The sequence below is a fragment of the Arachis ipaensis genome, chromosome B1, assembly GCF_059453495.1.
Source record: "Arachis ipaensis isolate K30076 ecotype BB chromosome B1, ASM5945349v1, whole genome shotgun sequence".
Lineage (NCBI taxonomy): Eukaryota > Viridiplantae > Streptophyta > Magnoliopsida > Fabales > Fabaceae > Arachis > Arachis ipaensis.
This window is the reverse complement of record NC_142436.1, coordinates 16,067,351-16,139,439: the sequence shown is the minus strand read 5'-3', so window position 1 is coordinate 16,139,439 and position 72,089 is coordinate 16,067,351. Positions and strand designations below refer to the sequence as shown.

At 34.2% G+C, this 72,089-nt stretch overlaps 5 protein-coding genes and 2 pseudogenes across 11 annotated transcripts; 3 read left to right on the top strand and 4 right to left on the bottom strand.

The window, feature by feature from the left end:
- Positions 1-17,747: 17,747 nt before the first annotated feature.
- On the bottom strand, positions 17,748-18,230 carry LOC148575816 (uncharacterized). The gene has a single exon (XM_088502179.1). The coding sequence runs from the start codon at positions 18,228-18,230 to the stop codon at positions 17,748-17,750; it is 483 nt and encodes a 160-aa protein (XP_088358305.1).
- Positions 18,231-23,932: 5,702 nt separating this feature from the next.
- On the bottom strand, positions 23,933-24,414 carry LOC148575815 (uncharacterized; annotated as a pseudogene).
- A 2,436-nt stretch (positions 24,415-26,850) lies between these two features.
- LOC107626155 (wall-associated receptor kinase-like 14) lies at positions 26,851-32,297 on the top strand. Of its 3 annotated transcripts, none has more exons than XM_016328956.3 (4): positions 26,851-27,219; positions 27,596-28,399; positions 30,077-30,151; positions 30,885-32,297. In XM_016328956.3, the coding sequence occupies exons 2-4, from the start codon at positions 27,655-27,657 to the stop codon at positions 32,138-32,140; spliced, it is 2,076 nt and encodes a 691-aa protein (XP_016184442.1). In that variant the 5' UTR covers positions 26,851-27,219; positions 27,596-27,654; the 3' UTR covers positions 32,141-32,297. The 3 variants fall into 3 exon arrangements, with proteins under 3 accessions (XP_016184442.1, XP_016184458.1, XP_088357260.1); XM_016328972.3 differs by having other exon boundaries at positions 26,853-27,219; positions 27,599-28,399; XM_088501134.1 differs by lacking the exon at positions 26,851-27,219 and adding an exon at positions 27,372-27,479 and having other exon boundaries at positions 27,533-28,399.
- Positions 32,298-32,736: 439 nt separating this feature from the next.
- HCF164 (Thioredoxin superfamily protein) lies at positions 32,737-36,453 on the bottom strand. 2 transcript variants are annotated; one of them, XM_016328941.3, is made up of 5 exons: positions 35,910-36,453; positions 34,864-35,138; positions 34,100-34,333; positions 33,382-33,485; positions 32,737-33,239 (listed from the first exon to the last, which is right to left on the bottom strand). In XM_016328941.3, exons 2-5 carry the CDS (start codon positions 35,032-35,034, stop codon positions 32,957-32,959), a joined length of 792 nt encoding a protein of 263 aa, XP_016184427.1. In that variant the 5' UTR covers positions 35,035-35,138; positions 35,910-36,453; the 3' UTR covers positions 32,737-32,956. The 2 variants fall into 2 exon arrangements, with proteins under 2 accessions (XP_016184427.1, XP_016184434.1); XM_016328948.3 differs by having other exon boundaries at positions 34,864-35,135.
- Positions 36,454-37,483: 1,030 nt separating this feature from the next.
- LOC148575814 (uncharacterized) lies at positions 37,484-43,316 on the bottom strand (annotated as a pseudogene).
- LOC110270006 (protein MAINTENANCE OF MERISTEMS-like) lies at positions 38,118-40,338 on the top strand. The gene is made up of 3 exons (XM_088500493.1): positions 38,118-38,821; positions 38,904-38,991; positions 39,073-40,338. Exons 1-3 carry the CDS (start codon positions 38,118-38,120, stop codon positions 40,336-40,338), a joined length of 2,058 nt encoding a protein of 685 aa, XP_088356619.1.
- Positions 43,317-53,338: 10,022 nt separating the features above from the next.
- On the top strand, positions 53,339-56,831 carry LOC107626111 (uncharacterized). 4 transcript variants are annotated; one of them, XM_021118003.2, is made up of 4 exons: positions 53,526-53,663; positions 54,807-54,893; positions 55,501-55,529; positions 55,612-56,831. In XM_021118003.2, the coding sequence occupies exon 4, from the start codon at positions 55,618-55,620 to the stop codon at positions 56,575-56,577; it is 960 nt and encodes a 319-aa protein (XP_020973662.1). In that variant the 5' UTR covers positions 53,526-53,663; positions 54,807-54,893; positions 55,501-55,529; positions 55,612-55,617; the 3' UTR covers positions 56,578-56,831. The 4 variants fall into 4 exon arrangements, with proteins under 4 accessions (XP_016184409.1, XP_088357259.1, XP_020973662.1 ...); XM_021118000.2 differs by having other exon boundaries at positions 55,498-55,529; XM_016328923.3 differs by lacking the exon at positions 54,807-54,893 and having other exon boundaries at positions 53,339-53,663; positions 55,498-55,529.
- Positions 56,832-72,089: the final 15,258 nt, after the last annotated feature.

Genomic DNA, 72,089 nt, shown 5'->3' with positions numbered 1-72,089 from the left:
CAGGAGACCGTCTAAGCCTTAGAAGTAGAATCTTCTGAGGTTCGCCGTATTCCAAGTCCTCGATATCTCCTTCCCATCTAGTCGCTCGATCTTGTATGTGCCTTTGCCTTGCACCTCCCTTACCCTGTAAGGTCCTTCCCAGTTGGGGGAGAGCTTCCCTTCGCCTAGTGTCAGCGGACTAATGTCGTTGCATCATAATACCAGGTCTCCCTCTTCAAATCTTCTATTATGAACCTTGCGGTTGTAGCGTAGTGCCAACCTCTGCTTTAGCACTGCTTCCAACAAATGGATCATTGCCCTGATTTCATCTACCAGGTCTTTTTCGACCGCCTCATCTACTCCTCCCAACAGCAACCTCAGGTTGGGTTCTCCTATCTCCACAGGAATCACGGCGTCCACGCCGTAAGTGAGACAGAAGGGCATCTTTCTGGAAGATGATTGCATTGTTATTCCATAAGATCATAGGACCGAGGCCAACTCGTCTGCCCATGAGCCCTTCCTTCGATCCAAATGCTTCTTCAGTCCTTTTCAGGATGGCTTTGTTCGTTGCCTCTGCTTGCCTGTTACTTTGAGGGTAATCCACAGAGGAAAATTTTTGCTTGATGCCGAGGCTTGATAGGAACTCTCCAAACTTCTTATCTAAGAATTAGGTTTCATTAACTGATATCACAATTTCAGGGATTCCAAACCTTGCGATCACTTGTCTCCACAGGAATTTTCGACAGTTCGCAGACAATATACTTGCCAAAGGTTCTGCTTCTACCCATCTGGTATAGTAGTCAATGGCCACGATTAGATATTTGACTTGGCATGGGACCATCGAGAAAGGGCCCAGCAATTCAACTCCACTGGGAGAAAGGTCGAGAGGCCATGATGGAGCTTAGCTTCTCTGTCGGTTCCTTATGAAAGTCTGCATTTTCTTGGCATCTGAGGCACCTCTTCACATATTCGCTGACATCGGTCATCATAGTAGGCCAATAATAACCAGATCTAATGAGTTTCTGGGCCAAGGACTTCTCTCCAATATGGTGTCTGCTACACCCCTCGTGTACCTTTTTCAAGACGTACTCCATCTGTTCGGGCCGCAAACACTTCCATAGGGTTAACTGAGCCCTCTCTTGTATAATTGGCCTTACACTACCGCATATTTGGTGGCCTCTCTTCTTACGACCTTAGCTTTTTCCTTGTTTTCCGACAGTTCACCCTTCTCGAGAAAATTGCTGGATCGGGTCGATCTAGGAAAGAGCTTCCTCTTGGCTTTGGGCCAAACACAAGGCCACCGATGGCGCCATTGTTCGATCGTCCGTTGGACCAATGGCGGAAAGATCGTTGGAGGTGAGGGTCGAAACCTAAGTGCGAAGTTTGAGATGTTGTGGGACCAGCAGTCGTCGGTAGGTCAGTGGATGGGGCCACCTACAAAGACACTCCGATGCCAAAGTAAGCGTCTATAGGAGGAGGTAGCTAATTAGGATAAAAGTGACATACCTGAGGAGAGGGGTAAGTCCCTCTACTTTATCCTTATCTATTCAGGTAGGCCCTCTTACTCGGGTCCAGCCCCTTAAAAACTTCTGTTAGCTGTCTGAATTTTTTCTTGTGAAAACTGGGTTACGTCGAGAATATCTCGTCGTACGGATAAGGCGCGAGTTCGTTTAGTAAACCTCCATTTCGTATTGGATTGGGCTAGAACATGTTTGTTTGTTTATTTGTTTTTTCTTTTTTTTCCACTTTCTTTTTCTAAAAAAAATTATGGACAAGAAGAATAAAGAAAAAACATTAAAGAAATTTTATGACGATAAATATAGAAATATTTTATGATAAATAAATTTTTAAAAAAATCATAGAAAAAAAAACAAAAATTTGTTAAGCTAAATACAAAAAATTTATAATAATAAATACATTTTTTATAAGGTAAACACAAATTAAAAAAAAAAAAACATTGAAAGCAAACAGAAAAATTATTAAGATAAAGACAGAAATTTAATGATGATAAGCATATAAATCTTTTAAATGTAAACATGCAAACTTTTAAAAAAAATAATAATAAACAAATATTGAAATTTATTTACAATAAAACATTCAAAATTTATAAGAATAGACATAAAATATTTTTTAAAGTAAATATTCAATATTTTTAGAAGAAAACAGAGGAAGCAAATACAAAAATTTCGTGACAATAAACATAGAACTTTTTTTAACATAAACACTGAATTTTTTTCCTACTACTTTGTTCATATACATTGGAAGGTCTTCTAGGTACAATTATTGTATCTATCTCTTTGCAATAGACAATAATACACTAATTAAAATCACTATATATTCACTTCATTCAATTTGATCTACAAACCTCTTCCAAACCCAGTGTTATTGACATAAGAAGCAGCCACACAAAGAAGAATCAGAAAATAATGAACATATTGCAAGAAAAAAAAATAGTGAATGTAGTCGGAGATGTTGAGATGAGGAAGAAGTTACAAAAGTTAAAAATTTATGTGCGCCATTCACGTATACATTGAGCAAGTAATTCTTGTTGGAATGATTTTGAATAATAAATTAACGGTTCAACTTAATTAAATTTAATTACTAAAATCACTTGATTATATATAAGTATCTTTTAGAATAGTTCGAATTTTGTTGCCAAATTCAACTGTACTTGTAGGTTTCCACTTTCCATTATCCATTCACGTTATTGCATCACAATTATATTATTAGAGTTGGTCTTCGGAGTAAATGACAACATAAATTAGACAATTAATGATTAGCATGCAATATGATAGAGTTTTCTTGTGTAGTTTTTTCTTTTCATTTATTTATGGATTATGTTAGGTAACTAATGACTTTTTTTAACAATATGAACAATTACCAATCAAATAAAATTATAAAAATATACTATACTTTTAAATTACCCACTCAAATCTTAATATTAGAATAACCATCGACACACCTAATAAAATAAACATCCCATAAAAAAAAGACATACAAGTATAGAAAGAGTCAAACTACTACTTACAGAACAACGGAACAAAGAATAGACCAATAGAGCCTTGTATCTTATTGGTACTATTATAAATTATGTTTGAATTAAATTCATTTATACTTAAATATTTATTGATGAATTCACTCGTAATCTTCTTAGATTTTTCCTGATTCTTTATGTATCTTAGTCATTGGATTATCTTTTTTTTGGTTCAACTTTTCAACTGTATACTTTTCTAGCATTATTTTCCTAATAAAAATACTCTTAACAATCACTTTTTTGTGATGTGGGGATTTAAATATCTTGATGTGATATTATTTTGGGAGGAGAATATAATGTTAACCAGTTTAAAAGGCGTTGATGTACATAACTTCTTTACAAGTTGGCGTTGGACATGTTTACCCTTCATCTCACGATGAAGTTTTAGAGAAAATTATGGTACGTAGTTCTTTTGACATATATGGGTCAAACACTAATTAAGATGCTTTCAATTATTTACTATTCTATGTACTTATCTAAGTACCCCTCCGTTTTAAATTAAGGGTCCATCTAGTGTACAGATGTAGTTTGGTACAGATTTACAGATTTTTGTTTTTATTTGGTTGTTTATTGCTTTAAAAGCGTGTCACTAAAAGTGTTGCTTAAAAAGAAAGTGTTACCCTTAATCGTTAACTTGGCTCTGATACCAATTTTTTAACATTCGACTTTTCTTTCTTTTTCGAAATTAATTCTTCATATTTTACTTCAAATAAGATTATAATTTGTATAGATTCAATTGGTGGAGCAAATTTATAATCTAAAGTATTGACCATTTCTATTATTTCTCTTGTGTGATTATTTATTATTAGTCCTTGATTCTGATTTTTATAGTTTTTCAATCTTGTTTTAGTTTATAATATTCTTTTTTGTATGGATTATTGTATATAAAATCTTTTATCTGTTTGTCTTTTTCTTTAATATAATTTCTCAAATCCTCAAGAACTTCTTTTATTTCTACACTTTCTGTTGTTTCTAAATATCTTTTTAATTTTTCAACTTCATTCTCCATTTTTTCTTTCAACAGTTTTAATTCTTTTAAGTCATAATATGGTTTTTCAGGCATTTATAAATTTTTTAAATTTAATTCCAACTTGTTTATATTTATTCTTATTTCTATCCTTTTTATTATAAGGTCATCAATTTCGATCTGAAGATTATTTAATTCCCTTTTATATTCCTTTATTTTACTTTTTAATTTTTCTGCCCTTTTTCTTTTTATTTTATTTTCTGGTTTTTCAATCTTTTTATGCTTCATTATTTATTTTAGAATTTTTGCAAACTCTATCATCGATTCATCACTATTTTCCAGAGATTCTATTAATTTCTCTAGCTCTTCAACTTCTCTTTTCAACTTGTCATAAATTATTTTTAGAGCTTCAAATGCCCTTTGATTTATTCCAGAAAACTGTAAATAATTTAAACGATTTTCTCTTTCAAAGAGCTCTTGTTTCTTGTCTTGATAAGTTACATATATTTCTTCTTTATTTATTGTCATAATTTAGTGTTTAGGGTTTCGTTTAACTTTTCGACCTTTTTTGTTAATTCTTTTATTTCAGAATTTTCTTCTTTAATTTTTAACTTAGATAAACTTAAAGGGCTATTAATTTTAGATTTTCTTATTTGGAAATTCGATGAAACTAATTTTCCTGATGGTTCTTTTAATAATAGAACTGGGTTTTCAATAGCTTTATATTTTGGTATTTCTGTTTTTACAATTTTCTGAAATAATTCATCGACATAAATTCTTTCTCTGTTTTTAAATATTATACTATGATGGCTATTTGTTAAAGCATAATTTATTGCATATGTAATTGAAAATGGTTCATCGTCTTGTTCCATTAGATTCTTTCTGTGAAATTTATAAGCTAAACTTATAGATCTTCCAAGATTTTCAGTTGATAAAGGTATAGCATATCCAAGATGAGCATTGAATTTAACATTTACGTTTGCCAAGTTTCCATGAACAATTCCAATTATTTGATCTATTGGATCATCAGTAATTCTTTTGTCACAGATTGCTAAGCTTATTGGTGAATTAATTCCTTTCATATATGTAGATTTGATTAAGACTTGTATAGTACTAATATGAATCCATCCAATTTTAGATCTTTTTTATTGATCCTTAATTTTCTCAATCTGTTTACTCAATTCTTCATCATTTATCAAAGCTATTTCAAGTTCTCCATTGGCGGATTTTATCTTTATAGGGGCTTCAAGTTGAATTTTTCCATAGTATATTATATTTTTTCTATTAAAAACTTCTTTTAAGAGATTTTGTTTATTAAAGTTTTCATTTGATTTGAGATTTAATTCTGTTTTTAGAACAGCCTGTTTTTCATTATCTAATAAAGCAGTTAATCTATAATAATCAGATTCTTCTGTTAATTCTAAACTTTCTAAATAATTCATAATTTAAAGATTAAGATGAAGATGTACCTTTCTGGAGAAAAATTTCCTTTATTTAGTATATTTTACATAAGGTGTTTTTATCTCCAGAGGGGAGATTGTAGATGCTAACTCCAGAGGGGAGTTTAGAATTATTTTTCCCTAAGGAAATTCTTCCTCAGACTATAGAATCGCCTTGGCAGCTTCCTCCTTGCTCTCCTAGCATATGAGTACTCTTAGCCTCCTGCTTTCTATTGTCTGATGCTTCTACAATTGCCTAAGCAACCTATTTATAATAGTTGGGTTTGATGGACAATTCCCATCCTTACCCTTCTTATGACGTCATTGCTTACGTCATTGTTTGTTCTTTTGCACCAGCTACATTGTTGGTGCTCTATGACTTAAGTGCTTACGTCACTATGCAATAATGTTGAGAGATGCTTCAGATGCACTGTCCTCCTCTTTTATCATGTGACCCTCAGATGCATTGTCTCCTTCCTTCATCATGTGAGTTGATTCCGTTTCATTATTGCTTTCTTCAGATATCTCTGAGGCACATAGCTGGCACTTGTGGTCTTCTCTGTCTTTTATTAAATAGCAGAGATTCCTCTTTATCCCTTCAGGGAGCTTTTCTAAAAGTCCAGATAAGTTGTAGAATGCTGATTCAAATTCCACCAAGAGTCTCATCTCTCTTTCTTCAATTTCATTTCTTTTACTGGACACAAGCAGAGTATTTCTACTTTTATAATTAATCCTTGTGTGAGATTCCTTCGTTATTTTTTGAGTTCTTTCAAAGACCCTTGCTAATGTGCTGGCTAACCTTCCTTCATGACTGTAAATCGTTAAATCTTGAATCTGATCAATTGGTTGAAAATTTCCTGGGAAGACGGACATGAATATTACTTGGTGTGCTGGAACCAAGCATTCTTCTTCTTCATTAAAAATAGGTTGACTGTTTGTAAATTTTAGGGATATATCCCTTGGATTTACATTGTCAATCATATTTTTAAATCTCTTTACTGCATCAACGAATCCTGCAGGAAACTCACTAATAATTTTTAGATCATTAAAAATTAAAATTGTATCAATTAATCCATATTGGAAAAACTGATAGGTGTCAGATGGGGAAGCATCTGGGAATATAACCAACTTTGTTAGCTGTTCTTTGGCAATATGATAATATCCCAAAATTGCCCTTTTTTCTTCAGTCCAATTCAGGACTATGTTAAGGGTTTCTTTGAGATTTGATCTACAGACCCTTTTCTTTTCCTTGATTTCAGCCCTTGTAGGAATGTTTCTTATTATCCCTGTTCTCTGGGTTTGAACTGGAGCTTTATCTGCTCTTTTTAAGGTTTGCTCTGGATGGAGAGCTTCATATTCCCTGAAGGATTCCTTTGCCTCTTCCAGTGTTAGAAACCCTCCTTTATGAATTATCCTTGATTGATGTGTGAATGGTGCTGCTTTTTCCTAGGCATCATATACTCCTTTCATGGGGCCATTATAAATTACATAATATTTTTTATCTTGGGTGGATTTTTTAATGATTTCAGCAATTGTTTTATTTTCTGAAATTTTTTCTTCACCTGATTTGTCCACCACGCTTAGCTGGCTGAACTCTGATGGTTTTGCTTGTTGTGTTGATTTCATTGCTTCGATGGCCTTCTTGAGAGATTGGATCTGTGTCCTTATTTGCTGATAATGCTTGCATTTTTCGAGTTCTTGCTCATACTTTTGAATTTCTTGATCTAATGTGTTGTAGACGAACTCCATTCTCTTGTTAATGTATCTGCAATAATATTTTTGTCACCCTTAATATATTCAATTTTTATTGGATATTGTAACAAAAATAATTGCCATCTTACCAATCGTCCATGGTTATAATCAACTTTTAAATTATATCATATGAAACCTGTTAGGTAACTTGAATCTGTCCTTAATGTAAATTCTCTGGGTAGTAAATCAATTTTCCATTTCTTAAGAGATTTAATTGCTGCTAGAGTTTTCTTTTCATGAGTGGTATATCTCTGTTCTGTTGGAGTAAAAGTCCCTGAAATATACCTGCAAAATAATTCCTTTGGGGAATCTTTAGAATCTAGTGATTCTTTTTCTTATTCCAAACTTTTTATAGCTTTCTTAGCTTTTAGACATCCTGACCAGGTTATGTCTGAAGCATCTGTTTCTACTATTAAGTAGTCATTTTCTTCTGGAATATAAAGTTCTGGAAGTTTTTCACATAATTCTTTAATCCTTTGAATTTGCATACTATCTTTTTCATCCCATTTCCATTCTTTTTTAGTACTTACTTTTGGAAATAAGCTTTTAGTGTATTCTGTTATATTTTTTAAAAATCCTTGATCAGAAATATAATTTATACACCCTAAAAATCTTTGTAATTGTTTTCTATCTTCTATTTTATTAGGAAATAAATTTACCTTTTCTAGGACATTTGGCTGAAGTTTTAGCTTTCCCTGAGTGGATAGAATTAATCCAAGAAACTCTATTTCTTGTTTTGCTATTCTTGCTTTCTTTTTGCTAAGAACTAATCCTTTTTCTTTACATCTTTTTAAAACTATTAATAATTTTTGAAGATGATCTTCTCTATCCTGTTTTGTAAAAATTAGTATATCATCAATGTACACTAAAACAAATTCATTTAACTCTTTTAGATTTTTTTCCATAAATCTTTGATAAATACCCGGGGCTTGTTTTAATCCGAATGGTAATACATTCTATTCATAGAGCAACACACTTGTTGATTCTTTTGTTGGGCAAGTAAAAGCAGTTAATTTCTTTGTTTCTTCGTCTAAACGAAGTTGCCAATATCCTGATTTTGCATCAAGAGATGAAAACCAAGTTGCTCCTTTGATTTTTTCTAAAATAGAATCTTTTCTTGGAAGTTTATGAGCATCACCAATAGTTGCTTCATTCATCTTCTTATAGTTAATAACCATTCTTCGTTTTCCCCTTTTAATTTCATTATTGTTTTCGACATAAAAGGCTGGAGCCGCATGAGGACTTTTACTTAATCTTATAATTCCTTTTTCCAAAAGATCTCTACATTCTAGTGAAAACTCTTTTCTATCTCTTGCGGAATAAGAAATTTTATTTGGAATATTTATCTCTTTTGTAGGATCTTTTAATTTAATACTTACTAATTCGTTATTTGTATTTTTAATATCTAAAGGATTTTCAGCACAAATTTCATCCAAAAGTTCTTCTATTTTTATTTCAAGATTATTTTTTGGGATATTTATCTGAAAGTATAAATTTAAATAACATGTCTCTAATATAGAAAATATTTTAAATTTTAAGATCTTATCTATAGTAGTAGTCGGTATTTTTATACGTTTTGATTTTTGATTTATTGAAGAATCGTGTGGAGCTTTTAAAACTATATATGTTAATTCTTGAATGAATGGATGATATAGCTTTAAAAAATTATTTCCTATGATAAAATCCATTCCGGAATCTAACATATATATAGATGGAACAATGAACCTATAATTTTGAATAAAAATTTCAACTATCTCTGCTTTTTGGTTAATTTTATGTATTGATTTGTCAGCTATTCTAACTCTTAATGGTTTCTTTAATTTTTTTCCAATCAAGTTTTATATTTGAACTAGCGAAGCATTGTGTTGCTCCAGAATCTATGAAAGCATTTATAAACTTTTCTGTTATTTTTATAGTAATAAATGTAGCATTATTACTCAGTCTCTGAGTCTGTTTCCGAGACATATTCAAAAATATAGTCTAAGTTATCATCAGATTCCTCTAAAGGTTCCATGAAACAAGACTTAGCAATTTCTATTTGTTTAGTAAGATCCTTTTTATCCTTCTTTTTCGGACATTCATTTGCATAGTGTCCTTCTTCTTGGCAATACCAACATTTACAATTTTCTTTTTTATTCGGGTAATAGTTATTTCTTTGTCTTTTGTTTTTATTATTATTTTCCTTTCTAAAATATCTCTTTTTTCTCCAGTTTGGATAGTATTTTCTTTTTCTAAATTGATATTTTCTTTTTCTTTGAAAATTTTTATTAAGACCATATTTTTGAGGTATCTCTTCATTATCTTGACAGCAAATTCTAATTATGTTTGCAAATCTTTTTTGAGTTGCTTCTTGCATACAACGTTCTTTTATTTCCTCTCTTATTGCAGAGGTTTCTCCACCAAAGTTATTTTCAATTGTTCCTCTATTTATTTCTCTTATAAATCTTCCCATTATAAATTCATTAGCAGGATATGGAAGTTTTGTTATATACATACTAAGATAATGATTTTTATCTTCTTCTTTTAATTTGTAATAATGTATTCTATATTCACATATATAAGACTCCACATTACATAGATCATATATCTGAATATTAGCTAAATGGTTTTTTGCTTCTTGATATTCTTTATTATAAACTTCTTGTCTATGATCTATAATATTTTTTCCAAAAAATTCTTTATATAGAATCATCATTATATATAATATCTTATCATAAGCTGTAGTTTTTGTTGCTAATTCTTCTATTATTTGGTTTTCTATTGATGTCATATAATCTCTTATAGTTCCTTTAGTATGAAACCCTATGTAATTCCAAATATCTCTTCCAGACAATTCACTAAGTTTTGGATTAGTAAAGGCTTCTAATAAAAAGGAATTCAACCAATTTTCGAAAATTTCTTTTTTGTTCTTTTTGCAGTCTAAATCGAGCATTCTTTCTCCTTCCATTTCCTGAATTTTAGGAACATATTTTGATGGTATTTTTGTATATTTTGAATCTTTATTTGTAAACCCTTTTTTAAAAGCATAATTATCAAAACCTGTTTCCCATTTAAATTGAGATTGATTATCCTTAGATGTTCCAGCTTCATTTTTTACTTGTATTGGAATTGCTGGTTCTTCATCACTTGAATAATCTAGAATGTGTTCTTCATTTTCTATATTTTCAGAATTTACTAATTCTTCTTCTATTTGAAAACCGTGTTCCATAATATTATTTTCTTGAGCCATTTTTAATTGTTTAAAAAGCATTGTAACTTCTTCTAATTTTTCTTCAATATTCATAATTTCAATGGTGGTTTTACTTTTAAGTCTGTTATGTTGATTATATTTTGGAATTTTTCTTCTTTGGGATTCTCTTTTTCCTTATTTCTTTGAAATTTTATAGATACCAATATTTTTTCGAGCATATCTACTATAGAATTTAATTGTGGGTTAAAAGTATGATAAAGATGTGGGGAATCATTTCCATGGTAACATTTTTTAGAAATTCCGTGTGAAAAATAAGTTTTTTCAGGTTTTTGAAGTCCTTCAATAAAACTTATAGTAAAATAAAGATTTTGAGAAAAATCATTTTGTATTGATTTTAAGAATTCGGTGTCATTACAGTTAACATTAGTTAAAATCATTAATTTTTGATCTATTAATTTTGATAACTTAATTATTTCTTCTCTTAAATCTTCTAATTTACTTTTTTCCATTAAGTGACGCTTTTCTTTGTGAAGAGCTACGGTTTTAAGTGAAAAGTGTGGCTTTAGAAAGTGTGGTCTAAGTAAGCAAATCTTTAAATCTGTATGGTTTTTGCTCTTTACCCTATAATTCACTTTAAATTAATTGTCTCTTTTTAGTTGCTCATAAGTATTAAAACAATCATTAAATTTTATTAAAAATATAAACAATAAAAAAAGACCAAAGTATAATACTATTTTTTTTCTCTTAATTTTTAGTCTTTTAACTTTCACTTTTTATTTAATAATAAAGGGAATAATAGATAAATTAATTAATAACTTCTTAAAATTATAAAGCGATATTTAATTTACAATAAAAAAAATGAAAAAAGATACTTATATGAAACAGACGAAGTATAATTAGACAATAATTATATGTCATATGAGAAAGAGAAGTGATGACTTTTTTATTTAAATAAAAAAATATTTTTTTATTTGTGTAATTTTTTATGGATTTACCCTTTTATACGTTCTTTCTGTATTTTACTTATGCGTTAAAATTTAGCCTGTAAAATATGAGAGAATTAGTTGCACAGCTTATTGATATCTTTTTTATGTGAGTTAAAAAAAAAATCTTACGTTTGAGTTGTTATACCATTTTAACAGACTAATTAGATATATTTTTAAAAATAAAAAATTCCAATATAATTCTTAGATGCTCAATAAATCAAAAGTCCCATAAATCTTAAGTATTGCATGACTTCCGCTTGGCTCGCTAGTTCACTGTGATATATTATCCATTATATTATATATTATAAATATGAAAAGATATAGTACATTTTATAATTAAATACAATATATAAATACTAATTAAATTTATTTAATTAATTTCGGTTTAAATAGTTCAATCCATGATCTATTGGTTGTTCTATTGATCCAATGATACAGTAACGGTTGATGCTCGAGTTGATTTTGATAACTCAGGTCTCAGGATATGCCTTTGTAAGCATTTGTTCAACATATTAGACTAACTATAATGTGGAACCCAACTAAACTGTGTCCACTTAAAAGAAACAACTTGAATTGATTTTGGGAAGATTTTTTTTGGAAACTTTGTAATGTTATTAAATGGATTATTTAGAAACTTATTGATCCCAAATGTGATGGTTGACTCGCATTATTAATAAGAAATTAACGGTATTATTATATGTGTTATTTTGTATTCCTTCATGATATAATTATAGATAAGATTAATGTACTTTCATTTCGATCATTTTCATTTGAAGGAGAAAAGATATTATGATATGACACTTAAAATTGACATGAGTAAAAAAGGTTTATAATAGAATAGAATGAAATTTTATTTCATTTATTTATAATAAAAAAAATTGAATTTCTGTAATGAGTAAATCGGATGGATAAAGGACCGTGTAACTACAATTTTTTATTTTATTATTGTAGAAAAAATCTCTACTAACTTTTTTAGGCCAAAAAAGAGGCTCCAACAAGAAGACCCTCCTCTCTCTCTCTCTATCTTTTTTTTATTTGTGTAAAAAATATTTTTTTTTTTCATAAAGAAAAACAGAATAACTTATTATAGGAATTTCGATTGAATAATAGATGTCCTTTCATTAATTAACTACCTATTATTTGCATATGATTCTATTCTTTTTGAAAAAGCTAACAAACAAGCATATAACAATCTCCTCGACATTTTATAGAAGTACAATAAGCTGAGCGGCCAGCTTGTTAATTTAGATAAATTAGTTAATTTTTTTTCAGTAAAAATACACCACTAAAAATCAGGACAGGGCTAGCTAATTCAATTGGGATTCCTAATATTATTACACAGAACTGTTATTTGGGACTTTCATCAATTATCAGTAGATCTAAAAGAAAAATCTTTTCTGTTATTAAAGACAAGGTAGGAAAGAAGCTGCAGCACTGAAAAAGAACAATGCTCTCAGCCAACAGAAGAAAGATTTTAATGAAAGCGATTGGATCAGCGATTCCGATCTATTCTCTAAGTCGTTTCAAGTTTTCAGATACTCTTTTAAATAAATTCCATAAAATGATGATGCAGTTTTAGTGGGACAAAAAAAAAAGAGAATAAATGTATTGGATATGTTGGGATGCAATCAGCAGAGACAAAAATTCAAGGAGTTTGGAATTTAAAGATTTCAAAATTTTTAATTTATCTATGCTAGCCAAATAAGAATGGAAATTTCTAACAAGAACACACTTACTGGTATGTAAAATTTACAAAAATAAATATTTTCAATATACTTTATTTTTGGAAGCAAAGGCTGGAAATAGGTCCTCTTAGGCTTGGCAGAGTCTCTTTGAGAGTAGAAAGATTTTGAAAAAAAAAACATCAAATTCAAAATCACCATCCATAGCTCTACCATAATAAGAAAGGATCCATGGTATAAAAATCATCCACTATTTCAGTTTTCTGCAGTAGAAGGCCAAATTCTGAAGATATATTGAGTTAGATAATTATTGAGTTAAGATATTAACTAACATAATTGATGATGACAAACATTAATTTTATTGGGCTAACCACCCGATTAGTTTTAATGATTTTGTTTTAAGTGTTGCAGGCCAAAATTCAATAATGCAGCAGCCCAAATAAATGGAACAAAAATCTAAAAGTTACATAATGTGCAACACTTACAAACAAAGCCCAATCATCGAATTATAACAAAGAAGTAAAACGGGTCAAATGAATCATAGCCAACTCAAGCCCAAATTGATCTCACTCAAAGCTGATCCCTGCAAAGTACTTCCACCAAAACCAACGTTCCTTTTCCATTTCGGTCAGAATTCAGAAGAGAGAGAGACTTCCACCAAAGCCAACGTTCCTTTTCCATTTCGGTCAGAACTCAGGAGAGAGAGAGAGAGAGAGAGAGAGAGAGAGAGAGAGAGAGAGAGAGAGAGAGAGAGAGAGCTTCGTTCCTAAGTCAGTCACCAAAGAAGAAAGAAAGAGAAGGGTTAAGCAAAAAAGGTTGAGGTCTAATCACCCACATCAAACCATATTAAGCTAAGTCAGAAGCTAAAGGTGATTCATTTCCTTCTGTATGCAATTTTACTTTCTTCTCTTCTTCCCCAACTCTCTGCCAATCCATTTTGGGAAACATGAAAAAAGTGATCTCTGATAAACACTGCTATGAATCAAAGGCCAAAATTATTTCTTGGGGACAAAGTTATAGCTCAAGTGTTCAAATTTGGGTTTACCATTGAAAATATTTTTCTTTGTTGTTCTGATGCATTTGGTCAAGCAAAAAGGGTCTGTTCCAGAATTCCTAAATTGAGGATTAATGAAAGAAAGTGAAAAGTTAAGTTGGTAGCACACAGCTCGAGGAGTTGACTTAGAAAAAAGCAACTTAGCAACATGCAAGGAAATACAAAAGAAGATTTTTCATCCTTCTGAGATAAGGAGAGAGAACCAGGGTTTGAAGTTTTTGTTCTGAGAAGTTTTCTCTGAAGAGTTCATCAACTTGGACAGTGCTCTCTAGTTAAATAAGCATTCCGCCAGAATGAGGAACTCAAACAGAGTCAAGTAAATCCGGTTCAACATATAGCAACAGAGTCCGTTGAAGCATCAATCTCCTTCATGTTTTACATATTGTAATTTTTATTTTAATGTATATCTTTTTGTAATTTCTTGAGTGGTAAAAGGCTGAAAGAGAGAGCTTATGAAAAAGCCAAAGAGTGATAAAAGGCTGAGTGATACACTTGACTGAAAAGCATAGAGTACTTCAAATTTCTTTAGGTTGTTTCTTGTGTCTTGTATCTTGTACCAGTAAGGTATCCCTTTCTTAGTTGGGTAAGCACTAAGAGTGAAGAGTTAAATATTAGCATAGCCAAGTTAAGTTAGGTGAGAATTTGAGAGGTAAAGGATTGTGTCAATCCTGAGGAATTGGTGTATGTAATACCTTAACTATAGTGGAAATACAGTGGTGGAGACTGGATGTAGGCTGCATTGTACAAGGCAACTGAATCAAGATACATGATGGTATCAGCTTCTCTCTTTCCTTCTCTGTTCTGTTTTCTGATATTCATGAGACAAAATGAAATTGTCTCATAAATTTTTCGCTGCTAAGTTCAAACAGATTCAGATTGAAAGCTTGTAAGAAAAGGGTTATTTCATTAAAGTAAAATAAGGTCATAGATTCAACTCCCATTCTCTAAGCCTTCTACAACCTTCAACAATTAATAACAAATTTTGGTGAATAGAACATTGAGCTGCTATAAGAAACTTTCATTGTTGAATTAATATCACAAATCTGTAAAATCCCAATTGAACGAGAAGATGATTCAATTTTTTGGGTAATTAACAAATCAAGAAAATTTACAATGAAGTCAGATTACTCGATAACATACTAGTTCTACCATCCTCTAATTGACAGTTTGAACCCCCAATTTCAGATGAAAGAGTTGTGGCAAAGTATTTAGAATATACAGGGACAGCCGATAGTTCGCAACTTTATATGGAAATTGGTTCATGAAGGAATAGCAATTCTAGAGAAGGTGCATGCAAGAATCCCCAATATTAACCTTCAATTTGCTAACTTGATTCCAAGAGATGCTAACCTTCAAGCATGGTAGTAGTGGTGTCAAATGGTAGGGAAGCTCAAACACCAACCAGAATTTAAGAGAAGGAAGGGTGAGCTTGCCTACCTCCTTTGAAAAATATGGCTGTCACGAAACTCCTTTATCTTTGACTAAAATCGGAGAGAATTTGAGAAAGTTTTATCCCATGCAATGAAGATAGAAATACAGTTCCAAATCCATTGCATTCCACGACAACCACACCTTAATTTGTTTTTTTAAATTGATTTAGTTTCTATTTCATCTTCTTTGAGTATTGTCATCTCTTTTTATTTGGAAAACTCCCAATTGCTAAAGTATGTTATTTATTATATTTAACCTTCTTTATACAATAAATTACAAATTTTACCTTTGAAAAGAAAAAAAGGAGAAAAAATCTTTCCTTTTCAATTCATTTTTGTTTGTTTTTATCCATTTAAAAATAAAAAAAATATTTAAACACATTTTCAGAACATAATCTAAATATTTAATGAGACAAAACTATTTACAAAAAAAATATTTATTTATCAAAAAATATAAAATACATAAAAAAATCATGTATGTGATCCAACTAGCGAAGATTTTTGTGATATTCAATACTAATGCTCTATCAAGAACCTGTTGCATAATGTCTACATCGATAGTGATACTTCACTCGATTAGATTAGAGTACCTGATACTCCATATTTCTCTGAATTCTATAAAGGAATTGTCTATGGTGGGGAAAGTATATTGAAGAGCTTGAAAGACCAATCTAAAATATTTTATTTGTGTGGTTGTTATTCATTCCTTATCCAACTATTATAATTTGCTTTAATAATTTATGAAAATGACAAATTAAAATTATACCCCAATTTTAAATACTTCACTAGTGATCCTTTCTCATGTTCTAAACTTATTGTTTTCTTTCTCCATGGCCGTCTCTCTCATATGCTCACCAACAATGGTAGACACCAATTGTCACGACCCAAAATGAGTCATGACCGGCGCTCAGGAAAATAATCCTATAGCAAGCCTAACATAGTCAAATATAAGTTCAATGAGCAAGTACAAATATTTTACAAGTTCTAAGATAAATAATTATATATTTTTAACAAAAAAAATTAAAATAACTAAGAATGGTTGGTCCTACCTGTGACATATGGAGCATATACTTCTAGGAATTCGACAAAGAATAGGTACTCATTGCAGACCGTTACTCTTGAATAGAAAGTCTCACACAGTCAAATATTTGTTCCTGAAAAATATTTTTAGGAAAACGGGGTGAGTTTTGCAACTCAGTGACCAGACAATACATCTATAATCAACATGAGACTATACAAACATTATCATCAAAGTAATTTTAATTAGAAAGTAATAGTTAGTAATAATAAGTGAATCAATAAGGGAGTTCTCATATTGAAATCAAATCAAAAGTCCACACTTGGGCGGCTCCACCTCTATGGGTAGCCCTTTCCTCTTGTGTGTCCTAATAGAATAACAGATCTAACGTGTGGCCTACACGTTAGGCTAGCAACACCCCTGCTAGCTGGAGTCTGAGTTAGATCCATCTAAGTTAACATCATAACCGCCGTTAACTACAGTTTTCTAATACGAGCCTCCCAAACCAATTCCAAACATATAATTTCAAATACAACAAATATTTGATCTTTCAAATATATATAGGGTATCGAATCAAATCAAATCAAATCAAATCAGATAATACTCTCTCATCTGAAATCTTTTTCAATCATACTTTTTCAATCATGAGAGATTTCAAATATATTTCACAATTTTTAAAATAAGTGAGTACCAACAAATACTTCAATGCTTCAAAAATGGATATTCAAGTAAAATCAAACATTTTAGAATAATGCAAAACTTTAAAATAATATATACAGTCTCATGTATAGTTCCAAAAGTATAAACTTCATAAAAAATGAGTTATTTAATTCTAATAAATCAATTATTTTAATCAATTCAAAATTGTTCATAGCAAATATAGCTATAATTCAAATATCATAATATATATATATATATATATATATATATATATATATATATATCAAAATAATTGTAGATACACAATCAAACAATTATAAATGTAAAGCCTACTCACAACGTAGTCCCAAGGGACCGAAGATACCAAACCCAGAGTGCCAAATTCAAGGTAAGAAGGATTGAAGTGGAATGGAAAGAATGAGCATAGAATTTGAACCGGAGTAGCGACAAGATAGAGCTGGCTATAGTTCTCGATTGTGGAAACTATCATCCAAACGCGTCGACGGAACCTTTCCTCTCAACCCGAAACTGCAGCAGCCACAACCTCAGCTCCAAATCACTTTCTCAGCAACCACAACGACTCGGACTTTAGGGAAATAAGTAGCAGCAGCACCGGTGGTGGTTCCGGCAACAACAGCGCCATACCCATTGACCAGAAACCCCGGCAGCGGCGGCGGCAGAAGAACGGCGACCTCAATGTGACTTCCCGGTGGCCAGAGGTGCAGTGACGCTTCCGACAGCGGCGAGCCACTCTAGCAACTCCTTGTGCAAGCTCTCTTCCTCCGGCAGCGACCCAGACGGCGGCGGTGAGCTCGTCGCAGCAGCTCCTCCGACAGCCAGCCCTCCAACATGACAACAACAACACAAAGGCTTCCCTCTCTCTCCTTGCGTTCGCCTCTTTCTCTCTCCTCCATCGTTGTTGATGACAGCGGCAACTGGCAGCAAGGTGTGGCGGGTTCGGCGGCTCAGTGGTGAGGGCAGTGGCAGGACACGCAGCGGCGGTCCTCTCTTCTCCCTCGCAGCACAGCTCTCCCTCCATTCTTCTCTTCTTTATTCATGTGATTTGTGTGTGTGTTGTGAGTGAAGAAGGGGGTTTGGGGAGGGTGATGGCTAGTGAAGACTGAGGGTTGAGAGAGAGTGTTTTTGTGTGATTAGGGTTAGGGAAAAAGAAAAGGAAGAGTGGCCCACAAATTTTTTTTTTGAGTTATTACATTCTTCCCTCCTTTAAAAATTTGGTCCCCGAATTTCAAACCAACTTACTATTTATATTGTCTTTTCGGCAGTACAAGTCACATCTATTTCATACAACTAGACCCTGATGCAAGAAATGATGCATTTAGGAATAAGGAAAGAAAACAACATTGAGACAACCTTATTCGAAAGAAGTATAACCACATCATGACACCATAAGTTTAATAATTTGCACAAATAGATAGCAAGAACAAGGCTAAAATCAAGCTATCTGAGCAAAGTTGCAGGAAAGAACTTAAGCACTTTAACTATACAATATTACATCCAGATACAAATTGAACCCAATGCATAAAGAAAAACATTTTGCAGATATTATGCAACGATCAAATGCTGTACATTTTCTTAATATTCACATATACAATGTAGCAAAAGGAATCGATATGAAGCACCATCAATCACAAAGAACAGATTGCATAATTAGATTGATATGAAAATTTTCACAAGCACACTATAAACTCTAATTGGAGTCCAAATAACATAGCCAAAAGTGTAAAACATATAGAGTAACACAAATTCCAACAATACACCCAAAACATAAAACAAAAATAAAAAAAAGCACAGTCATATGAGATTCCAAGAGTCCAAGTACAATTATGTGGTGGATAAGGATGAGAAAGGAGAGAGGCAAGGTGAAGAATTAAGCAGAATATACATGACCAAATTCCAGACTTAGAGACAAACATAACCAACACATCAAACCAAGCATGCAAGATATAGCCAGCAAAACATTTTCAAATCATATTATGCATATTAACCTTAAATGTCAAGTTATAAGAGATAGGAAGGTTGAACAGAAGGAAGGAATTTAATCGATCTACAAGGCTCTTTAAGGGCATTGTGAAAACAGCATATTAGTAGGAATAGTTTCGCTTACTCAAACATAGCATTGGCACTAGCCATCCTTCAGGTTAGCAATCGACAATTCCAAATAATAAACTAACAAATGTGCTACATATACACCAATTGATAAACAAACAGAATGCCATTAGTTGGGAAATAATACCACCAATCTAGCAAAGTTTTGAATTTCATTACTCAACCACCATTACAATGCAGCACACTCAAGGAGTAATAGAACCACAGATTTATGAAGCTCAAGAATATCGACCGGCGACAACATATTCCAATTAGTTGCAATCCTGAGAAACTTGAAACCAACAAAGTGATGTCTCAAAAAGGTCATACAACATAGGATCAGTTAAGCAGCATACTAATGAATCAATGTGACTGCCTCAAAAATTTGATCATGTTAAGAACTTTGCAAAGCCTATATATCTTTGGAAGAAAAATGGTTGATACAACAATTTAAAATAAATTGTACTTAGATCATGATGTGCAAATTTAAAGAATAATAGTACAACTGATATCAAACCCTTAACGTATGAAGAAATGTCAACCTAAGATGTGGGCTATGACCCAAGGCAAAGTACTAGTAGTAAAACAGTCGATTTTCAGAATTTCTAACAGACAATATTCAAAATACACTGTGATTGTTACCAAGGAAAAATTTGGCCAAAAAGGAATAACTTAACACAAAACCCTCAATGCAGAGACTCTTTAATCAATTAAAATCCTTATTGGGCAAACAAAGTAGAATCCGCGACATAGTTAGATAATCAACAAAATCAATGGGGTAATAGAAAATATTGATTCTGCAAATGAAACAAAATCAGAAAAAGAAAAATTCCCTTTATTTTTTTGAAACCATTAGTAAGAAGGAGTAACTTAATACAAAGCCAGCTACTAAATATCACCAGAATTCAAAACTACATAACAAAAACAACAATCCTATTAGCCAAGATGATCCAGCCAAAAGTACAACACTAATTTATCTCACTGCCTTTCACTATTAAAACAAATAAAAAAAAGTTCAACAGGCTGTAAAAGGACAAGCTGATAAATTTATTATACTAGAGCACATAGTCTGCAATCACACAATCACCAGAAGCATATAAAGCATCTGCACCCAATAAGCAATGATAGACCTGAATCAAACATCCATTCACAACTCAATTCGTTTCACAACCATCATTTGAGAAAATTATATAGTAACAAAAATAGTTTATTGACAAAAATATTTATGATGCTTGGCATTACTTAAAAGTTAAAAACCAAAGAAATCGTCGGTGTGTCACTACAAAGTAACACAACACAGCTTTCGAAATACGTACAAAAACATAATTGTAATTTCGTAAGGGCAAAGGCCATAGAGATAAATAAAAAGATGTACCACCACAACTAAAACCACAGGCTAGGAGCATTTTAAGGGGGAAAATGAAGAAACAAGCCAAATCCACAACAATTTGGGCAGAGCAAAATAAAAATTCATGAGTATGAATAATAGGCATAAAAAGATTTTGCATGTACAACAACAATTTAAACTAGAGAAAAGGGAAGAAAAAAAACATAATTAGACACAGCATGTGAACAGATAAGCTAAACCCACAATAAAGTAAAGCAAAATGAACATTCATCGGAAAATTAAAAAAAAAATGTGCCACTCTAAAAATAGAAACACGATAATCCTATATATAAAAGAAACAGTCACATAACACAGATTATATGATAAGCACAATACTTGATAGTTTTGACATGTTAAAAATTAATTAGGTTTAAAAAAAACAGTGTAGAAAAAGAAAAATAAACAAGGCAAGGTCATTAAACATTTTTACTGAGAATGTGAATGCAATACTAAACATTTTTTACATAAATCTTATAGTGCTGACTAGAGTAACTAACTCTTACGTAAAGCATCATATAATGGACTACCAATGAGATAATATTGAGTAAAAGTTAGAACAACATGCTGAAAGAGTTGGAATAACTTTTCTAGTCAATAAAATAATTAATTTTGAAGGAAAAAATTCAGATGCTCAAGTGTGTCACAAAAGTATTGTACATATCACAAGTTCATCATGACAAACTTTAATTTGAAATTATCAAGCCCTCATCGTATTAAAGAAATCAAAACATTTATTAATCCGCCATATATAACTACAAATCAGGCATATAATCTCCAACAACAACACAAGCAATTAAGAGTGTTTATTACCCCCGTTCAATAGAAATTTTTACAAGATAACAACCAAGATTCACCTAGTTACAGTCACATCAGTCACCAATTCAGTAACAAATAATAAGATTAACTCCTATACAGCAGCAACAACCAATAACTTTATAGATCTCTAAAAAATAATTAACCAAAATCATTTACTTGTTAATTACTGTAATAATCACTAATCAAATGACATGAATCAGCAAACAAGTATCTAATCAGTGGCTAACACTCATAGGCAAGCTACAATTTATCACATTTAAAATAATCATCAAATACTTCATAATCACCATGATCAGTCCACAAGCTCAGCAAATAAGTCTATAAAATTAGAAATCACATATAATCTAAGAGACGTATTTACTTAATAACATATAAACAACAAGATTCTACCTGAGTGAAGCTCAAATGTGTTTTTCATACGACCAGTTATACTAAGTATAGAACTTTAGCACTCAATTTGGTTAACATCCAAATGTTAATATCAACTATGGAAATTTCAATGATCTTGGACAAAGACAAAACTTTCTCAAAGAAACTCATGCTGTGGATTTAGTGTCTTTAAAATCAATTATCTATCATCCGTATTATAGTTAGCAAACTTATTTAACATTTGTTTAACTAGAAACTAAATAAACACACATTTCAAACGGATCATAGCAATTAAAGATCAAACAGAACCTAAAACAATTTAATAATTTAATGTCTTAAAGTAGATAAAAGTGGGGCTAAATATCAATTCATATTATGTACCATTACTCAAAACATTCTATTTCTATGAAAAAAATTCACAAACTTTAAATCTATTAGAGAATAAGTCGAGATTGGGTACAAAGGGAAGTAAAAGAGTCGCAAGAAGCGGCAGGAAAGGAAAAGGGTAGCAAGAAGCGGCTGGAAAGGAAAAGAGTGACAAGAAGCGGCAGAGGTCATATGATAACAACCAGATGACAACAACGACATAAAGGACAAGAATGACAATCCTATAGGCCTCTGATAGTGCCACAATTCGTACAAATAGGCGCGCTTCTATTTATAGAATTGTGATCCTACCATAGGACACTTGCTCCATATTACACAGATTAAACCTAAGCTCTGATACCACTCTGTCACGACCCAAAATGAGTCATGACCGGCGCTCAGGAAAATAATCCTATAGCAAGCCTAACATAGTCAAATATAAGTTCAATAAGCAAGTACAAATATTTTACAAGTTCTAAGATAAATAATTATATATTTTTAACAAAAAAAATTAAAATAACTAAGAATGGTTGGTCCTGTCTGTGACATATGGAGCATATACTTCTAGGAATTTGACAAAGAATAAGTACTCATTGCAGACCGTTACTCTTGAATAGAAAGTCTCACACAGTCAAATATTTGTTCCTGAAAAATATTTTTAGGAAAACAGGGTGAGTTTTGTAACTCAGTGACCAGACAATACATCTATAATCAACATGAGATTATACAAACATTATCATCAAAGTAATTTTAATTAGAAAGTAATAGTTAGTAATAATAAGTGAATCAATAAGGGAGTTCTCATACAAAAATCAAATCAAAAGTCCACACCTGGGCGGCTCCACCTCTATGGGTAGCCCTTTCCTCTTGTGTGTCCTAACAGAATAACAGATCTAACGTGTGGCCTACACGTTAGGCTAGCAACACCCCTGCTAGCTGGAGTCTGAGTTAGATCCATCTAAGTTAACATCATAACCGCCGTTAACTACAGTTTTCTAATACGAGCCTCCCAAACCAATTCCAAACATATAATTTCAAATACAACAAATATTTGATCTTTCAAATATATATAGGGTATCGAATCAAATCAAATCAAATCAAATCAGATAATACTCTCTCATCTGAAATCTTTTTCAATCATACTTTTTCAATCATGAGAGATTTCAAATATATTTCACAATTTTTAAAATAAGTGAGTACCAACAAATACTTCAATGCTTCAAAAACGGATATTCAAGTAAAATCAAACATTTTAGAATAATGCAAAACTTTAAAAAAATATATACAGTCTCATGTATAGTTCCAAAAGTATAAACTTCATAAAAAATGAGTTATTTAATTCTAATAAATCAATTATTTTAATCAATTCAAAATCGTTCATAGCAAATATAGCTATAATTCAAATATCATAATAGATATATATATCAAAATAATTGTAGATACACAATCAAACAATTATAAATGTAAAGCCTACTCACAACGTAGTCCCAAGGGACCGAAGATACCAAACCCAGAGTGCCAAATTCAAGGTAAGAAGGATTGAAGTGGAATGGAAAGAATGAGCATAGAATTTGAACCGGAGTAGTGACAAGATAGAGCTGGCTATAGTTCTCGATTGTGGAAACTATAATCCAAACGCGTCGACGGAACCTTTCCTCTCAACCCGAAACTGCAGCAGCCACAACCTCAGCTCCAAATCACTTTCTCAGCAATCACAACGACTCGGACTTTAGGGAAACAAGTAGCGGCAGCACCGGTGGTGGTTCCGGCAACAACAGCGCCATACCCATTGACCAGAAACCCCGGCAGCGGCGGCGGCAGAAGAACGGCAACCTCAATGTGACTTCCCGGTGGCCAGAGGTGTAGTGACGCTTCCGGCAGCGGCGAGCCACTCTAGCAACTCCTTGTGCAAGCTCTCTTTCTCCGGCAGCGACCCAGACGGCGGCGGTGAGCTCGTCGCAGCAGCTCCTCCGACAGCCAGCCCTCCAACACGATAACAACAACACAAAGGCTTCCCTCTCTCTCCTTGCGTTCGCCTCTTTCTCTCTCCTCCATCGTTGTTGATGATGACGGCAACTGGCAGCAAGGTGTGGCGGTTCGGCGGCTCAGTGGGGAGGGCAGTGGCAGGACACGCAGCGGCGGTCCTCTCTTCTCCCTCGCAGCGCAGCTCTCCCTCCATTCTTCTCTTCTTTATTCATGTGATTTGTGTGTGTGTTGTGAGTAAGGAAGGGGGTTTGGGGAGGGTGACGGCTAGTGAAGACTGAGGGTTGAGAGAGAGTGTTTTTGTGTGATTAGGGTTAGGGAAAAAGAAAAGGAAGAGTGGCCCACAATTTTTTTTTTTTGAGTTATTACACCAATCAAACCTTATATTATGAAAAATAAATAAATTCAAATATGCAGATATGTGTATGTTGCATTATGAGTTACATGTTACAGTACATTAGTGCTCTTCCCACTCCCCCTTCTCCCTCCCCCTCTCCCTCTCCTTTCCCTTTTCTCTCCCTTTCTTTTTAATAACTTTTAAAAACTGTTTAATGAAATTGGATTATTATTATTGAAGAGTTTCAAATAAAGAATCTATGAGATCTGAGGAGAAAATTTTAAATTTTAAAGTAAAGGTTAGATATCCATTCAATTCAAAACCTTTGCATGTTGACGTTTTAATTTGTTCACTCTCCACCTAAGGTAGAAGAAGGAGAAAGAAAGGGTGGCGTTGAGGAAAGAGTAACTAAAAAAAGAAAAAAATTATTGTTAGCCGACTCAGGAAAAGGACAATTCGTCGGCGAATATGGAGTCGGGTTCACGATGGCAGTAGAAAAATTGAAGTAAAAAAAATTGAAGGTGTCGTTTTCTGGACGGTCCAATAGAGAACTTCTCAAGGTGTTGTCATTTTTCTCATTGAAATTTGGAGAAGTCAAAGAAATTGTGATGAAGAAATCTTTGTCAACAGTACTGCCGTGAACGACAGCGTCGAAGCACAGTCATGAAGTGCAATGGTGGTTGGATGGGTTCTTTTGATAAAAATTTATATTTATGAGAGAGCCCAAAAAATTTATCTATTTCATTATGTATCCTGGTCCTTTAAGGACCAAAATATTCTTTCACCATTCTAGAAAGCTCATTCTATAAATTCTTGTTATAGAATTTGTGTTCAATTTGTAGCTCCACACTGCCTTTTATATTGTAGTTGTTAGGATCTTCTGACTTAAAAGGCATCAAATCTTCTCGAATATAGTATCAGGATTCAATGTCAAATAATAGCTTAGAACTTGCAAGTAACTAAAAAAGTGGTCGTGTGGTGTCAATATATACCGTAATGAAAGAATCTACACATAGTTGCCTTTTTGGACGAACATCGTCTTTTCATTGTTGTCACTATCAGAACCAATTTGGATCCATTCATCGTCTGAGTCATAATCTTCTAAAAACCTATCACCATCGGGTTTGATCACTGGGAGTATAGAACGAAATCTTGTGACACTAGTTTCAGTTTCTTCGCCTTCAGATTTCGTCGCAGAATTTAGAGAAACTGACATCAGGATGAAGAATTATCACCGATGTTCACCAACTCAATGTAAAACTCTAATTTGTTGGGTCATAATTTTTTTTTATGACAATCAAATATAACACACTTATTCATCGTCCTTCAACTAGAACAAATTTTAAGTTCGATCAAAAAATGCAACCACTACATATGCATAATTATGGAATCAATGCAGCCAAAATATAGACCATTATCTTTACGTTTAGTGATTGTATTTGGATAAACAACAACAACAATAACTATATTCTCATTAATTATTTTTTAAACTTGTATTTGTGTTAGAAAATACTAAAATATAAAATAAATGATTAAAAAATACTAGTCATCTAATATTTATAGATAACTTGTTTTAGTTGTGTTTTTTATTTCGTAGTGAGATGGCTTTTTCTTTCTTAATTTTGCTATTAGAGTGTGCGGAATTAAAGTAGAAAAGTTTGTATTATTTATTTTGCTCTCATTGACAGTGCAATTGAGATTTAAGAATTGGTATTGCTTTTTTTGTAGCCTATAATTATAAAGTGAAAAAGTCTAGGAGCCAGCAATTTTGTTAAATTCTGGTCAGCATATAACTAGCAAAGAAAAATGAGTCATTGGATGAAAGTTCACACTAATCTCACACCATTAAAATCATCATTGATGGCTATTTAATGACTACAAATCACAAAAATTATTGGCCCTAACATTCCTCAAACTACACAAAACCTTAAGTATTTGTAAAAGCATTCCTCTAAGTAGTTTTATGAGACAATTTTGCTGTCATAACCAACGAAAATAAGACTGACCGCAAAATTGTCGTAAACTACACAAAACCTTAAGTATTTGTAATTTTGTATTTCATCTAAACTGAAAAATAAATATTTTTTATTTATTTAAAAAAACAGCCTTGCACTCCTTCTATACAATTTTACACGGGAAATTACCCATCTGAAACTTTTAATTTGATCAGTTCGTTCCCATACCTTACGTTCAGCCAATTTGGCTTGTGGGGGTGGGCCATTTTTCTGTGCGAAATAAATTAAAATATAATAAAATAAAATAAGTCTATACCTATACTACTTGTCATAAAATTAAGAAAAGAAAAAAGTGAAAGGAGGACATGTATGTTACGTTCCAGTTAACAGGTCAACCCCCTTGACGCCACAGAACATAGAGCATGAATTTAAACTTGAAAGAACCTTCTCAGAACAACACCTCAATTTGCTCTGCTCGCCATGCTTCTCTTATGCAACAATTTCATTTTATTATTTTCTTGTTAATTTCACTGTTAGCTAAACAACTCTCTCTTCTTTCTCTATATGAATATTCGAAACTCTATTTATTACAATATATATCCATCTCATCAACCTGGATCTTCAAGTTTTTCGGTGAATTACTACTACTTATCATCCCACTTATAGCGTCATTAATGTCAACCTTGAAGCTATGCACATGTTGTTATTGGTATGGTTACCTTTACAAGTTACAAACCATATGTTCAAATTTTCATTTTGACTTTTTTCTTTTATGGAACAAACTTAAGGCTTTTATAGCTTTTTTCACCTGGCTTGTTGGGCATTTATTGAGATAGATGGCTCCCCAACTGCATCAATTACAAGCCTTTAATTTCTCAATTAATCCTTCAACCTCATGCTCGGAAACATACTTATATTGTTTTCTTTCTAATTTCTTAAAAGAAGCTCAAAGCTTCTACCTATGAGGATGTCTCTTTTTTTTTTTTTTTTGAAAGAAAGAAAGAACTCAATATTTATAGTAGAGCTTATTACAATTGTGCAGGGTATGAATCTATCTATCTATCTAACCATTTTTTTATTTGCAGAAGGGTGATATTATTGATTAAAGATTCCCACATACCCCAATTTGAAGTTTCATAAAGAAATGTTTCATTCCCATACAAAGCTTTCTATTCTCCTCCTTCTCACAACAATCTTGGTGTTGTTCAACACAACAAGAGGCAAGAACCACAATAACTGCAACCGTAGTTGCGGAGAATATTCCTTGCCGTACCCTTTTGGTTTCTCTGATGATTGCGAAATCAAACTTAACTGCACCACCACCAACAGAAACAAGAGAGTCCAAATTGGAAATCTACAAGTCCAGAACGTAACATCTGAAAGCATATTCATCACTCTCCCGGCCGAATGCAACCGGGGAAAGGATTTTATAGAACCCCTCTTCGGAGAAAACTATGGTCCAACATGGAACAACAGCTTCCTCGTACAAGGCTGTGAACACGAGCTTGGAGGCTGCAATATCCCAATAGCTAGTTTCATTGGGAGCCAGACTGAGATTAAAGGGTGTGATAGAAGAACTGAAAACATTAGTTGCTTCACAAAACCGCGGCATCAAAAGGAACGTGCCGATGTTGTGAGCGTTACGGATTGGCGAGGAATTGGGTGCAGGTCGTTGTTTTCTGCTTTTGCTTTTGATAAGAGTAAAGAGGTATCGCTGCAGTTTCAGGTGGTTGAGTTGGGGTGGTGGCTTCAAGGGTCGTGTGGGATTTGTTCTGAGAATGCGAATTGTGATAAGGTCAATGTTGGAGCAAGTAAGAACGGGTTCAGGTGCCACTGCCATGACGGTTTCAGAGGAGATGGCTTCAACAACGGTACCGGTTGCCAGAAAGGTCAGTCCACTCAATTTGTTTTTTAATGAATTTTTTTTTATAATTGTAAATAAAAAAGGGGTCGGAATCAATAAATTTTGTAATTTACAGACATTAATTAGTTATTGCATTTAATAATGTGAAATTATTCATTTTTTTTATTGTTAAATATTGGCTAAATTTTAATAAAAGTATTAGTTCTTTAAATTTTTTCTTATAAATATTCAAAAATTATTATGCCGTTGTTTTCATATAAAATTAATAGTTAAAAATAATGAAATAATTTAATTAAAATATTATTAATTATTAATTTTATATGAAGATAATTACATGTAAATTTTTATCAAAATAAATTAAAGTAATAAACATTATTCATTATTCTAAAAATTAGATTTTGCGACGCACATCCTGATAAATTGTTTTATCGAAATTCTGGCTTTTTAATAATAATAATAATAATAATAATAATAATAATGATGATTAATGGATTTCAATGATGACGAGGTGGTTTTTGGCAACTGGTTGGTGCTTTATCCTCTGGCCTACCATGCAGGAACACTTCAATTTTGAATTTTTCTTTTTCAAATTTTTTTCTTAACTTTTAGTTTTGGTTGGGGAATAAAAATTAGTGTGTGCTTTATATGCTCCATAATGGCGAGCTTTGATTTTTTTTTTTTTTTTTTCTGAAAGGAAGAGAGGGGTGGGACGTTTGATATATAAAAAAGAAAACTTAAGCATAAGATTCAATTTTTTTATTTTTATTTTTTATTTTTCAGTGGAATGGAACCACCGAATAATCATGGCTACTTTCTGTGTGCCAGTGCGGCGATTATTTATTTAGAAACAAATTGAAGCTAATTGGGGTCTTACCCTGGATTTTGCAGAGATTATGGAACCAAAAGCAACTGCTTGTTGCTTCTTTGTTTAATACGATCCTTCTTTTGAATGGTAACTTGCCAAAGAAAGACTTCTTCAAAAGTCAACATGTATTTTGTTCCTTTCCATTATTTATATATCACCATTAGGTATAGCACATGTCTTGTTGGATGGATTTGATCTTTTTCCTTTAACTTTCATTTAATTATTAGTAGTCAGCCTCAAAAGTGGAGAAATTATTGATAAACAACATTCACCAAAATTATCTTTATATGTGATTTAGTTTATACATACAATTAATCTTTAATTAAAGGTTAATTTTGGAAGATAAATTCAGTATAAATTATATGTTACCCTTCGTTTTATTATGAGTAATTATATGGGGGAGAAGTTAGGGATAAACTGGTTCACCATTTCACCGACACATGTTTATCATTTTATTTATTTATTTATTATGGTTGACAAATTGACTGTGGCATGAGTTATTCGAAAATTAAAAATCAAGTAAAATATGCTTTGACTCAATCAACAAAGAACTTGAAGATACTGCAGATCCAGTTGCACATAAGGTGGCAGATGTGGGATATGAACTCCCTGACTTTTTTGTTCAGATATGAATAAAATATAATGATAGATAATGATTAATATGTACACATTTTTTAATGTGCGTTGAATACAAAACTATAAGACGTGTAAAACTCAGCCGCATCATATAGTGACCTATGCTATGTTCTAACTACTTGATTTACTTGAATAAGTGAACTCTAGGTTTTAAAATATGTTTGTTCACATTTCTAATTCTGTGTATTGTTTTCTCATCAGTTTCTTATTGCAAGGGCTCAAGATTGAAGTTTGGAAGATGCGGGGAAGGAATCAAAATTGGTGTCCTTAGTGGAGGTAGAAACTCACTAGCCTTCTGCTATATATAATGTTGAACATACCTAAGCAACAGTAAATAGACAAAAATGCACATAAAATAATTTAAAATGAATATAAATTTGTAAATATTAAAGTACATGAGAAAGTTTAGGACCAGCAGATTTTGTGGTTTTTAGCCATCAATTAGTCATCAATGATGTTTTTAATGGTGTGAGATTACATCTAATGGTGTAGAATCATTCAATTTTCTTTTGATAGTTAAGTGTTGGTCAGAATTTAACAAAAATGCTGACCCTCTAGCACTCCTCTTTTTTGTCTATTAAAAATAATTTTGAAGTGTATTTTAATATTTACAATTATTTTATGTATACTTTCATCCATTCTAACTTGTTCATGTGTACTTTTATTCATTTACAGTCTAAAGTAGTAAAGTACACTTAGACGGGGGTGTAAGTGAATTACATAATTGCGATATTGACTTGGATTCATATAACTACATGCCAATTTGAGTTTCTAAACAATTATGTACAAAGAACCATTCTAAAGTTGAATTTGGATTTTCTACCATCACGGCATCAACATAGGAACTGAAAAAATAAAGGGAGAAGGAATCACTAATAATTGGAAGTCATAGTGGATTGCAATTTTCTCCTGATCTTGTTTACAAAGTCACACACTCTCTCTCTTTCGAAAAATATTTTCATTATCAAAGATTTTAACCAATTCTGCGTGATTCTTTCTGTGATCACAGTTGGTGTCTTCCTGGTTGCAGCTGTGTCTCTGGTATGTTACTTCACCAGGCGCCGCGCCAATTGGCTGCGAAAACAAGTTCGAGCAAAGCATATATTACAAGAAGCTGCAGGCAACAACAGTGTCCCTTTCTACCCTTACAAGGAAATAGAAAGAGCCACAGATTTTTTCTCTGACAAAAACAGGTTGGGAACTGGGGCTTTTGGTACAGTTTATGCTGGAAACCTTCACAATGATGAGTGGGTTGCTATAAAAAAGATCAAATACAGGGACACCAATAGTATTGACCAAGTAATGAATGAGATCAAGTTACTATCTTCGGTGAGTCATCCAAATTTAGTCCGCCTCCTCGGCTGCTGCGTAGAGGAAGGAGAACAGATACTTGTTTACGAGTACATGCCGAATGGAACTCTATCACAACATTTGCAGAGGGAGAGGGGTGGAGTACTTTCTTGGACAGTAAGGCTCACAATTGCAACTGAAACCGCCAACGCCATTGCATATCTCCACTCTGCAATAGATCCTCCAATTTATCACAGAGACATCAAATCCAGTAACATACTCTTGGACTATAACTTCCAATCAAAAGTTGCAGACTTTGGCCTTTCCAGGATTGGCATGACAGAAACCTCTCATATCTCGACAGCGCCGCAGGGGACACCTGGCTATGTTGACCCTCAATACCATCAGAATTTCCATCTTTCTGATAAAAGCGATGTGTATAGCTTTGGAGTGGTTCTTGTTGAGATAATAACTGCCATGAAAGTGGTTGATTTCGCAAGGGCTCGTAGCGAGATTAATTTGGCTGCACTTGCTGTTGATAGGATTAGGCGTGGATTGGTAGATGAGATCATTGATCCCTACCTTGAACCACATAGAGATGCTTGGACTCTCTACTCTGTTCACAAGGTAGCCGAGCTTGCGTTTCGATGCCTGGCTTTTCATAGCGACATGAGGCCAACCATGATGGAAGTTGCCGAGGAGCTAGAACACATCAGACGAAGCGGTTGGACGACTATGGAAGAAACCATCTACATGGCTTCACCGGCCGTGTCCGCCTGTTCGTCGCCTCGAAACAGAAGCCAGAAATCAATGAATAGTGTCCATTTTGAGAGAGGGGGACAAGAGAGTGAGGCATTTAGTGTTGTTCCATTGGAAGAGGTAAGGGAGAGTTCCCCTGTTTCTGTGCATGTTGCTTGGTTAAGTGGACCTAGCTCACCCTCAACTAATAGCTTGTTGGGAAATGTAGTTCAGTGAAAGTAGTTAATAGTTGTGTTCTCTTTGCAGTTGTGGGATATAGCCCATTTTTTTTGTGTGATTTCGATTAGGATCTTGGTTTCCTTTCCTCTCTGAATTGTGCTAACGATATCCAATGAAATTCTTCAATTTTCCGATACTAAGCAAACTTTGAATAGTTATTGTGTGCAATCTTTATTAGAAAATAGAAATATCCAAATCCAAGCCCTTTGATCTTTCTTTGTATTTTCACTGCTCTTGAATAGAAAATTGTTAGATAAGATAGTCGGTTTTGCTATATTGTTGGTTTGAACACTTCTCTGATGTCTTAATGACGTGTCACTTGCTTCTAAGGTATTGAATTAAAAACTTCACATCTTCTAAGGTGGGTTGATCATTGTCTTTTTTAATCGTTGTCTTTTAATTTGAACTTTTAACTTGCGGATCACAAGACAAATAAAATTAATTTATTATAAAATAACAGATTAAGTCAATATTAGTATGAATTTTACATCACTATTATTTTTTAAAAGTTTGTACCTTTTAAGTAATATAAAGAATAGCAAATTTTGTTCTCATATATCCTAAGACTAACTATAATAGACTAACTACTAAAATAATTGTTAAGACTGAGATATCATGTATATACATATCTAGTCTAGATGGTTTTCTTGGATACAAACATTTGCCCCAACAATTCGGCATTTCGGTTGAGGAAATTATGTTCATGATACAGTACACTTGTGATGAACATGAATGCCAGCATACAAGAGAAATGAACTGCCTCTTCAGAAGCAGTTTCTTAGTAACAATAACAATGTATTTTACCAGGGAAATTTAGCCATGACTTCTAGGATCAACAACTTGGTGCACCTTTCTTGCTTCAGCACTCGAATATTGTCCCATAACACGAGCATGTGGCACTGAATTTTCGCCACGAGCAAGCGCGTCAACATTTTCGAGCAGGTACTTCCTTGGGAGCCTCCCTACCACATTCCCCTCCTCATTTCCATCTTTGTCAAGGAAGGCAAAATGTGGAATACCCTCAACACCAAACTCATCAAGCTCTTGCTCCCATTTGGTATTATCCACATTCAACATAACAAAATTCACTTGATCCCTGATGCCAAGGTTCTAAGTCAATAATAGGTATACATGAAAAATTACGAGCTGAACAATTTTATGAAATTACGCAATGTAGCTATTTTTACTGACGAACTAGCAAAACAATAAAAGTGCTCAACATCAATAAAACTTATTACTTGTATTGCTGCTCTACTTTGTACACATCTGGAGCTAATTCCCGGCATACTTCACACCAATCTGCATAAAACTCCACTACAGTGGGCTTTCCATTGGACAGTGCCTGATACCCAACAAAGTATAAATAATACAAGAAAATTTGTTTGTATATATATGAGTACAGAAAGTTCATTGGCAGCTGCAAACTTTTACAAAGTTTCTAATTTATCTTGTTATGTATTCTTGAGAAAATTACTATTTTGGTTCCTAAAAGACAGTTAAATAGGTGACTTCAGTCTATACTCTATAATATATCCATGTTCTGTTCAAAACAAGTAAAAATTTATGTGAATCCCCATGTGCACATTTGGAACGAGTTAAAATAAAAACTGAATTGAATTATAAATCAAGCTTAGTGTTAATCATGTAAATGAAAAGGGAAGTGAATTGATCTCTAAATCCATGGCATTTAGCCATTTAAGTGTTTTCAAATTCAAATAATTTTTCCCCACACTTAAACACTCCCTATTATTGAGAGACTAAATTGGCCTTCTTCACTGTAACTAGAAATTAAACTTATGATCATTTTTTCAAGGAATAACTCAAACAAGATTGGTGTCACATTGTTAGTAGTCATTACCCATCTCTCAAGAAATAAATTGATGTCAATTAAACTTTAACTTTTATTCTTTTTATTGCTGGAATTAGAAGACAAATAGTCTATAATGGAGATCAAACCTCTTCATAGGGCAATGCAAGGGCAGTGAGATCCTTCAAGGAAACACCAAAATCCAACCTTGAAGACAAGAAAAGACCCCAAGCAGCTAAAATAGAAACAATTGCTATCTTCCTGTTAGTATCTTTGTTCGGTAATTCAGGAAGGCCAGGAGGGGAAGAAGAAGAAGAAGGAGCAGCAGCATCTTTGGGGGAACTCGTTCCCTTACTATTGCTTGGCTCAACAACCAACCTTTCCTAACAACAAAATTTTAAAGGGTATTCTATTATTTTCTTTTTGATAAATAGCAAAGGTTTCAACAGCAAGCGTTAAATTGGTCGCTAGACCTTAGTATTGGTCGCGGACATTAAAATAGTCAAATCTCAATTATATCAATTATGTTTCTGAGATTGACAAAACTGCTTCATGTTAGTACCATAGTAACATGAATTCATCGACTAGGTAGCATACTGCGTACCAATTCGTGCATACACTAAATCATATGCGTACCGGAACGTCATATGTATATTTTCCAGATAAAATATCATATGGTCCATGTAACTATGGTTAGTACTTCAGCCCAAGTGATTCATTTAGCTGTTAGGATTAACATACTGCACGTAATTGGTACGATTAGAATACTGAATGCTATTTTAATGCACGTGACCAATCTCAGAGATCACTGTGGGTATTTAACTCAACAAACAAAGTTGCGCAGGGAGTACCTAGTGTACTGAAGTTCATAATAATAAATAGATAAACAAATAATAGTAAAAATAATGAATACCTTTGTAGAGGTGTCGTCGAGGTTTGGATTTGTTTGGCAAGCTAAGGTTATGAATTTCCGGGTTCTCTTGAGACGTTGCTGAGGATTTGCAATGATTCGAGGAGGTTGAGGGATTTGAGGGGATGGTCCAAACCTGTTGAGGCTGATGGGCCTTGGGCAGAAGCAAGCCATTGAGGGAGAAAGACAAAATAAATCCTCTTGTTGCTTTTGGCAGGTTACTAGGCTCCAAGGAAGCAGGGAAGCACGAGGTAGAGACCACCTGCAAGCAACTACTACTGGTGGTAGTAGCGTATAAGGAAGGTGAATTTGACTGAAAATCTATTTCTACCAAGGTTGAGAGAACCTAACCAGTCAGTGAACCGATCAAGTGACTGGTTCAATAATTTAATGGTCCAACAGGATCAAACCGTGGTTAAACCGATTTAATTAAATATAAATAAAATTATTAAAAATGCAATATATAATTTCAAATATTTAAATTCACTGGTTTATATACTAATAAAATTCCATACTTCACAATTTCATCTAATAACTTATCTAAAATTTATAATTAAAAGTTCATAAAAAGTACAAACATGACAAACACACTAACTCAGAAAACAGAAAACACACTAAACTAGCCCATGAATCATGATGCATATAGTCCTTTTGTATTTGGAAAACAAACATTGAAAAGTCATCCTAATCTTCATTGTGTTTGACTTCTGTTCCTATAACTACGCATAAACTTAAACCCAATGTCAAATTTTGAAAAAAAAAATGAATCTGAAGAAAAATAAACAGATACTTGGTGAAGCATCACTTCCCAAGAATCATGATGCGTGTAATCTTAAGCTAGCCCTGAGAACAATTTCAAGGAAGGATTTAAACCCCCTGTTAACTCAGAAAACACACTAAACTCAGAAAAATTAACAACAATGAACAATAACTAGTTCAGAAAACAATAACTCAGAACAAAATCAACAATCAATATTACATCAGAAAATTAACATTAACTCAGAAGTCAGAACAAAATTAACATTAACTAAGAAGCAGTAGAGGCATACCAATGGTGAGAGAGAGTGAGCTCGGAGAGAGAGAACTTGAAGAGAGAGAGAGAGACGCGGAGGAGAGAACGAAGGTGACGGCGAGGAGAAGACGGCTGGGCGCAAGCAGAGACGTTCGCGGTGAGAGAGAGTGAGCTCGGAGAGAGTGAGCGCTTGAAGACAGAGAGATTCCGAGGAGAGAACGAACCACCGCTACGCTGAGAAGAGGACTGCGACGGAGAAACGAAGAGCGCCGGCGGGAAAATGGACGACAGGAGCGATGTGAGAGACGGGAGAAAACAAAGGACCCCGTGGATTCTGTGCACGTGAGCGACGCCGAGAGGAGAAGGTGGAGGCTCGGTTGAGGCTAGGCCGACGGCGACGACACCCTCCGGCAGATAGAGAGTAGCTCGGCGATGAAGAAGGTGGGGCCGTGGGGCGTGGGGTTGAGTGGTACGGTTTAGGTCTCTATTCTCTGGTGTGTGGGGGAGATAGGTGAGAGACTGAGAAGTGAGAAGTAAGAACTGAGAATGAATGGGTGAGAGACCGAGCGGCGTGGAACCGTGGGCTTTTTAAATTTTTTTTGTTAATAAAACGACGGCGTTTTGGCATATACCGGACAATCCGAAAACGAACCAGTTCACACGGTTCGATAGTTAACTTCTGGTTTGATAGTTTTAAAAATAACTTTTTTGAGTTTTTGATTTATAAAAAGTAGTAGTATTAATCTTTGGTATAAGTTTTAAAATCAAATTGTAACTTTTTAAGAAGCTATTTAGGAGTTTATAAAAAAGTTAAAAAAATGACTTCTTTCATAATATTATTATTTTTTATCACATTTTTATAAAATAAGTACTTTTAAAACTAAAAATCTAAACATAAAATAATTTATTTATAAGTTATTTTTAAAATAATCATTTATTGTTTAAGTTATTTTTAGAAAAGAGTTTAATTAAGCTATTTACTCAAACTGAGCTTAAATCACTCCAAGAATTGATTCTCGATTAAATGGTTAAATTGGTTTTTAAATGATCATTTATTTTTTAGGGCAAAAAACCCAAATATACCAAGGAGAGGTCCAAATTACCAAAATCAGCCAAACCTGAAATGCATACCTGAATCAACCAGGACGAATTATTATATAATTCGAATTATCTCCATGCAACAAATGAACGTAATTCGAATCAATATGATTCGAATTATAGATATCCAAAAAAGCATGTAATTCGAAGCAATACGTTTCGAATTAAGATAACCTATTTCGAATTTAGTTAATTCGAATTACTAGGAGAAGTTCACTGTAGAGAGGTTCGAATCTAATTGATTCGAATTAGGGTTAAAACGGATTTCCATAGTAATTCGAATCAAGTTGATTCGAATTACAACTGTTTCGGCTATAAAAGGAGTTCGAACCAAGTTCATTCGAATCAGTTTCTCTTTCTCTAACCCCACCAAATCCCAGAGAAAACGACCAACCTTTCGTACGAGTAAGAGCAGAGCGCCTTTTTTTGTCGATGGGGGACGATCCGGGAAGGCTTTATCGTTTGGATGGAGTTGCTCATATCGCCGGTGTGATCAACGACGAGGTTAGTGGTTTATGAAAGCATTTTATGATAACGGTATTTGTTAATGGTTTTTGATAATGGTTTATGTTACTGTTAGTGGTTTAGGATAGTGGTTTAGGATAGTGGTGCAGGCTAATGGTTTATTGTTAATGGTTTTTTATAGCGGTTTATTTTAGTGTTAGCGGTTTAAGCAAGCGGTTTAGGCCAGTGGTTTTTGTTAGTGGTATTTGAAATTGGTTTTTGTAAGCGGTTTGTGTTAATTGTTTTGGATAGTGGTTTTAGTGATGGTTAGCGGTTTAGGGGGGTGGTTTGAGTTGGTGGTGTATGGTAGTGGGTTTTATTAATGGTTTTTTATAGCGGTTTATTTTAGTGTTAGCGGTTTAACTAAGCGGTTTAGCGGTTTAGCGGTTAACGGTAGTGGTTTATAATAAATGTGATCATGCATCTGTTTTTGTTAATGGTATTTGCACTAGGTTTGAGTGAGCGGTTTGTGTATAAAATGTTGGTCGTTTGTTTCATATATCTTTTACACATCACGATTTATTTTCTGGTTCCTTATGAAACATATTGTATATGTTAGTGGGTTGTGCATCTGTTCTAATTATGCGGTTTATGTACTGGCCAGCCTCGTCGTTGCATATCTAGCGTTAGGCGGCAGCAGGGGATGCGTCTTGATGAGAGGTACGTTCCGTACCTGCAGATGGCCGGATTGTACCATCTTGCGAGACTGAATGACAGATGGTTCCGACTAGACGAGCCCCTAGTCAGCGCATTCGTCGAGAGGTGGCGGCCTGAGACGCACACCTTCCACATGCCGTTCGGAGAGTGCACCATCACGCTTCAGGACGTCGCATACCAGCTGGGGTTGCTAGTGGACGGAGATTACGTTAGTGGTTGCCTGACAGACTTCCACCTTTACATTGAGGGTGGGAGACCTGCTTGGCAGTGGTTCCATGAGTTGCTCGGTGTTTTACCTCCCGAGAACCAGGTGCAGAAATTCGCAGTCAACTGCACCTGGTTTCAGGAGACATTTGCAGAGTGTCCAGACGGGGCTGATGAGGAGACAGTTAGGCGCTTTGTCCGGGCCTATATCATGATGTTATTGGGCATGCAGCTCTTTGCCGACAAGTCCGGCAATCGTATACACATCAGATGGCTACCTTATGTTGCTCGGCTTGAGGAGATGGGTCGCTACAGTTGGGGGTCGGCGGCACTTGCATGGTTGTACAGGTGCATGTGCCGAGTCGCCAACAGACATGTGGTGGAGTTAGCTGGCCCTTTACAGTTACTACAGTCTTGGATATTCTGGAGGTTTCCCACTCTTAGACCATCTGGGTATGATGAGATTAGCTGGCCCCTTGCCTCGAGGTACCGTTATTGTTTTGTATTATATATTCTTCTCGTATTTATTTTCGATTATGAAACCAATTTTAATGTTTCTCGTACGCAGATGGTCTGGTTACAATCCTGGGATTAGCAACAAGGGACCTCGGGTACAGATGGCTCGCCTGAAGATCGACTTGTTACAGCCTCGGCAGGTAAGTACGCAGAACATATGTGTATTTCAAGTCATTGTTTCAGTTTATATTGTCCAACCCTTTTAATTTTTATTTTTCCAGTTCATATGGATGCCCTATAGCGCACTAGACGTCATCCAGGTTGTACATCCAGAGGTCTTGGAGCCTCGGGATACGATGTTATGGCGGTGCAGGACGTCCCTGATTTACTTTGCGGTTGTGGAGTGGCATCAGGTTGATAGAGTTTTACCTCAGTTTGGCGGCGTTCAGCCCATACCGTCTCCCGCCTTGAACATCGACTTCTTGATGTCGAAGGATGGGAGAGGAGGTGACCGTTGGTTCCCGGCACAGTACGCTGACTGGCATGTTCACTGGCAGGAGCGTGCGGAGCACATTCTACAGTTTGACATCGTCCCCGACCCCGGTCCGTCACACGATTTCTTGACATGGTGGTATCAGCACGGAAAGAGGTTTTTGTCGCCGGAGATGTTATTGGGGGATCCGAGAGGTATTCCTATTCCAGATGAGGCTACGCAGAGGGGTGCAGGTCGACTTCCAGATATGGACCGGGTCGAGGACGTTCCCGACAGACGTCGTATTGAGCGGAGAGCACGAGTTGGGACACGTCGTAGCCAGCGGGAGTGGATCGGGGTGGATCTTGCTATGGATGACGTCGACCCCCCAGTTAGGGGTGGGGGGAGAGTTCGTGGTCGTGGAGGCAGGAGGAGAGTGGGTGCTGCTAGAGAGGGTGCCCAGATGCCTATGGGAGGTGATGTTGCGGGGGTTGATAGGGCCCATCAGGGCGGGCATGAGGGTGGGTCGCGTGGATCTGGTATGGGAGATCGGACGACTCACACTGATGCTGGGCTTGGTGGTGGAGGTCTTGGAGATTACTTCGTAGGTGTTCCCGGTGATGATCATACCCTTCAGGAGAGTACTCCATGGGTTAGTCCGGGCTCGATGTTTGGAGACTTGCTTGCTAGTGATGGCATTGTGGCCGAGTTTGGTGGACCGCATTTCCTTGATGATATCCGGACCATCATGCAGGAGGATGAGGCTGCAGCCGGACGGGTTCAGACGACAGGGACACAGGCACCCCTGGATGTAGATCTGAACGAGCCTGCCACGGTAGCTCCCCCGCATCCTTTTGCCATGGGTGGGACCCCAGCATCGGCCCAGACTATTGGGTCACATTCAGTTGCCGGCCCGTCATCATCCAGACCCGTGCATGCTGCGCCTGTGACCCTGAGACAGCCAGTTCCGGATGACAGCGACGAGTCTATTGAGGATGAGGAGCCACTTATACGGAGGAGTTTCCGGACACGGGTGCCACGCCGTTGCGGCACTGGATCGCACCTATTTAGATGATTTATGGATAGTGGTGTATGTCATGTTGTTATATTTATATTGTGTACCTTATTGGTTGGTTATCATTGTTATGGTATGTACGTTGTAGTTATGTTATTTGATGTTATGGTATGTACTTTGTTGTTTTGTTATGTCATTTACTATGATGTCTTCTACTTTTCTGTTATGATATATAGTTTGATGTTATGTTGTTTGTTTTAGATACTAATTTCAATCATTTAAAACATATTCAGCAGAAATATTTGGTATGAATAACAAGTTTCATTACTAATAGGAAACAACTTAGTACAATGGACCACAATGGTTGCTAACTGAAGTAGAAGACAAGTGCTAATAGATTAACAAATCTCTTATTGATTTCCAGCAGTCCCGCTGGGGCCTGCGCCTTGTGGACAACTACGCCTGGTGTGACCTGGCTGCCTGCAGAGGCCACATCTCTTTGGCCGGTTCGGATCTGCTTCATCCATGTTGGTGCGGATTCTTGTGGATCTAGGACGACCCTCCCGCGCACGCCTCATATTCGGATCCGGTATAACGGTTGGCCCTGCATAAGGTGGCCAGAAACCCTCTGGAATGGGTGGTGTAAATCCCATCTGATAGACACCGAAAACGGAACTCAGGCGATAGACCTCGTGGACGTAGGGCTGCCATGTAAGTCGTGAATAAGCACAGCATGCCAGTGCGTGCGGACAGGGAAAGTGAAGTGCTTGGAAGTATCCACAATCACAAGTCTTAGACCCTAATGAGACTCTGTACGTACCAAGGGAGAATGAACCTGTCGGAGTCGTCTCAGCAACGGTGTATTCCGAGTTATCCCTGTCGTAAACAGTCACCGTGAAGCACCTGGCTGTCTTCAGGTTGGCCTCGATACACTTTACTAGGTATTGACTGAATTGTTGTCCAGTACCCATCTGAGCCTCGGCCTCCCTTCCCTTACGGACAAATAGCTCAGCTAGCCTTCCGTATGTGGCCTTCACCAGCGAGCAAACAGGGAGGTTTCTTACCCCCTTCAGGATTGAGTTGACACATTCAGAAATATTGGTCGTCATGTGCCCGAATCTCCGACCCTCATCACAGTACTGTGTCCACAACGAATACTCGATTCGGTTCGCCCAGTCACACATTGCCGGATTCTCAGAGCGCAGAATGTCAAACCAGTAGTCGAACTCCACTTTAGTCTTCGCATATGCGGCGTTAACAAGAAGCCTCCGGGCATCTTTTCCCTTGAACGTCAATGCAAAATTCGATGCAACGTGTCGAATGCAGAACGCCCGGTACGCAGTTGGGGGTAGCCATCCCCCATCCGGAGCCTCGAGTGCTGCCTTGATGCCATTATGCCTATCTGAAATAACTAACAGACCCGGCTGAGGTGTCACGTGCTCACGGAGGTGGGAAAGAAAGAAAGACCATGACTCAGCATTCTCACCCTCGACTAGTGCAAATGCCACGGAGAGGATGTTCGAGTTTCCGTCCTGTGCAATGGCGACTAGCAGTGTTCCCCCATACTTCCCATATAGATGGGTCCCATCAATACTCACCAAAGGCTTGCAATGACGGAATGTCTGGATACAAGGGGGGAAAGTCCAGAACAGCCTATGAAAATAAACCTGAGACTCGTCAACCTGTCCCCCAACTCGAACAGGGCAAGTCTTGAGGACGGCTACAGTGCCAAGCATCGTCAGCTGAACTCCTAAAACCCACCTAGGGAGCTCGTTGTACGACTCGTCCCAGTCCCCATATATGACGGCAACGGCCTTCTGCTTCGCCATCCATACCCTCCTGTACGTTGGCCTGAACCCAAATTGTGCGGCCGTGGCATTTTGAAGCACCTTGATGTTCACAGCTGCATCAGCCCTAACCATCGGCATAATGAAGGTGGATATCACATGGTAGTCCAGACTCCTATGGTCGCTGGAGATGGAGCTGGCGAGACATGTATGCGGACCGTTGTATCGCTTCACTTCCCAGATACCCTTCCGCTGTCGGAGACTCATCCGAATGAGCCATGTGCACCCATTCCCAAACTCAGAACACTTTCCCACATACCTGCGATAGTCAGACTCAACGACCTTGTACTGGACCCCTCGGCGGATACTGTACGTCTTCACATTGAACAGCGCCTCATCTTTATCCTGAAATTGTTGGCCAACCTGAAACTCGTTCACACCGGCAGACCCCTCGGTATCTCTAGCGCCAAATCCTGAGGGCAGCAGAGCATTTTCGTCCTGCCGCATGGCATCCAGGTCCAACGAGGAAAAATGGGGTGGATACTGCTGTGTGCCAGAACTAGATCCACCTGTAGCCCTTCTCGGAACAGTAGTTCCAACATCATCGCCGCTTTCATCAGCGATCAAATCCGGCTCCACGTCATCGTCATCTGGATCATCAAACAAACCATCACCAACACCAACCGGTGTGGGACAATGTACCTCGGTGGGAATATGTTCCCCATGCCGAACCTCATCTCCAACATTCCCGCCCAGATCGACGGCAAACGAAGGGGACGCAACAGGCTGCATCGGTGGCTCATACACAGGAGCAGAGGACGAAGCAACAGCAAGTCTCGAGCTCGACCCGGCAACCGCGGCTATAGTATTCGCATTCCGGTTTGAACCACCCGAGCTAGATACCACATCAACCAACTTAGCCAACAACTCTGGTGTCCTTACCTCGGGAAACTGCCTACGACAAAGAAACATAACCTGCAAGTCCTCGTTACTGCCGATTGTGGAACAATCAAACTTCACGGTGTCATGGAGCACCGCTGTTGGAATGCGGTAGAAAAACTTCTTGACCCTTTTAACTCCTTCGAGACCAAGCTTATCCAGCACACAGCTAACAAGAGCATCGTAGGTGGTTGTTGGCGTCACGATAATACATAGTGGATCCTTATCAGTGAACTTCACGCCGGATCGAGTTTTTCTCTTAATCGACCCTCTATAATGTACCAACACTAGGAAACTCTCCTCACTAGCCATCTCCCCACTTTGTTCATAGCATCATGAGTTCACAGCATATATATATAGCCCTGGTTCGTGCTATATATATATATATAATTCGAAACAATTTGTTTCGAATTATCACAACCTAACCTAGTAATTCGAAATAACTAAACTCGAATTCCTTACTTATAATTCGAAACAATTTGTTTCGAATTATGTTGAAACACAAGCTAACCTAGTAATTCGAATTAATTAGACTCGAATTCTTTATGTATATTTCGAGACAAATTGTTTCGAATTACCTTATGTTGTTACCTTCATAGTAATTCGAATCATATTGATTCGAATTACTTTAACTCGTTGCATGCACATAATTCGAATGAAATCAATTCGAATTACTTGAGAGCATAATTCGAATCTTATTGATTCGAATTACATAATAATTGGTCCTGGTGGATACAGGTGAAGATTTTTGATTTGACGGATTTAGGTAATTTCGAAGTCTCCTTGGTTTATTTGGGTTTTTTGCCCTATTTTTTAATTTAGTCTTCGGAATATTTTTTAATTAAATTTATCTTTTAAAAATTTTAAATTAGTCTATGTTAGTTTTTGTGTCTTTTTTTTTGTTGATAGTGTTAAAATTTGTTAATGTGGCACGTTAAGTGACAACACAATACATTTTTAAGAGTCCAATTGACTATTAACATAATAAATTTATGAAATTAGATCAAATCAAAATGACACTGTTAACAATAAAAGTGATAGAGACTAACATGACTAATTTAAAATCTTTTGAAAATCAATTAAATCCTATAGTCCAATTCAATTTTCAAAACCATAATTTCTATTTTTTAAAGTGAGAAGAAGAGAGTAAACACGGCCATAAATAAGAGAAACAGAAACGACAATAAAAAAGTTACTGTTGGAATAAAATTGATTTTAAATATTTTAAAAGATGGTTTTACCAATTTTCTAACAAAAAATAGTAAAAAAGATAATTTATTTTAATAAAATATTAGCTAATAAAATTACACAAATGTTTTTATTTTAATTTGACTTGTCTTAATTGAATCTATGTACATCAAATTGATTAAGCTCGATTTATCAATTTATACATAAATCAAATTAATTAAATTCAATTTATGCTCAAAAGTTCAAAACGTGTAAATATATCATTTTAAATATATCATTTTTTCAATCTAAATCAATCCAACCCAATATGTATTAATATGTTCTTTGTTTTTCATTAAAATGATATAAAATCAAACTTTAAATAAGCAATATAAAACTGAATCGAATTAACCTGCGTCGATTTATGCATACTACACTTAATATATTGAATTAGTCCGTTAAAATTGAATTTATCTCATTCGGGTTTTTTTTATCAAAAATTTTAGATTTTCAAAAGAAACACTCTCTCTTGAACTATTAAATCGAGGTAGCTAAAATTAATTTATGTATTTTGAGCTTTTGAGCATAAATCAAGTTTAGGTAATTGTGTAAATTGACAAATCGAACTTAACTGATTCGATTTATATAAGATTTGGCATATAACTAAACTAGAATCAAAACATCTTAGTAATTTTGTTGACCAATCATTTTATTTAAGTAAGATGCTAAAAAGAAAAAGTAACAAAATCTTAGCATATATAGCTTTCTATTTAAAACCCCAAAACAAAAAGAAAAAAAAAAGAAGAGACTGTGTATTTCTGACTTTATATTATTTCATAATAAACCTTCGCATCAACTTAACAAGAAACTCAAGAAAAGAAGCAATCTTATGCAGTGACTCTCTTCAGGATTGAAGAAAAGATAACAAAGCAACCTATGAACCATTGTCTAAGAAAAAAAAGTAGCAAATAGAACATGAATATTTACTTGAAGTAGTAGCATCGAGACCTAACTACCACGGGATGATGATAATATTTACTTGCAATACAGTTGGATTAGAAAAAGGTTACAAAACTTACAAAAAGATGAGAAGGACAATTCAATCGGATTAGATGTATGCATCTTTGAGAAAATTTACGAAGACACAGAAAACAAACACAATAAACACATCAACAAATAGATCCGAAATGGAAAAGAAACAAAGCCAACTAAACTCCTAATAACACATAAATAGTGGTGGATCCATAAATTTTATAAGAGGGGCTAAATTAAATATAAAACAAATTAACATATAATATAACAAAAAGTCAATAAAATATAATTTATAGTATATAGATTAAAATTAATAATTATATTATATAAAAATCAATATTCAACTACATACTTTTAAGTTTTTAGTATTTTTAAATTTGTTCTTTGATATTTCATATAACTAAAATGATCAATTTACTATCTGAAATAAATTTTAAAACATTCTCTTTTTCAACATATATAATCATATAATCTGCTAAAAATTTATTTTTTTATTTTATTTTAATAATTTTTATTGTTTAAAAAATATATTCAATTGTTATTGTTGTCATAAAAAAAGTCAAAATAAAAATTTTTTTATAGTTGTTAATTTTTTACATTAATCAAAACCTATATATTTCAATAATTTTTCAATTATTTATATATTTATAAGCTTTTATTGTTTTTTAAATTTATTTTTTATTTGCTACTAATATATTATAATACACATTATAATTTATACATATTAAATTACTAACATGTATTTTTTTTAGTGTGTAATATATTAAAATATATTTAATCTATAATTAATATATATTAATTATATAATAATAATAAACTAATAATACTACCTTTTTTTTTTAATGGGGGACCATGGCCACCTTAGACCCCCTTGGATCCGCCATTGCACATAAATACACACAGTTGTTCTACCAATTATATATGGCACGGAAGGCAAATTTTAGAGAGAAAGACAATACCTTTCTCTTGAAGAATTTGTGCTTAGGGATTTGCTTTCGGTTGTTGGAAGAACAAGGGCCCATGGGGTTATGCAAAACCCAATGGATATGGTCATCTTTTTTTTTGGGATAAGAGAAAGGGAATTTTTTATTTTGGTCATCTCTACAATATTCGCGTCATTATGTGAGTTTCAATTAATTCTAAGTTTAAAATGTATTTGATTTAAAGCTAATTAACTGTCATCCTAATCACAATGTGCGTTACACAAGAGGACTACATGCAGAGAGTGGAGGTTGCGACCTAGCAATTTCATCTTAGTAGGAATGCCCTCGACTCCGATGCCTCAGTCGTAGATCCTGATGGAATTTGGCGTGAGACCGCCACTAAACCCTACAAGAATCGCATCTATGGGTCATTATTCGCTAGCGGCCTCCGCACCTCTACATTGGCAGCTTCATATACCTCTGCCTCTACCACCAACCCTGCCGATTCCAAGAAAGTTGTCGACTTGAAGGAGAAGGTGCAGAAGCTCACATAGGAGCTTTACCAACAAGCTCAGCAGTCTGAACAAAGGTACAACTAGCTTCTTGCACGCGTGAGAGACACCGTTGCCATTAGGTCAGAACTGACGGAAAAAACTGGAGCGGCTAGAGCTTTTGCAAGACCAGATGGCGGTATACAATGACCAGATGCGTGTTGGAGGCAGCGCTGCTAGTGGGGCACCGACATCAACACCTAGTCCGCCGCTTCAGTAGGGGGAAGACGACGACGATGACGACAACGACGATGACAATTACCGAGATCCATAGAGTTTTAAGGATTTAATTTATTTTATGTCTATTTCATTGTATTTTTTCTTTGACTTTTTATTATATTCAGACCCTTGATATTTAATAAAATCATTGGTTGATTTATGATAATTTTAAATTTGCACCTTAATTTTGTAAAAAAAATTAATTTGACTACTAATTGTGTGGTAATTGTGCAAAAAAAAAAAGCATACCGTCAGATTTGCCAGCGGAATAATCTGACGGTAATTGGACGCCACAAAACATAATATGGTGCCAAAGTTACCATCCAAAAATTCCGACGATAACAACCTCTTATTTTTGTCGCATTAATTACAAAATTTGATGCAAATTTTGCCAGCAATTAGCGTCGAACGAAATAATCCGCCTGTAAAAATTTTTTGGCACTGTTTATACCGTCAAATTCAATCTACTGGTAAATTCGATGGTACTCAACGTTTTTCTTGTAGTGATGCTTGATTCTCAACCCATTGCAACATTAATGGCTGGTACTCTGAAGCTTGACAACTCGGGTGCTGCCTTCGACAAACATTTTCTATACAGGTCTATAGTGGGTGGATTACAATATGCCACCATTACTAGGTCTGATATCATATTCTAAGTGAAAAAGGTATCTCAATTTATGCATGCTCCCATGGAACAACATTGGAAGGAAGTAAAAAGAATACTGCGCTACTTGGTTGGGACAATTGACTTTGGTCTTGAAATACATAAAATCTAGGAGTTCAGAATCTTAGCCTTTTGTATCTCGAATTGGGTAACAGACCTAGTGTAACACCCTAATACTTTTAAATTGAGTTAAGCTTTATTTGGATTATATTTAATAGCTGATATTCAAAACCTTGTGAAATTTTTCTTTTAAAACAAATGTGAAATATTTATATAAAATAATTTATAGATAAAAATGTTGAATAATTAGTTTTTATTAGAATAGTTACTAGTTGAAAAATATAAGTGGATTTGAAAATACTAACATGAAAAATCAGTGTACTAAACTATGAAGGTACAACAATGACAAGCTTTACTCATACCAAATAAAAAAGGAAATATAATAGTTACATTGCAATCAGTCAATAAGGATAAAATAAGACACATAAAAAATCCTAATTCTCTTAATTTGTTTAACTATGGCTAAAACAATCGCATATTCTTTCTTCTTAAGGTAAATGTTTAATGTTTTGTATCTACGTCCTCGATGGCTTGCTCCCACTAGTACACCTGTCTTTTCACCTCAACTGTATTACTTCGTACTGCATCGTTTCTGAAGATGGTACGGAGAGAGGGGTGAGAAACAAAAGTTTCTCAGTAGTTTATCTATATGGTGTCATCGTATCCATCCCCAGCCACTCCGAGTTTTAAAATAAAAACAGTGATGATGCAATGTTGTTCAATTATTATTTTCAAAAGTCTTGATTAGTCGGAGTGGTGTGACTTTTAGATGCTTCTCATTTACTTATGTTATGACATGTGTAATGCATACAAAATGGCTATAGCGTTAAAACATATAAAGGTAACTCATAAACCTTGGTATGATGTTCTCATAGGCCATAAAGCAAGACAAAATAAATAATAAATAAGAGAAGAATAGTAACATTACCATAGATAAGTCAAACAGAATAGATCTGAATGAAATAAAGATCTTAAACAATATCATACATCATACAAAAAGGAACTTTGAAAAAAAGAAGGATCTTTGAATGCAATAATAAACATAATCATAAATAAAAAAAAAAGATAAAAGAAGAACAATCATGATCACACTTTTCATTGTACTTTTCATTACTTTTTCTTGTAGCTTTTATAGAAGGTATTGAGCTTAAACCGGTATAAAAGGTGGGAGTCCCCTTTCCTTACCGAAAGTTCTTATTCCAAACGTTTTGACGATCACCTTCCCTTACCGAAGGATCATATCGATATCTTGTCTTTGGGGGTCACCTTCCCTTACCGGAGGATAATTCCCTCAGTTCAATTTACAATTAAGGTTATTTAGATATACACAAGAAAAGAGTTATATCAACAAAGATATCTTATTATATAAAATTGATGGGAGTCTCCTTCCCTTACCGAAGGTTCCCAAAAGTTTGCCGATCACCTTCCCTTATCAAAGGATCATCTCGATTATCTTGTCTTTGGAGGTCATCTTTCCTTACCGAAGGATTATTTCCTCAGTTCTTTATGCACATAAGATTTTTATTATAATGCATAATGCGTATGAAGGAAAGAGACATTATCATGACATCTAATGCTAACATCTATATATGACATAAAAATTAGCATAAAACCCCTACCTTGAGTGAAGTTCCGTTAGGTATTCCGATGCAAATAGATGCGGTTTGTTAGTGAAGAGAGACTTGTTTCATGGCTAGACTTTGTGTATACTAGAATTTTTTGTATAGAAAAAGAGAATAGAATGAGAAAGGAAGGATCAAATAGCTCTCAGGTATGTGCAGATTATGTTAGGAGGCATTTAGGTGAAATCTTCAATCTGAATCGTCACTTTGTGAGTCCTATAACTTTTTTTACATTTGGAATTTGGAATTAGCTATTAGAGACAAATTTATAGAGAATTGAATTAGCTTTAAAACGAATCCTAAATGAAGTCAATCGAATAACCACAGCTTGAGATATTTTTGAAATATTGTTAGTATATCAGGCTGACTGATAAGAGCGCGATTTTCTACTCTGAACTTGTAACCGATTTATCTACCTAATTTAATTTGAATTTAATTTTATACTGAACTTAAGGAATAGAGCTAGTATTCTTATCTTTTTATATAACAAAATATCATTCAAATCTAATAAATGTAGAATTAGTTATAACTATGTTTTAAAAGGTTGTTTACTGTCGGTTAGAGATTTACTACCACTAATGCTTTCATATGTTTAAATTTTAAATTCAAATCTTAAATCATTACCATTTTAATTAATTAATTAGTTATTAAAAAAATGACTTGATTCAAAAAGTTAGGATGTTACACCTAGTAGATAGAAGATCAACTTCAGGCTACTGTCTATTCTTTAGAGTGAATCTCATAAGCTGGTCGAGTAGGAAACAAGCAGCAATAGCCAGATCAAGTGCAGAGGCTGAATTTAGAGTCCTTGCTGATGCCATGACTGATACCATATGGCTGCAAAAAATTTTTCGTGAAATGCACATTCCAGCTGGACCATCTCCAACCTTGTTCTGTGACAATCAAAGCATAATCTTTATGAGACAGAATTTAATTTTACACCACCGCTCAAAACACTTTGAGATTGATCTTCATTTTGTTCGAAATCGAGTTGTAGATAGAAAGGCATTCGTAATTTACATTCCATCATAGGATCAAATTGCTCATGCACTAACAAAGCCTGTAAGTCATGATGCTTTCCTAAGGTTCAGAACCAAAGTGAGATTGATTGAATAACCTAAGCTCAGTTTAAGAGAGAATGTTAGAGTAAGTAGAGAAGAAGTCGTTGTTGACTGATAGAATTGCTAAAAATTAGGAGTTAGTTTCTAGCTCAATTGAGTTAGTAGGGAGTTACTTATACTGATCTGGCAATTCTATTAGAAGGGTTGTTAGTTTGTTAAAAAATTCTCTCCCTAGTTACTACTATAAATATAAGGATCTAGCTCCCTTTTTGTAATAAATCAGAACTAATGAACTCTCACACATTTTTTTATTACATTTTCTCTCCGCCTTCATCTCTCTCCTTTCTATTCTTACCTTCTCTTCTCAGATCTATAGAGTTTCTGATACCTTTTCATAGTATCAGAGTTTTAGGTTTTGATTTATGACAGCATCAAATTAAATTTCAACTAGTTATATAATTAAATTTCAACTAGTTATAGCAAAATAAATTTATTGTTTTCGAGTTCTGATTTTATTGCTTTTGCTGTTAAAATTATATAATTTCATTTTTATTGTATTTTTATTTCTGAAATAAAAATAAAACACTACCAAAACACACAAAAACTTTAAGAAAATAAAAAATTTAGAATTAAACTTGTAAAATTTTAAAATAATCACATTCACCATAAAGATTAATTAGGGCATTAATTTTCACTTGATTAGAGACAGTTCTTTATGCACATGTCCTTGACCGAAAAATTTGAGTAATGGACTATTAGTTTTATTATCTTAAAATTTGGGTAAACTTTACTCAAAAAATAAAATACAAGATGACTTTTCAACAAATAATATATAATTTTTTTAGAATAAATAAGAATTTGATCTATTTTTACATTTAGTTAAAATTGAACTCTTAAGTACTTTTCTATGAGTGTTGTACTCTATTAGTAGTTTAGTCTCTCTCTAATTATTTTATTAGAGATTTTTTTAATGATAAAAATAAAGTTGAGCTGCAAAATGAAATTATAAAGTCAACGCTTATATATCTTAAGAAAATTTTATTTTTTTTATTCTCAAATATTTTTTCTTGATCAATCTCTTTTTTTTTTCTGGCTTTCTTCTTTCACTAACATAATACATCTTTTTTGGGTTTACGAGAATTTATGATTTTGGAATTTATTTTTGTGTTTCTTAGTAGAGAAAACTAGAAACTCTATTTGAGATATTAATTATAGAATTTTCTAAAGGTAATATACTAAAATAAATAATTTTTTTTGGTTAAATAATTCTGACAATAAATAGTAATAATCCACTTACTCAGAATAATAATGATGAATAGGTTTTGAGGTTTTTCTCCTCAAATAATGTGAGAAATATTTTATTAACTAATGCAAAAAAAATTCATTTACTAAGAAATAAAATATTAGAGTTGATTTCTTTTTATCTTAAATATGATTAAATGATAGTAATTTTTATATTTATAATATATTAATATTAATTTATATACTACTCAACTATTAATTTAGCCTTTAAAATTCTCAACACTTGTTAAAATAGCTTTTACATTTAAATAATCAAATTAATTCCTAAATTTATAAATCATAAATCTTCACTTGTTCTTAATTTAATTATCGTTTACCTCATATTATATTATATTATATATATAAATTTTAATAGAACTAAATTAGGATGATTACAGTAACGATGTAAGTATTGTTAAAATTAAAGTTATATATTTTTTTAATATTTTAATAATATTTTTTTTAAGAAACACATTTTAAAAAAGCGTTATTTAACAATAAAAAATGTTATTTTAATTTTAATAATATTTTTTAAAAATCATAACAATCTTAGTATAATCATATTGAAATAATACATATATATATATATATATATATATATAAAAGTGTATCAATATATAATAATGTCTCTATTAGTTTAATAAAAATATAATTAGTTAGATGAGAAGTGACACTTATTAATAATTATTTTAAAAGATTTTGAAATTCAAGTTTTGTAAATAGCAAAAAATATTTTTTATGGATTAATATAGTGAATAATAATTCAAGAATGGAAGTTGTGCACTAATTTTTTTCTTATCTCATTATATTAATAATATAATAATATTTAAAAATAATAATAAATTGTCTAAAATACTCAAAGTTATCTTATTTTTTATTAAGATAATATTTAATTTGATCTTTAAATTTTTACGCGAAACTCAATTTAATCCATAAAATTTCGATTGCCTTTATTTAGTTTTAAAATTTAGCGAATATGACTTATGTTAGTCCCTGTGACACATAAACGTTAAATGAATGCTCACGTGAATAAGTGATTGCCACAATATGTTATAATTCTATATAACGACGTTATTTTGGTTTTTGTACTTAAATAATCCAAAAACAACTTCACAAGTGATATTTATTAAAAATTTTCCTTCCAAATCAAGTGATATCTAACTGTCCTTAGTATATTTTGGACTATTTGAAAGCCAAATCAAAATTGCACCATATTACAAGTTTCAGTGTGGTATCTAACTGTTCAGGTCAATGTTTTATTAATGTTTGCGTGTTAAAAATTATCTTAGAGATTAATATGAGTCACTTTTGTAAAGTTTAAAAATTAAATTAAAGATTATTTTTTTATTTATTCCGTAATTAGTATTAAAATAATTGAATAATATAGATATAATAAATATGTAATTAAATGAAATAATAGATATTAAGTTAAAGAGTTTAATTTTGATGTACTATAAAATATTTTATTCTATTATTTTGGATGACCATATATATAATAAATATCTGACTTTTTTAAAGTTATACAATCACTTAAAAAAAATACGTTAATTTATACCATAAGTAATTTTTAAATTAAAATAATAAAACTCATAAATAATAAATATTACATATTTAAAAATAATTAAAATATTATTTTATTATTTTACTAATATTACAAACTTTAGAAAATCTTGTTTTATACCATAAATATAAAAAATACACGTAAAACTATTTCATATTTACAAGGTATTAAAATTAAATTGTTTCCTTGGAACGAAAACATGCTTTCGCCAAACCCAACTTCCCCATCCCCCACCCCCAAAAAAAAAAAAAAAGTTGGGTTTTGCATAACCCCAAAGGTCCCTCTTCTTCCAAAATAAGCACAAATTCCTCAAGAGGAAGGGATTAGAGGCAGGTATTGTCGTCGCCGATGACGTTGCTGCCGCCGCTGTTGTCATAGAAGTTGTGTTCTCCGCCGCGCAACACTCTCAGCTTCACCACCACCGTCCACCCGGAGCAACCCCATTTTGTACTTTATTCAAACAGCAGTGAAGCCCTTGGGTCGCCGAGTCGCCGCTATTACTTTACAACAATCACATTGTAATTCTTTTCCTCTCTAATATTTGTCTTCCGTGCCATATATAATTGACAGAACTTTCGTTCGTGTTTATGTGTTATTAGGAGTTGATTTGGCTGTGTTTGTTTTCCATTTTGGGTCTATTTGTTTCTGTGCTTATTGTGTTTGTTTTGTGTGCCTTGATAAATTTGCTCAATGATCAATACTGGATACATCTAATCCAATTGAATTGTCTTTCTCATCTTCTTGTTATGTTCTGTAACGTTTTCTAATCCAACTGCATTGCAAGTAAATATTATCATGATCCAGTGCAAGTTAGGGCCTGATGTTACTGATTCAAGTAAATATTCATGTTCTATTGCTGCTTTTCTTAGGAAATTGGTTCATAGTTTGCTTTGTTATCTTTTCTTCAACCCTGAAGAGAACCACTGCATAAGATTGCTCTCTTCTTGAGTTTCTTAATAAGTTGGTACCAAACACTGTAAGTGGTTAGAGACCTTTTTAATTTGAGATGTTACAATTTGTTTTTTCATTAATTCCCCTTCTTGATGTTCTACTTAGAAGTTATAATGCTACTCTTGTGGAATTACTTTCTTTCTTTCTTCTTCTTTAAAGCAATTTAACATTTGACTTTGTATGTTTCTCTGTTTTCTAGCACTTTTCCTTCTATAAAATTTAAGTTTCGGATTCTTTGTGTTGCAAAAAAGGAAAAAAAAGAGCAAGATCCACATCAGAGAAGCCACTGGATGCAAAGGTTTATTATATAATAATATAACAGAAAAACAATGTTATTGGTACAAAAATGTTTGAGTACTGCTAGGGAGCCAATGGCCTAAGCATACAATGTGTACACAATTCATCTCTAATACCATATCATGAAACCACTCATTCCAAAAGCGTAACCTGACAGGACAATGTAACACTAATGGTCATATCTCTAATACTTCCTAAACCTCTATTGTACACATTGTACGCTTAGGCCATTGGCTCCCTATACTTATTCAAAATGTTTATATTCCAAAGTCTCTTATCTTTTTTTATTTGAAAATTTGAATATTTCCTATCATCCCTTCAATCTTTTGCAACATTATTGTGTTCTCTTTTACCCTGTGGCAACTATTTGTGATCTTAACCCTACAGAATTGTGTTTAATGTCATTATTTCAGCCTAGAAACAAAATTCTTAGACAAAATCATATTCATCCTTGGTTACAAACTCAAGTATATGATTGAAGAGAGGGACTTATAGCACAGGTACTAATGATGATGCAATCATGCAAAACAAAGACTCTTTAAAAAAAAAAAAGATGATTTTGCAAGTAGAAACTTCTTTCTCATCTTTTTTCAATTCTTTAACCTTAGAAACAAGGCCGCATTTTATTGGGTGCAACAAGCTTTGTTAACTCCCACATCCATGCCTCTACAATAGCAGACCTTTATTTTTATCACCACTAAAAAGTTTTCTGTTATTTGTTGAGAGCTTTCTTTTCTGTTTTCAAATGAATGTTGGAATGCAAATAGTATGGTGTACCTTAAAACTGTGATATTATAAACAAATGGGAATGATGAGGAACAGTGAGGAATAACAAATGAGAAATGATTAGGAATAGTGAGGAATAAGAGTAGTATGGCGTACCTTAAACCTGCAACCATTGCTCTCCGCATCTCTCTATATTTTGTTTGTCCATCACTTTTATTGGCTATTGGCATATTACATTCAATGTCATTGGTCTTTTGTTTTACATTGTTGATAGGTTAAGTGCATATATACCAAACTACAAACCTTCCATGCATTGTGAAAATATAATATTTGTATAGAAATGATTAATTTTGATTTGTAATAACTTCTATTGTGTAGCAGGAGGAAAGGAGCTTCTGTGCAGATATTTGGTACCAGGAATAAATCCTAAACCCTGGCTTTTGTATAGGGTTCATTGTTCTCTATTTCTTATTGCTTTTCTCTCTTTATTAGTTCCTCATGAAGCCTGTGCAAAGCAGCAACACTGCAAAAAGCAAATTAAAACTATCCCAAAGGGCTAAAAGCAAACGGAAGAGAGACCTAAAAGAAAAAGATGTTGTATTAGTGGAGACCCCATCTCAGTTCTCATTTGCTATAGCCAGAACTGCAGTTGCTCAGATCTGTCAGTCAGTTGGATATAAAAAATCTACACAGGGTACTCTTGAAAACTTCACCAATGTTGCTATGAAGTATCTCGAAGCAACAGCAAGAACAGCTGCCTCTTTCGCCAACACTTCCAATCGGACTGAAGCTAATCTATTTGACCTCATCAATGGCATTCATGATCTGTACTCTGTTCAAGGGTTTCCCAGTGGCTCAGAGATGCACAAGAATGACTTACTAAGGTCTGGAGCTTTGAAAGAGATTATGAACTTTGTAAAGTACTCTAACGAAGTACCATTTTCCAAACCAATTCTACACAAAAATGTCTCAGGAATTCCAAAGTTAGAATCAATCACTGATTCTAGCTCCTCATGTTCTAATAAAACAAAAGGTCAAGGTTTTCATATTCCAAGATGGCTGCCAGAGTTTCCCGAGGAAAGGTTGTACAAGAATTGTCGTAAGGTTTCGGTTAAGGAGAGGAAATTCGGTGAGAAACTCTGGGAACATTCGCTTGGAGCAGAACATTTCAGTGGTAATTTGGAAGAAAATAAAAGCGAATCACAGATCAATGGGATTAATGGGAAAGAAGAGAAAGATACCAGGATTGTTTTGGCACAGGGAAGAGGAAAAGTGAAGTTTAGGATGGGTGGAGTGGGTGGGGAGGAAGAGAAGCGTGTTGATTTAGGTGTGAATATGATGAATCGTGTCTGCAAAGGAAGGAAACGAGTTTCTTGGAATCTTGATAAATTAAATAACTGTATGGCTGTGGAAAATGAAGATGACATGAGTGCATGCAAGAGAACGAAGATTGCATAGCTTTTATGGTGATGCTGAAGGGTGTGGCTGGGCAATGAGTGAAAAATTTTTGATAGTAATTAGAATGTAATGTAGATAGCATTTACATATAATAGATTGATATATGGATTTTCCTCTGTCTTCTACTCAAGGTGTAGAACTCGTTTCATTGTGCAAAAAGGATTTTGTGTAGCCGCTAGGGCGGGTAAGGAGCGTCGTGTTTTGTATGAAACCAAAATATCAAAAGCAGATATGCAAGTTGGTTTTAGACCCCATTTGATGTTAGAAAACGGAGCGTGCGAGCGGAAGAGCAAAATTTGTGCAATTGATGCAAAAGGAATATTAACTATTTTACTAAAAAAATATGATATAATAAAGCTACAAAATGAGTTAAGTACTCTGTCTTAACCAAATTATTAACGAGATATAAAGTGGTAATTTGTAATGCCTCACCCGAAAATATTTTAAGTGAAGTTGTGTCAATCATGACACTAGTAAAAAGTGATATAATTTTGTTCTATTTTAATAATATGAATTAATTGTTATAATTTACTGTTAACTAGTTTTTTTTTTTAACTTGCTATTTTATTAAATCACTCAACAAATTAGTTCTTGATAGTTTATGTTTGTTTTTTGTTGTTGGTCTGTGTTGTTGGAATCAACTATGAAAAATCATTTATTTTTAATTAATAATAATGTTTAAAATTTAATATTTTTAGATTAATCTAATTTTTATTTTTTTAAAATAGGTGAACAAATTTGAGTTGAAAAAAATTTAGTTAAAAAATACAATTTTTTAATTATTTGAAGGTTTGTGAATGGCCTATAGAAGAAGGGTTAAATCTATAGTCTTCTTTCTTCAATCCTTTTAGCTTTTTGCTTCTGACTGGAATTGGAACTTAGTTGCTAATGCATCTGTAAGATAAAATTCAGGAGACGATTTTATTTTGTCTCTTTACGAAGCGTTCAGAAACAGAGTAACAAGTTACTTTCGAATAATTGTGACTTCTGAGAAATATGCAATGTAGGAGACACTTTTGTTTTATCTCTTAGTGAAATGAAATAGAAGAAGAGTAGAGAAAAGAAAATCACACATCCATGTATCCTGGTTCGGCCATCATGTGCAATGTGACCTATATCCAATCTTTTCCACAACTATAGAAAAATTTTCATTATCTTTCACAAAGATTATAAACACCAATTTTTCTAGGATTAAACCCAATCCTATCTGGAACAAACCTAGCTTCTATCCAAGTTAGATTTGACTAGGTTCATTCTCTAAATTTTCAACCACTAAGTGCTCACCCAACTTAGCAAAGGAATCCCCTCAGGATCATGTGTACAAAACTGAAAAACGTACAAAAAAGCTTTGCTATAATTTTCTGGGTTTTCTTATATCTCTCTTTGCCTTTTCTTCCAATGGTTTTTACTGATTCCTTACTTAATGCCTTTTTTCATTGAGAAGAAACAAAGAAAAGACGAACATCGAAGAAGAGAAAATTCAATGTAAATCTCTGAAGAAGAAGAAAGGAATAGCTTGTAAGATATGAGAACCCAAACAGTGTGCTCAATCTTTAAATCAATCTCTGGTCGTTTACCCCTTTAATAGAGAAGTAAAGTTTTCCAAGCTTGAAACTTGGCATAAACTTTTGACTTCCTTCTTTCCCAAATATTACAGCAACAACACTAGGGCAGAAGATAGTAGCAATGATTAAAGGCAACATGCAAACAAACCTTGCTACTTCTCTTTCATCCTTTTTCAATCTTCATCAAGGATCTCAGTCGTATATCAAAACTTTAGCTCCAAATTTGATTCTTGATCCTTGATATGTAGCAGAGCTTCATAGCCTCTACTTTCTTCAATTTTTCAGTTCGATGCTTGAGGAAGAATAGCCTTCAATAAGTTATCAATGAAGCACCAAGTTGAAAAAGATTTTTTGATTTACCTCTTGAATTGATCTTAGCTTTCTGAATCTTAGATTTTGACTTGCTTAAATTTGGTAATCCCTTTTTTCTTTTTTGATTTGAACCTTAATCAGACTTCTTTTTTCTTGCTTTCCTTTTGGAGTGTTTCATGTGGATGAGAGAAGAGAAAGGAGAGAAAGGAGAGAAAATGAGTTCGGTCACAAGTTTGCTTCAAATGGAAATGTGTTGCTTCTTTTCTTTTTGGATAGTAATATTCAACAATTCCTTGGGCCATTAGTTGGTAAATGGGTACTTATGGGCCTGAACCATTTTAGAACTTTGTTAGCTTGTTATTAGGCCTTATTTGATTCCAATAATCTTCTGCATAATAAACAAACTAATCGCATACATAATTGAGTTTTTAATCCAATAATAAGATTTAGTCATCATCACTTAATTTATTATTTTTTTAAACTCAACAATCTCCCCTTGATAACAAACATTATAAAATAAATTTGTAAATAAAAGAAATGAGAAGAGTTTGATGAACTTCCCTTTGATGATTCAATCTTCAAGTTGAACTCTCCCTTTCTTTCATTTTGAAAGCTCCCCTGAATGTGAGCTTTTTCTTAACTTGCAATAATTATTCAAGTAATTTCCATGCAAAAAATATACTTATAGATAAAGTTAATTATCCAAAACAATTCAACTAGCCATCTCTTTTGAACCAGCCCAATAGCTTGTTTGTCAGAAAATGTTATAAACTTTTTAGTTCTCAAAAATAATCATTCAGCATCAACCAATCATAAAGCAAATATCAATCAGAATAATGATCAAAAGTATTTTAATCAAATTTCAAAATCAGAGCATTAAATTTCACAATTAGAGCTGCAATAATTCAATATTTTCAAAACAGCAGCCTCAACCAATTAGTACCAAATAATTCACAAATAATTCATGCTAAAACGGCAGTACTAATTGTTCATTAATTAAACATCCTAACAATTCATTTTACTCACTCCCCTTTTATTATCAAGGAGGAGTAGTATTTCCTACACAAAAGTTTTGTTAGGCATAAAAAAGTGTATAAATTCAAGTTAAAAACCTACAAGTAACTATTACAGTTATTCAAAACAAACAAGAAAGTATGAAAGTAATATAATGGAAACTTCAGACAATAGTTTTTCAGAATTAACATCATCAGCATCATTTGACAAGGAGCTAGACATTAGATTCCTCATCCTTGGTTCTCAATATATCTTCTTCTTCTTTCTCAGACATCATTTGGTCATCTTCCAATGATTCAACGTACTTGAGAAGTACTTCAACTCTGCTTTGGGACTTTCTTAAAGAGTTTTCATTTTGAATTGCAAGTCTCCTAACTTGTTGGCTAGAGTTAATCATGTGCTTGGTCAAGTTCACAAACTCCTGTAGAACATCTTTCACAATTTCATTGACCAAGTATTTATTAGAAGTTGATGTACCAACAACAGATGGAGGAGGAATACTTTTATCTTCTTCTTTCGTAACCGTATCTCTCGCAGCCTTTGTCCCTGTTTTCTTTGTCTGTTTGACTGCACCACCGCCTTTAAGAGATAAAATTATATTCTCTTGGATCTCATTATTTAGATCAACACTAAAGTGTTCAAAGAAATAAGTCAAAAACATGTCATATGGTAATGAAACATTTTTTCACTTTTGATACAATCATATATATAGTGCATCATCAAATAAGCAAAAGAAATTTCAGTTTTGTTGATGATGGTATAGAGAACTAATGTGTCATATAGAGTAACGCGTTGATATGAACCGCTTTGGGGTAAGAGAATGTGGGTAATAATGCGGTGTAACTGGGCTTTGACAGGACTTAGGACTCGATGGTTAGGAGTAACACCATCCATGAGAAAAATGTTCTCACAAATGTTGGCTAAAATATCCTTGTATGAAATACCTAAATCATTGTCTCATTTACCAGTGATGTAGGCATTAACACTAACATCATAGTAGTCTAGGGCTTCACTAATGAATTCTTTATTTAAATGAATTTCACGGCCTTTAACATAAGAGTGAACAAATTACTCATGATAGTACATATTGACATAAAATTCTCTAACTAAATTAGGATAGACTGATTTTCAAATTTCAAATAAATTTTTTCAATCCAGATAAATGATGTTTTCAACAAAGTTTATCCCCTTTTTAGCTAAAGCCTTTAAGTCAGCCACATATATTGAACACAAAGGTCTTTTAGAAACAGTAGCTCTATGAAATTTATAGTTCATACTAAATGAAAAACAGAGAAAATCATAGTGAGAATGTGGAAGGTTACCAAAATGTGATTTGAATCCTACAGAATTTGAATTTTCAGGTTCTTTCACAGAGTTGAGAAAAGGTCGACGGTTACCTTTGGGTGCTTTACTCGAGGGTGCTGAACGTCCTTGTGGACGTGATGAGGAACGAGGAGGAGGAGACAATGAAAGTTCTTCCTCAGTCATGGGCTTCTTCCCCTTGGCGTTAGCCCTAGAAGTTCCAACCTCAGGTGGTGTCATTGATAAACGACGAGATGTTATCTTAGTGCATGCCATGATTTTTAGAACTGGAGAGGAATGTGAAGAGGATGCGAGTGTATATGAATGTGGGTGTGAGCTTGACCATTTGGTAGAGAATTTCTAGGAGCATGATAGGAGTCAATGCCTCTTTGTATAGCAACCTTCTTTCTCATCTTTATGAAAGTAATTAATGCAGTTTTGAGAATTGATGAAGGTTGAAAGAGAAGATGAACTGTTCACAAGGTGTAACTGCTATAAATGCTTGAATTTTGAAACCACAAAAATGTAATTTAAAAATATTTGAAAAGGTGTTTCAAAAATAAATGGAGATGAAAAGACAAGTCAAAGAAAATTTTTGAAATCTAAACTTGATTTAATTTGGTAAAAAATTCAAAAAAAATAAGAATTTTAAATTTATGATCAAGAATCCAATGAAGCCGACATCATAGAATAAAAATTTTCTTTCGGGCTCAATGATAGTTTTAAGGAAACACAATGGACCACTAAAGATTCAGTATTGACCCCAATAAATTCAAAAGTACCAACACTCAGTCTTATATCCAGAGAACTTAGAGGGATTCATTATTTGTCCAGTTTTGTCTCCTATTGACCTGAGAGACAAAAATAATCAGAAAGCAATATCATCAAATTAAGGGATTGATTTAGCACAAAAAATACACAGGACAGTTCTCAACTTGCAAAATCTATTTTCAGATAGTGGTTTTGTAAATATATCAGCAAGTTGATTTTCAGATTTTATAAATTAAATATCAATGGTTCCCTTTTGCACATATTCTCTAATAGAGTGAAATCTAACTTCAATGTGCTTGGTTCTAGAGTGCAGAACAGAGTTTTTAGAAATATTTATTGCGCTTATATTATCACACATTAAGGGAATATTATTGACTTGTAATTTGTAATTTGAAAGTTGGGTTTTAAGCCATAATAATTGAAAACAACAAGAGGAAGCGGCTATGTATCCAACCTTTGCCATGGACAATGTAACATTAGCTTGTTTCTTGCTAGACCACACATTTAGTGACTGTCCATGAAAGCAGCAAATCCCTTATGTGCTCCTTCTATCAATTCGGTCACTAGTAAAATCTGCATCGCAATAACCCACTATACAAAACTCATTAGATTTAGGATACCAAAGACCAAAATTAGAAGTTCCATTTATATATCTAATGATTCTCTTGACAGCTGAAAAATGGGATTCTTTTGGGTGTGATTGAAATCTAGAACAAATTCCAATACTAAGAACTATGTCCGGTCTAGAGGAGGTTAGATATATAAGAGATCTGATCATTTCTCTATACCTTGTCTCATCCACATCTTTGCCATTTTTATCTTTCTTAAGTTTAGAATTTAGATGCATTGGTGTACTCATTGGATTGAAATTTTCTAAACCAATTTTTTTTTACCAATTCTTTGGCATATTTATCTTGGTGCACAAAAATGTCACTAGGAGTTTTTTTGATTTGGAGTCTTAAGAAGAATGTGAGTTCTCTTATCATACTCATATAAAACTCACTAGTCATTAAGTTTTCAAAATCAGCACACAAGCCTTCATTAGCCGAGCCAAACACAATATCATCCACATAAACTTGAACTAGAATGAAATGATCATTAGATTCTTTAATAAAAAGAGTTGTATCCTTGGTACGTCTTTGAAAACTATTTTTCAACAAAAAAGAGCTAAGTCTTTCATACCAACCTTTAGGAGCTTGTCTCAAACTATAAAGATCTTTTGAAAGTTTAAAAACATAGTTTGAAAGATCTTTGTTTCCAAAATCGGGAGGTTGTGCCACGTATAACTCTCTATCAATAATACCATTTAAAAAGGCACACTTGACATCTATTTGAAAAAGTTTGAATCATTTATGTACAGCATAAGCTAGCAATAATCTTATTGCCTTCATTCTTGCAACTGGGACAAATGACTCATCGAAGTCAATTCTCTCTTCTTGATCATATCCTTGAGCCACTGGTCTCGCCTTGTTTCTTGCAATGCTACTATCATCACCCAATTTATTTTGAAAGATCCATTCGATACCTGTTACCTTCTTTCCATTTGAGCTTGACACCAATTTTCTCACTTCATTTTTCTCAAATTGGATCAGCTCCTCTTCCATTACTTTGACCCATGATGGATTATCAAGAGCTTCCTTCACATTTTGAGGTTTAATTTAAAAGATGAGGGCAAGATCATTTTGTTCCATCCTTCTTCTATTTGATGATCTTGTGGTAACTCCTTGAGATGGATCTCCAATTATAAACTCTTATGGATAGTTCTTCAAGAACTTCTATTCTCTGGACTTAGGTGAAGTAAGGGAAGATCTAGTATGGTTAGGCTCTGCACTATTGATATTGCCAGAACTCTCAGTCGTGGTAGGAGACAAATCTAATTTGTCTCCTACATTTTGATCTGCAGAAATCAGATACAATAGTTTTCAACAAAGAATCTGATTTGGCTTGATCTTGGACTTCACTTGGATTTTGTTCAGCTTAAATTCCTATATTATTCTCTTATATAATACTTGAAATTGAGTTAGATTTACAAAAAGTAATATGTATGGTCTCTTCAATGATCCTATGTTCTTTAAGATGAATTCTATAAGCTTTGCTAGTGGTTGAGTATCCTACAAAAGTACACTCATATGACTTTGGATCAAATTTTTTAAGATTGTCTTTTGTATTTAAAACAAAATATTTATATCCAAAAATATAAAAGTACTTAAAGTTAGGAGGAGTTCCTTTCCATAGCTCATACGAAATTTTTTTTAAGAATTTTTGAATGATGGTTAGATTCAAAATATAGCAAGCTGTATTCACAACTTCAGTCCAAAGAAATTTGGGTGCATCACTTTCACAAAGCATGGCTCGAGCAATTTCTTGAAGGCTTCTATTTCTCTTTTCAACAACCCCATTTTGTTGAAGTGTTCTAGGACAAGAAAAATTATGTGATATACAAAATTCATCACAAAATGATTCATAATTTTAGTTTTCAAATTCTTTTCCATGATCACTTCTGTTGAGTTTGAAAAACTTCAAATTATTGTGATGATCAAACATTGTTAAAATTTATTATTAGGAATTATTAATTTGATTTTGGCTTCAAAATTATTTGATCAATAATTTCTATTTTGTATGCAAAATTTTGATCATCGGGCATAAGCAACAAAAAGCCCAAAATGTTGACAAAACATCCCGCCTTTAGTACAAAAATTTCGTTAACATTGTGGCTGAATTATTCTTATGTTGATTGGGCCAGGAAATTATGGAGTAGCCCAAAACCATTGTGTTGAAAAACCAACATCATCATGGTCTGAATTTGAAAAGAAAAAGAAAGAAAAGAGAAGTGGTTCGGTTACCTACTCTCTCTTTTGGTGGAATTTAAATTTAATTAACTTGGTTTAATTGCATTAGTAATAGGAAAGAGAAAGTTTACATTGATTTGATAGCTTTCAATGCCTCACACGTTACTATGCATAAACGATGAGAAGTGGGTTTTAATTGATTTTAATTGATTTTAATTTCACTCATTACTTCCAAAGTTTTCTTTTCCTTCTCTCTCTTCTCTCTCTTATTTTTGTGTGTCACTTCCATCAGGGAAAGAAGATGGAAGAAGCTATCAGAGGTAGAAACAGAGAAGCTAGGAAGAAGCAAGTGGCCAAGGTGATGATGGCCCTTGCAAAAAGAAAATCCAAGGCATGGCGTGGCTGAGATCTTTACCACTAAAGGCAAGATGTGGTGAAGAGGTTTCAAGATCTCCATGCCTAAAGTAGAAGCAATCCGATTGGTCAGAGAAGAAGATCTCTGAGGTGAAGCTCATTTCCACTTTTGTTCATCCATCACAGAAGGTAGCTACTGTAGCTACGTGGAGGAAGAAGCAAAAATGGAACAGATGGAGCTGTAAAGGATCAAGAGTTCATCAAGGGTCAGAAATCCTTCTTGGGGACCAAGTCAAGGTGGAAGGCTCAGATTGATGAAGCTTGGTGAGAAGGGACGAGAGAGAGGTAATTGCATGTTGGTTTTGCTTTCGGTTCCCTCTCTCTTCTCTCTGTCCGAACCGATTTTGATTATTGAAGAAGAAGAAGGTGGCTTCGTTCAACCGGTTTTAACCTTGGAAGCTTCCCCTTCTATAATAAGGGTGAACGGTCAAGGGTTGAGACAAGGAGAGTAAGCACAGAGTTCTCATAACTACCTAAGCTAACAGAAGTTCTTCTCCTTCAATGTGTTTTATTTTGCATTCTTTTCTTTAGTTTTGTCTGTGTGAGTCTCATGGTGAAAAAGGCAAACAGAGTGAGGTTTGTAAGAAAAAGCAGTGAGTGGAAAAATGCAGAGTGTACAAAATTAAAGAAAAAGACATAGATGTCTTAGAGGTCCTTTGTACATCTATATGTTGTGTATCATGATTCTGTGGGAATTCCCTTGTAAGTTGGGTTAGCACTTAGCAGTTGAAAGCTTGGTAGGTGACCAAGTCAAGTTCAGTTTTGGGTATAGAATCTGAACTTGTCCCCGATAGGAAAGGGTAGTTCCTAGGGAAGAATTGGTGTCTGTAATCAGTTGATTATAGTGAAATTCCATCATTGATGTGATGGAGACTGGACGTAGGCTGCATTGCACTTAACAGCTAAACCAAGATACTTATTGGTGTGATTCTCTCTTTTTCTTCTACTCCATTTCTGTTTCTATTGCTAAGGAGACAAAAATGAAAAATATCTCCTGACTGGGTGCGAGACAAAAAGAAAATGTCTTATGTCTGGTTATGAAACAAAATGCAGAAAAATATCCCGAAACTATTTTGAAAGGCAGAAAGTGATACTCAGAAAAAGGGGCTAAGATTCAACCCCCCTTCTCTTAGCCATTGATAAACATCAATTAGTATCAGAGCTTGGTCTCAAAGAGATCAAGTTTTGCAGCTTGGAGAAAAGATCCTGATGGCGGATAACAGTGGCTCAAATTTTGTTGCTTATACTCTAACAGAAGGGCAGTCAAGCAACAGACCACCATACTTCAATGGAAAGAACTACAGTTACTGGAAAGAAAGGATGAAGATATTTGTTCAGTCTGTAGATTACAGACTCTGGAAGACAATCTTAGAAGGTCCATAGTTTCCAACAGTTACGAGTGAAGAAGGTGTTGTTTCACTCAAAGGCGAAGCCAATTGGAATGAGGAAGACAGAAAGAAAGTAGAACTCAACGCCAAAGCTGTCAACTTGCTCAATTGTGCAGTCAGCTTCGAGGAATACCGACGGGTATCAAGATGTACAACAGCAAAGGAAATATGGGACAAACTACAGATCACTCATGAAGGCATAACCCTAGTGAAGAAGACCAGAATAGACATGCTGAACAGAGAATATGAAATATTCTCAATGAAGGAAGGAGAAACGATAGATGAGTTGTTCGAAAGATTCAATGTCATCATCACTGGCTTGGATGCTATGGAAATTACATATCCTGAGTCTGTGCTTGTGAGAAGAATTTTGAGATGTCTCACGAAAGAGTGGGAAACAAAAGCAATAGTGATAGATGAAAGTAGTAATATTGATAATATTACATATGATGATTTGAGAGGAAATTTTCTTGCTTTTAAAAACACTTATTTGAAAAAGGATACAAAAAAGAAAGAAATTGCTCTCAAATCCGTTTCTGAACCTCTGGATGATGAATCCAGTGATAACTCATCTAAAAATGATTTTGTTTTGTTTGCTAAGAAATTCAGGAAAATGGTAAAGTTGAAGGAGAAAAACAGAGGAAGCAGCTCAAGGAAGCTAAAGAAGGATCTCAGCAAAGTGATCTGCTACAACTGCAAAGAAGCTGGGCATTTCAAGTCAGATTACCCTAAACTGAAGAAGGAGGAGAAGTCGAAAAAGGAAAAGAAGAAAGGACTCATGGCTTCTTGGGAAGACTTGGAAAACGACTCTGATGAAGATGAAGAATCTGAAACCAAGTCTCAAACATGCCTCATGGCCGATCACGTAGAGTAGGTAGTATCTCATAACCTTGACACTGAAGACCTTCATCTCATGATTGAACATCTCTCTAAAAAAGTAAAATGTTTACTAAGTGAAAACCAAGATCTCGAGTCTCAAATTGAAATACTGAAGGCAGAAAATGGTTTTCTAAAAGAAAAGTTGAGAGAGGCTGAAACCGCTGTTGATATTGTTGAAGAAAACAAGCAGTTGAAAGCTGAAATAAAAACTTGTGAAAAATAGCATTCTGTGGTTGCATATCTTAACTGTTTTGAAGAAAATGAGAAATTGCTGAAAGAGTAAAAAAGACTTAAAGAAGACTTAGCCAAATTTGCTCAAAGATCAGAAAATTTAAATCAACTCTTGGTTAGTCAAAAATCTCTTTATGATAAAGCTGGTTTGGGTTTTCATAAAACTGGAAAATTTGTTGAGAAACCTACTTTTACTAACATAGCATCATCTTCAAATGATATAAGGTTTCAAAACCCAACAAGCTTTAGAAAAACAGCAACTCAAAGATTTTGTAGACTGTGCAATCGAAATGGTCATTTTCCTATTCAGTGTTTCTTTAGTGAAAGAATGATTGGAAATAAAGTTTGTAAAATTGTTTGTGATTATAATGGCTTGGGACAAAGAAGATGGTTTGACGTCAAAGGATCCAAAAGGATTTGGATACCTAATGTCACTTGAGCTTATTTTGTAGGTTTGCCTAGCATCCAAGAGAAAAGACAACATGTAGTAGATGGACAGTGGGTGCTCTAGGCATATGACTGGAAAGGAAACGTTCTTCGTCAAGCTTGATGAGTATGATGGAGGGTTTGTTACTTTTGGTGATAATGGAAAAGGAAAAATAGTGGCCATAGGTAAAGTAGGTAAGAGTTTTTCTTCTTTCATAAATGATGTTTTACTTGTTGATGGTTTGAAACACAACCTACTAAGCATTAGCCAATTATGTGATCTTGGTTATAAGGTTATCTTTAGAAAATTGGATTGCTTAGTTGGTTGTGAAAAATCTGATGATATCTTATTTGAAGCAAAAAGATGTAATAATGTGTATGGATTGACTCTTGAGGATCTAAAAGATCAAAAAGTAACATGTTTCACTTCTCTTGAAACTAAAAAATGGCTTTGGCATAAGAAATTGGGTCATGCAAGCATGTACCAAATTTCTAAGCTTGTAAAGAAAAACTTGGTTAAAGGAATTTCCAACATTAAATTTGATAAAGATATTACTTGTGATGCTTGTCAATTAGGCAAACAAGTAAAATCTTTTTTTAAACCAAAAGATGGAATTTCCTCTAAGAGGCCATTAGAAATGTTGCATATTGATCTTTTTGGTCCAACAAGGACTCAAAGTTTGGGAGGTAAACACTATGGTTTGGTGGTGGTGGATGATTACTCTAAATTCGGCTGGGTCCTGTTCCTAGCTCATAAGAATGATGCTTTTCATGATTTTTCCACTCTTTGCAAAAATATTCAAAATGAAAAGGATTTGAAAATAGCACATTTGAGAAGTGATCACAGAAAAGAATTTGAAAATCAAGATTTTGAAAAATTCTGTGATGATTTTGGTATTGCACATAACTTCTCATGTCCTAGAACTCCTCAACAAAATGGGGTAGTTGAAAGAAGGAATAGAAGCCTTCAAGAAATGACTAGGAAAATGCTTTGTGAAAATGATGTATCAAAATTTTTGTGGGCTGAAGCTTTAAGTACAGCTTGTTATATTTTGAATAGAACCATCATTCGAAAAGGTTTGAAGAAAACTCCATATGAGCTATGGAAAGGAACCCCACCTAATCTTAAGTATTTCCATGTTTTTGGGTGTAAATATTTTGTGCTTAACAATAAAAAAAATCTTGGAAATTTAATCCAAAGTCATATGAAGGAATGTTTATTGGATACTCCACCACTAACAAAGCCTTTAGGATTTATCTCAAGGAACATGGGACAATAGAGGAATCCATACATGTATCCTTTTGTGATTCTAACTCAATTCCAAGTGTTGTGATAGAAGATGATGCAGGTTGTGATACTGATGTGGACCATGAAGCCAGTAAAGAAAATCCCAAGTCTGACCAAGTTAGTGAACCAATCTGTCCAGAAATATCTCATCAAAATGAAGGAGACATTTCGGTTTTGTCTCCAGACCAAGCTAGAGAACCCAAAACAGAGCAGTCAGTTAAAACTCATCAAGGCAGAACCATCCCTCAAAGGCCACGTGAATGGAAGTTTCTAAAGGGTTACCCTCATGATTTTATCATTGGTGATCCTTCCCAAGGCGTGACCACTAGATCCTCAAGCAAGAAGCAAGTTGAACAAAGCAATGTTGCTTTCTTGTCTCAATTAGAGCCTCTCAATGTAAAGCAAGCTCTTGAAGACCCTTCATGGGTTAAAGCCATAGAAGAGGAGCTGGCTCAATTTGAAAAGAATGGGGTTTGTACATTTGTACCAAATCCTAATAGTAAGAAGGTAACTGGTACAAGGTGGATTTTCAAAAATAAATTGGGTGAGGATGACAGTGTTGTTCGTAACGAGGCTATATTAGTGGCCCAAGATTACGATCAAGAGGAAGGAATTAATTTTGATGAGTCTTTTGCCCCGGTAGCTAGAATGGAAGCAATTAGGTTGCTTCTTGCCTATGCTGCCCATAAGGATTTTAGAATGTTCCAAATGGATATTAAATGTGCTTTCCTTAATGGCTTTATAGATAGAGAAGTATTTGTGGCTCAACCCCCCGGTTTTGAAAGTAAAGAATTTCCAAATAATATTTTTAAACTCTCAAAGGCTCTTTATAGCGTTAGGCAAGCTCCAAGAGCTTGGTATGAAAGGCTTAGTGCCTTCTTGTTGGAAAATCATTTTAAAAGGGGAACTACCGATACAACTTTATTTATAAAAGCATCTAATGATGATATTTTACTTGTTCAAGTTTATGCGGATTATATAGTGTTTGGTTCGGCCAATGAAACCTTGTGTGAAGAGTTTAGAAAACTTATGACTAGTGAGTTTGAAATGAGTTTGATGGGTGAATTAACCTTTTTTCTTGGTCTTCAAATTAAACAAACTCCTAGTGGTATTTTTATTCACCAAGGTAAATATACAAAAGAATTAATCAAGAAATTTGGCCTTGAAAATTCCAAACCTATGGGAACACCTATGCATCCAAACACTAAACTTGATAAAGATGAAATTAGTAAAGATGTGGATGAAACACGATATAGAGGAATGATAGGCTCACTTATGTATCTTACATCCTCTAGACCGGATATTGTTCAAAGTGTGGATGTATGTTCAAGGTTTCAATCTCACCCAAAAGAATCCCATCTTTTGGCTGTCAAACGAATCATTAAATACATTAAGAGAACATGTGATTTTGGCTTATGGTATCCTAAATCTGATGAGTTTTGTGCAGTAGGATTTTGTGATACAGATTATGCATAAAAGAAGCACATCCGGAATGTGTTGCTTCCTTGGCAGCTCTCTTAACATGTGGTCAAGCAAGAAGCAAGCCACTGTTGCACCATCCACAGCTGAAGCTGAATACATATCTTTCGCAACGTGTTGTTCTCAATTAATTTGGTTAAAAACTCAATTGGAGAATTATAAATTAAAAATCAATAGTATACCTTTATTTTGTGATAATATGAGTGTAATAAACATTTCTAAAAATCCTGTTCTGCACTCTAGAACTAAGCACATCGAAGTTAGATATCATTTTATTAGAGAACATGTGCAAAAAGATACTATTGATATTCAATTTGTAAAATTGGAAGAACAACTGGCCGACATATTCACTAAACCTTTGTGTGAAGATAGGTTCTGTTTGTTAAGGAACAGTCTGGGAATGTTAGAGTTGAATTCTGTTGAAAAATTGTGATTTTAATGCTTCTGTTGATTTTTGTCTCGTAGGTAGCAGGGAGACAAAACTGGGATGTGATGAACCTTCCATGAAGCAGGGGGAGACTGAACCTTGCTATCATTGAACTTGAGCCTAACCTAACTCTTTTGGACCCACTCCATGACTCTGACCTGTATTCATTTTTTTAAAAATAGTTTGAGGTTATCACATCATATCTTTGTAGAGGGAGTTCATGTCAAATCAAAATCTTCTCCCTGATTCTCTCCCATGTTTCAAGGAAAATATCTTTCAGTTACTTTTTAATTTTAAATTTTCCTTAATTAATAACCGCTTCATTAATGCCCATTATTTTAAATGATCCTCTCTCCACTCAGCATTTAATGCGGGTGTAACCCCTTCCCACCTTCCAGTCTATTTGACCATCTCTTCATCTTCTCTACTTCATATTCTTTCATCATAAAAAAGAAGTTGGCACCTAGAAGAAGCAATCGAACCCCCTCTGCCAAAAATCCTTCATCGGCTCCTCAAACACACATCCATATTCACATACACTTATCCTATTCTCCATCTTCTCACTCAAGTGACTCCATGAGAAAGAAGGTGATTGCTCAAAGAACCTCTTCACGCAAGAAAGATGCAAAAGAAAAGGGACCAATGCCTGAGGAAGAAGAAGAGTCGCTGTCTTCTCCACCACGCTCACCTCCTCGGCGCTCCACACCCATCCCTCTGGCTGAACTACTCCTTCCCAGCGTTCGAAGTGTTACATCCTCCACAACACTCGAGAGCCACCAAACTTGGACTCACTAGACTTTAAAAATAAGTTTAGTAAGAATCATTCTCACTTTGATCCTGCTTAGTTCACATCTTGTGCTGCATTTGAGTTCCATTCTCAAGTTTTAGTGAACCGCCATTTGTGTGCCTCATATGTTGTCAATTTGGAGAATTTGTCTGACAAGGGTATTGATTTTTCTACACTCTTTGATAAACTCAAATGGACTCCTCTGTTTAAGATTCGCAAGCCGGTCTACCCAAATCTGGTTCGCGAGTTTTATGCGAACATGATGTACCATGATGGAGTCTTACATTGTTATGTCAAAAAAGTGCATCTGACTTTGAACAGAGAGATAGTTAGTGTTGCCTTAGGGTATGAAGATGAAGGTGCAAGAGCATATATGTTCGGCAAATGTGACTCCCAGGTTGGGATTTCTCTTCAGACTGCTTTGTCTCGGGTTTGTGAGA

Bases quoted from the DNA above. Each gene is read 5' to 3' on its own strand.
- LOC148575816 (XM_088502179.1), bottom strand. From the start codon at position 18,230: ATGGAGGGAGAGCTGTGCTGCGAGGGAGAAGAGAGGACCGCCGCTGCG.
- LOC107626155 (XM_016328956.3), top strand. From the start codon at position 27,655: ATGTTTCATTCCCATACAAAGCTTTCTATTCTCCTCCTTCTCACAACA. The intron at 28,400-30,076 runs GTCAGTCCACTC...TTTTCTCATCAG, and splicing joins CGGTACCGGTTGCCAGAAAG to TTTCTTATTGCAAGGGCTCA. The intron at 30,152-30,884 runs GTAGAAACTCAC...CTGTGATCACAG, and splicing joins AATTGGTGTCCTTAGTGGAG to TTGGTGTCTTCCTGGTTGCA.
- HCF164 (XM_016328941.3), bottom strand. From the start codon at position 35,034: ATGGCTTGCTTCTGCCCAAGGCCCATCAGCCTCAACAGGTTTGGACCA. The intron at 34,334-34,863 runs GTATTCATTATT...TTTTGTTGTTAG, and splicing joins TCGACGACACCTCTACAAAG to GAAAGGTTGGTTGTTGAGCC. The intron at 33,240-33,381 runs GTAATAAGTTTT...CCTTGGCATCAG, and splicing joins AAAGTAGAGCAGCAATACAA to GGATCAAGTGAATTTTGTTA.
- LOC110270006 (XM_088500493.1), top strand. From the start codon at position 38,118: ATGCGTCTTGATGAGAGGTACGTTCCGTACCTGCAGATGGCCGGATTG. The intron at 38,822-38,903 runs GTACCGTTATTG...TCTCGTACGCAG, and splicing joins AGCTGGCCCCTTGCCTCGAG to ATGGTCTGGTTACAATCCTG. The intron at 38,992-39,072 runs GTAAGTACGCAG...TTATTTTTCCAG, and splicing joins ACTTGTTACAGCCTCGGCAG to TTCATATGGATGCCCTATAG.
- LOC107626111 (XM_088501133.1), top strand. From the start codon at position 55,618: ATGAAGCCTGTGCAAAGCAGCAACACTGCAAAAAGCAAATTAAAACTA.